At 34.3% G+C, this 72,089-nt stretch overlaps 4 protein-coding genes and 1 long non-coding RNA gene across 7 annotated transcripts in view; 3 read left to right on the top strand and 2 right to left on the bottom strand.

Annotated features, from left to right (window-relative positions):
- Window positions 1–8,404, bottom strand: part of LOC136028364 (heterogeneous nuclear ribonucleoproteins A2/B1-like) — an 11,007-nt gene extending 2,603 nt beyond the window's left edge. The window contains exons 1-2 of the mRNA XM_065706152.1: window positions 8,255–8,404; window positions 453–943 (exon numbers count right to left, since the gene is read on the bottom strand). Of these exons, the coding sequence (XP_065562224.1) occupies window positions 453–943; window positions 8,255–8,263 (500 nt within the window). The 5' untranslated portion in view covers window positions 8,264–8,404. The remainder of the gene's footprint in view (window positions 1–452; window positions 944–8,254) is intronic.
- Window positions 2,534–12,059, top strand: LOC136028365 (uncharacterized). Of its 2 annotated transcripts, none has more exons than XM_065706154.1 (3): window positions 2,534–2,710; window positions 10,245–10,660; window positions 11,899–12,059. In XM_065706154.1, the coding sequence occupies exons 1-3, from the start codon at window positions 2,690–2,692 to the stop codon at window positions 11,993–11,995; spliced, it is 534 nt and encodes a 177-aa protein (XP_065562226.1). In that variant the 5' UTR covers window positions 2,534–2,689; the 3' UTR covers window positions 11,996–12,059. The 2 variants fall into 2 exon arrangements, with proteins under 2 accessions (XP_065562226.1, XP_065562225.1); XM_065706153.1 differs by lacking the exon at window positions 2,534–2,710 and adding an exon at window positions 8,420–8,570.
- Window positions 12,060–17,030: 4,971 nt separating this feature from the next.
- LOC136028361 (uncharacterized) lies at window positions 17,031–48,995 on the bottom strand. Of its 2 annotated transcripts, none has more exons than XM_065706150.1 (3): window positions 48,871–48,995; window positions 23,192–23,937; window positions 17,031–17,152 (listed from the first exon to the last, which is right to left on the bottom strand). In XM_065706150.1, exons 1-3 carry the CDS (start codon window positions 48,871–48,873, stop codon window positions 17,122–17,124), a joined length of 780 nt encoding a protein of 259 aa, XP_065562222.1. In that variant the 5' UTR covers window positions 48,874–48,995; the 3' UTR covers window positions 17,031–17,121. The 2 variants fall into 2 exon arrangements, with proteins under 2 accessions (XP_065562222.1, XP_065562221.1); XM_065706149.1 differs by lacking the exon at window positions 48,871–48,995 and adding an exon at window positions 29,956–30,050.
- Window positions 41,090–47,272, top strand: LOC136028362 (shematrin-like protein 3). Its single transcript, XM_065706151.1, has 3 exons — window positions 41,090–41,251; window positions 45,460–45,776; window positions 47,050–47,272. The coding sequence occupies exons 1-3, from the start codon at window positions 41,249–41,251 to the stop codon at window positions 47,192–47,194; spliced, it is 465 nt and encodes a 154-aa protein (XP_065562223.1). The 5' UTR covers window positions 41,090–41,248; the 3' UTR covers window positions 47,195–47,272.
- Window positions 48,996–49,056: 61 nt separating the features above from the next.
- LOC136028363 (uncharacterized) lies at window positions 49,057–63,658 on the top strand. Its single transcript, XR_010617815.1, has 3 exons — window positions 49,057–49,190; window positions 59,621–59,756; window positions 63,547–63,658. It is a non-coding gene; the product is annotated as an uncharacterized LOC136028363 (long non-coding RNA).
- The last annotated feature ends 8,431 nt before the right edge of the window (window positions 63,659–72,089 follow it).

Below are 72,089 nucleotides of genomic sequence, written 5' to 3'. Positions count from 1 at the left end.
ATGGCAAGCGCCACCAGGTGTATGTGACTTCCGAAAGTGGGTGCCCCTCGGTCAGAAGTAAAGAACAAGAAACAGTCAAAAGTTCTTTTTTTAATAGTGAAAAACGAAAAATTTTGCGAAGTAATTTTAAAGGAATAATTTTAATTAAATCATCACCAAGCTAATATTTTCTTTTAAATTATTCTTAATGGTAATTCCAGTTACCTTGTATCTCATAATATTTGCTCGGGTTGCAGAGGTTTCTTGTTAACATTACAAAAACAAGAAAATTGTAACCGTGTAAAAAATAGACTTATTGCTAAAGTACGTGTCATAAACTTTTCTTCGATAAAATAAGAGAAATATTACATCTTTAATTATTGGATACTACCATAAAATCTACCAACAAAGAGAGGAAAATCAATCCTGACTAAAGCACATTGTTCTTATTTTCTAACTTTTGAGGTACTTACACAAGACTTCCAATACCGCCAAGGCCACCATGTGGTCTTTGGGGATAGCCTCCGTATCCATTTCCATATTGGTTATAACCTCCATATCCAGGGCTATATCCTGGCCTTCCATATCCACCATTATGATACCCATTAAATCTGTTGCCATGAAAAGCACCCGGGTAGTTGAATCCTGGCTGTCCACCAAAGTTGCCTGACCCTTGGTTATAGTTACCATTTGGCAAGTTTTCTTGTATTGCGCTGTTTGCTGCGTTTTGGACTATTCCAGTACTTGTCGTAGCAGAGCCACTGCCCAGGTCAATATTGGCTTGTGCATTATTGTTAGTTATATCTTGATCAATATTATTGATTTTTTGCACTTGGATATTGATCAAGCCCATGCCCCCATTTTGATAAAGAGCATTGTCACCATCATTAGCACTTGCTGCCACCAGTGGTAATGACTGGGGAGACACACACGCCACTGAAGAAAGAACTAGGAACAGTAGAACCTATAATTGATAAGAATAGGTGCATTAATAGCCAATCCTAAAATTATTAAATTAAATAAAAACAATTTTTTTCATTTGAAAGTAAGGAGTAACATTAAAACTTAAGCGAACAGAAATTATTACGTATATGAGGTGGGCTACTCCTTCCTCAACACCTCTCTTCGCACTAAAGTTTATTGATGCTTTCAAAAATCTTTTTAAAGGATGCTTTAAAAAATCTTTTAAAATCTTTTTAAAAATCTTTTTAATCTTTTAAATCTTTTTAAAATCTTTTTAAAAATCTTTTTAAATCTTTTTAAAAAATCTTTTTAATCTTTAATTAATAAATCTTTAATTAAAGGATACTCGTGTTTCAAATTCGCTATTTGATCAAATACATAATTTATTTATGTTGTATGTTGTTATGCTGCTATGTTATTTATGTTGTTATGTTTTTTGTCTTGTTTTTTCTTTTTTTGTGTGTTTACTCCACAGTTTAATGTGGGTTATAAATAAATAATTTAGTGGGTTATAAATAAATTATTTATATACTCAGGTTACTCAGTTATTATTTATTTATACTCAGGTTACTTCATTATTCATTCATTATTTTTATATTCATTATTTTTATACTCATTTATATCAGTGGGTTATAAATAAATTATTTATTATTTATTAAAGAATTGGGACAACACTCAAACTTTAGCATAAAGAGCAAGGCCTTGAGGAGGGAACAGTCCCCTTCTTATATATAATAATTTCTGTTCGACTTGAAAAATAATGTTGTTCCTTACTTTGAGTCGGAAAAACTTTTTTTTTATTTAAATTCTGGTGGTTTTTAAAATAATACTGAGAAATCTGGCTCCACCACGGAAGAATATCCCCATTGCCACGAAAAGATCCTCTAGACAATTCAATCCCGGTGAAAATTTTATCTTGGAAAATTACCCATAAGTTTTCGAAACGTAACATTGAGTCGGCAAAGAGAAAGTAAAACAAATAAAAAGAATTCTGTATAGGAATTTTGGCAAATTCCCTCAGCATAAAATTCCACCCGAAGAGCCCAATCCGAGAAAATTTCCCTCCCCATGGAAAAGGCGTAGTTTTTGGACTTTTTACTATGCTGAACAAAATGGCTATCACAAAATTTTGATCGGATGAATTTTGGGAAAAGGGGGCGCGGGAGGTGGGCAAGTTGCCCTCCAATATTTTTGGTCACTGAAACGGACACTATAAGTTTTAATTTTCATTTGAATAAGCCTTTTCCTGATTCTCCTGATAGACTATTGGTTCGATGCGATGATCCCTGGAAAAAAAAATCAACACACATCCAGGATCTGTCTTCTGTGAAAAATTGATGTAATTTTCATTAAGGTCCCTTGACTCTTAGGAGGGATTTTCCCCTTTTTTTCGAAAATCCAACAAATTTTCTCAGGATCGTAGCTGTTGATCGTTAATACTAAACTTAACGCATCTTATATATTTGAAATCAATATAATAAGTCGATTCTTTTGATATAACTGTTGATATCAAAATTCTGTATTTTAGAGTTTCGGTTACTATTGAACCGCGTCGCTTCTTACTTACGGTTCGTTACCACGAACTGTTTGATGCTATTGATAGTAACTGAAACTCTCTTTTAGTAAATACAAATCCTGAGTCAAGCAAAAAATAAAGCATGTTTGGGGACAAAAAACCCTGGTCAAGATCTTAACCGTATAATCAGCTATGGCTTAAGCAGTTTTCACACTACATGCAACATTTCTAATGCAAAGGGGTGAAGCTACGGTACGTTGAGCGTAATCTTTCACACTAACCTATCGTAAAAACCCACAGAACCATAAGGATCATCGTCTAAAATCTAAAAACGGAGTGAAGGACTTTCTAGGATAAGGATACAGGAGCTAAAATTATGTTAGGTAGTTTGTTTATATATTTTCAAACAGTTCGTGGTAACAAACTGTAGTAAGGAGCGACCCGGCTCAATAATAAACGAAACTCTAAAAAACAGAAGTTTGATGCTAAAAGATACATCAAAAGAATCGAATTTTCATGCTGATTCTAGATATATAAGTTTCATCATGTTTAATCTTTGTCACCAAAAGTTACGAACCTGAGAATATTTGCCTTATTTTGGGAAATAGGGGAAAACGCCCCCTAAAAGTCATAGAATCTTAAAATGACACCATTGTGTTCAGCATATAAGAGAACCCTATAACATAAATTTCAAGCTCCTATCTACAAAAATGTGGAATTTCGTATTTTTTGCCAGAAGACAGATCACGGGTGCGTGTTTTTTTGTTTTTTTCCCAGGGGTCATCGTATCGACCAAATGGTCCTAAAATCTCGCAAGAGGGCTCATTCTAACGGAAATGAAAAGTTCTAGTGCCCTTTTTAAGTGACCAAAAAATTGGAGGGCACCCCTCCCACGCTCATTTTTTCCCAAAGTCAACGGATCCAAATTTTAAGATAGCCATTTTGTTCCGCACAGTCGAAAACTATATTAACTATGTCTTTGGAATGACTCACTCCCACAGTCCCTGGGGGAGGGGCTGCAAGTTACAAACTTTGTCCAGTGTTTACATACAGTAATGTTATTGGGAAGTGTACAGACGTTTTCAGGGGGATTTTTTTGGTTTGGGGTGGGGTTGAGGGGAGGCTATGTGGGAGGATCTTCTCTTGGAGGAACATGTCATGAGGAAGAGAAATTCAATGAAAAGGGCGCGGGATTTTCTAGCATTACTATAAAAAAAACAATGAAAATATAAACACGAAAGAGTTTTTCAACTGAAAGTAAAGAGTAGCATTAAAACTTAAAACTAACAGAGATTATTACGCATATGAGGGGTTCTAAAAATACTTTAGCATAAAGAGCGAAGTATTTAGGAGGAGATAAATACCTTGCTCTTTATACTAAGTGTTTTTAGTAATTTCAACTATTTATTCCACGGCCTTTCTGATTCAGGGGTCATTCTTAAAGAATTGGGACAAAACTTAAGATTTAGTGTAAAAGGCGAGGTATTAACGAGGAGACAAACCCCCTCATATACATAATAAAAAATGTAAGAGCATAAAAGTTTGTTAAGTAAGTTAATTCTTAAGTTACGTATATTTTTTACTAATAAAAACTTTCGTTAAAAATTAAAAGTTCTAGTTGCCTTTTTAAGTAAGCGAAAAATTGGAGGGCAACTAGGCCTCCTTCGCCACCCCTTATTTCTCAAAATCGTCTGATCAAAACTAAGAGAAAGCCGTTTAGCCAAAAAAAAATTAATATGCAAATTTCATTTTACTAATTAATGTGCGGAGAGCCAAAATCAAAAATGCATTAATTCAAAAACATTCAGAAATTAAATAAAAAAAAAAGTTTTTTAAACTGAAAGTAAGGAGCGATATTAAAACTTAAAACAGACTGAAATTACTTCGTATATGAAATGGGTTGTCCCCTCCGCAATCCCTTGCTCTTTACGCTAAAGTTTGACTCTTTGCCACAATTCTACTTTTTAAAACAATTAAAAACTTTAGCGTATAGAGCGAGGGATTGCGGAGGGGACAACCCATTTCATTTACGGAGTAATTTCTGTCCGTTTTAAGTTTTAATATCGCTCCTTACTTTCAGTCTTAAACACTAGTTTTTTTTATTTAATTTCAACATATAACTAGTGGAACCTATTTTTTCGCTGTCAGGGAAAGTCTCCTCTGCAATACGAACAAAGGTGTATTCAGGATTTTGTTGGGGGTAAAAAAAAAACACTTTAAAACGCACTAAAATTGTGTTTATATGCACTTTGGTTAGGTTTTACGAGTAAAAAAATTCAGGAGGAGGAGGGCCAAACCCCATATATAATTATAATATATATAAATTAAATATAAGTATAAAATATAATTCACATTCATATTGGTTTGAAATCTTGCGTTACTTTTCTGCCTAATTAGAGATTTTGGGGATTTTTTAGATGGCAGATCGGATTTTTATTTTTTTGGTGTGTTTCTTATATTTTTTATTTTTTTTCCTTCCTGGCTATTAAGCCTTAATTCGGAGAGTATGGAAAAGTAGTTTCCTTGTAGATTTATTGTTGAATAACTGAACTTGAGACTATTCAATCTGTGAAAAACCTACAGAAGGATACAGGAGATACAGGACCGGTACAATTTTCGCGGAAAGTAGTAGATATATTTTTGGCAAGAAAAATCTTGTCCAACGAGGACACTTAATTAAAGCAATCAGCCTCACATGAAGTAAAAAATAGCTTTGGCTCTTGTATATTTTACTATGGGAGTTCCAATAACAAGGAAGCATTATGACTTTTACCTAGAAATGTCTGCAGTATGTGATATTCTTGATCAAACTGTAAGACTATTGGTGGATAATCCCCCAATGGGTTAAAATGGGTTAAAAAGTAGAGTTGTTAGAAAAGAGTCAGACTTTAGCGTAAAGAGCAGGGCGTTGAGGAGGGAACAGCCCATTTCATATACGGAATAATTTCAGTTCGTTTTAAGTTTAGCGTTGCTCCTTGCTTTCAGTTGAATAGAACTTTTTTGTTTTGTTATTACGACTTTCAGAATGGACCTACTGAGGGGGATAAAACAAAGAAGGATTGTGAGAAAAAGGTGACTTCTTATCCGTGTTGGATGATTATTTCTCCAAATTTCTTAACATAAACTTACGTAACTTACGTTACGTAATTTCTGAATATAAACTTACGTAGCGAACATATTACGTAAACTTACGTAATATCCTGTGTTAAGTCATCCTGTGTTAAGTCTTAAGTCAAGTTAAGTCATCTAAGTCCTGTGTTAAGTCAGCATATTACGTAAACTTACGCAATATCCTTTGTTAAGTCAAAGTCTATTTGTCACTGCCTATTTGTTGGGCAAAATTTGCCCCACACAATTACATGACGCTACATTTTGTCTTAAGTTATGATAGTGAGGAAGGTTTTACGGCGTAGCTTGAAAGTACAATTAGAGGCTGATCGTATGGACAGGATACTACGTAAGAGGGAGGTATCGCAACCCCATTCTCCCCAAAGTTGATTATTTTGGTTGTTATCATGATTCCACTTAATCTACCAGTTTTGTTAAGATGACCACTATGCCCCTCCATTCTCTGAAATATGGGCTCCTATGTGAAAAAACTCAAAATCCCCTTCCGATGATATATATATATATATATATATATATATATATATATATATATATATATATATAGCCTATATATATATATATATATATATATATATATATATATATATATATATATATATATATATAGCCTATATATATATATATATATATATATATATATATATATATATATATATATATATATATATATATATATATATATATATATATATATATATATATATATCCCCTTGAGACTCAGCTCTTTGTATCGATATGGTTTTTCGAGATGCTTGGAAGTTTTTGGTTCTTTTTTTTTTTTTTCAAAATTTCCAAAAATGATTTCTTCTACTTTTCTTCAAATTTTTCAAATTGTTACATCACTGTTGCTCCTTTGCCGAAACGTAAATTTTATATGAAACTTATTTGTTTTTATATGAAACCAAAAATTTATTTATTCATATTTTTTTATATTTTATATAAATATATTTATGTATGAATATAATGTATATATTATATTATATATATAATTAAAAATATAAGAATATAAAAGTTTGTTACGTAAGTTAATTCTTAAGTTACGTCTATTTTTACTAATAAAAACGTTCGTTAAAAATTAAAAGTTCTAGTTGCCTTTTTAAGTAACCGAAAAATTGGAGGGCAACTAGGCCTCCTTCCCCACCCCTTATTTCTCAAAATCGTCTGATCAAAACTAAGAGAAAGTCATTTAGCCAAAAAAAGAATAAATATACAAATTTCATTTCAATAATTTATGTAAGGAGAGCCAAAACCAAACATGTATTAATTCAAAAACGTGAAGTTTTTGGTTCTTTTTGTTTTGTTTTTTTTTCAAAATTTTCCAAAAATTATTTCTTCTAATTTTCTTCAAATTTTTCAAAACTGTTACATCACCGTTGCTCCTTTGCCGAAACGTATCTAAACTCGAAATTTTATACGAAACTTATTTGTTTTTATATGAAACCGAAATTTATTTATTCATATTCTTTTTATATTTCATATAAATATATTTATGTATGAATATAATTTATATATTATATTATATATTATAATTTATATACTATATTATACATAAATACATTTTAAAATTATTTGTTTTATATTCCTGATGCAACCAAAAGAAGTTTTTTTCTGAATTTTCCACTCTCTTAAAATCCAGTTAGTCAATTATTTATTCATTGATTAATGATGCCTCTAGACTACAAAGGTCCTCACATCAACATTTTCGTAGCTGGGTTTGAACCCTGGGCCATGTATGTCCAGACAAGGATAAATCTATTGCTCTGCCACAGGACTCCAGGAATCCGGAACGTAGGGAATTTTTTTTTTAATTACTGTTGTGTTGCCTCCTACGATGTCAAAAAAATGTTATATACCCAGCTGACTAACTTTAACCATCACGCCTGTAAATTGCTTGCCATTTAGAGTTTAGTCAACTTGCTATTACCAATAGTCTCTAGTGGCACGGATAGTGCTACGGACCATGAAGATAAAATCCGACCGCTTGAAGTGATTAATTGCAAACTTGTGCATCCATATATTCCTTCAAAAATTAAAAACAAATCGGGAATTTTCAACTAATAACACTTCCATATACAGTTATGTAGTTTTTTGGGGGGTAATGGCTGCTGAATAAAAAAAAGTCAGTAAAAAATCGGCTAAAAAGAAGAAAAAAAGATATCGTACCAAACAGACTAAAAATGAGTAGCTTTCCTTTGAAGGTTTAGTTACCTTTGGGAATCAGCCAATTGTTAATATTTGAATATTATTTACGGACTAAAAGCATGGCCAAATCCCACAAAAATTTTTTACTTGCAAACACTTTGCAAGCAATGTGGAAACACTGGCAAAAAATCAATTCTGCCCTCGAAACTTTATAATTTTGAACGACTAGATGAAAAATTTAGAAAAAGTTTTTGGGTATGAATAGCGCTAATGTCAGTGTTAAAGGCATTTTTTTTTTTTTCAGTGTCCTTATTACTTTAAAGGATAATCCTGCTCGTGGCCCAATCTGGTCGTGAGCCAGGTAAGATCTAAGAGCCTAAAATATATAATTTTGATCAAAAGGTAAACAAATATTGAGAACAGAAAGAGAATGAGGATATGGGTTACTATTTGGTCGACCCGATAGTAAAACTGACTGAACACTTAAATTAAAAAAGATCAAGAGTAAAATACAAATTTACTTACGAAATACATTTCGTTAGTCCTTCCTGTTGTCTTTGTAAGTTATAACTACCAATTACAGCCTATTCATTCTGAGTTTTAGAAAGTTTTATCCTAAGAGATGAAATCAAGAAAATATACCCAATTCACTTTCAACAAAAACCAACCCGCTTATGTGGGACAGGGTGATTCAACCCTGTACTTAATTACAAATCTCAAATGTATGTCATCCGAACCACTTATACTTTCAAAAGTAATTTTGGTTAAGTTACAAGCATTTAGTGTTATTCAAACATAGCAAGACCAGTACACGGAAATTATGGAACCCCTTAGAAATTTGGTGAGTGCAGTATTTTTAGCCCTTTGTCCTGTAATAGGGTATGCAGCACCTTCAAAAAACTGAACCTGCTTATTAGTTAATTCCTGAACTAGTAACTTAGCCACAAGCTCCAATCCAATTATGCTGCCATACTTTGCTTAAAACGCTTCAATATTATTCTCTTTTCGGTTATCAAACCATAAAAATGTTAAGAAGTGATTCAATTATTCTTTAAGATAAAAAAGCCAAGCCTGACAATAAAATGATCAAAAATAATTCTTAAAATTAGACATATCCCCACATAGCTATGAAATTGTAGGCATACTAGTTGAGGACTCCATAAATAGTGACGAAGACCACACTGCTTTCCCGATACACAACAGCAATGGGAAACTTATGATGCTAGTTTTCTGAGCCTATATGAGTTGATGTCACTGAAGCTCTTTCAATTTGATTCTATGATTTTACTTTGAAAACTTATTTTATTAATGAAATTTTTCGAAATCATTTATTTTCTTTTTATTTGTTTTATTTAGTTTATTATACTACTGATGACTACTATTGCATATATGGCCGAAATATCTACTTAGTTTGCGTTCACTATGTTATTCACTCTCTTTACAAATTTTCTCGTTATTTTTTCTTGTTTTGTCTGAGGACTCCGTGGTTCAACTTTTTGGCCTTCAAGGCACGAGATTTGGAATTCAAGATCTGGTGTCCCAACTTTTATCTGTGGGGTGTGTTTCCAGAGTCCCGATTATATATAACCGTAGTTCTAAGTCACTAGCCCTTCACAAAAATAAAAATAAAAGCAGACATTTGACACAAAATTTATCTATTTAAAAAAACTCATACTATGTTAAAAACTTAATTAAAAACCCAAATTATTACGCTAAATTAATTATGATTTCACTTCCCAGTATATAATTCCAGTGATTGATTTCCATGTAAGCGTATACATACAGGCATAGTCCATGCCGTGTTACTGAGCCGCTAGTAGCCCCCAAAAACACTCCCTCCTCCTCTAGAGGGCCCTGACCTTTGATGACCTTTAAAAATATGTGTGTTATAAGAGTGAAACCTTGCAAGATAAATCTTCTGTTTGAATGAAATACAACAGAATTGTTTTCAGCTTCACAACTTTGCTCAATCCCAATTTATAAGGTTTTAAAGATATGCAAATACATTTCCTAAATTCTGAAAAAAAAACATTGATATGGCTCAGAATTCTACTTAAATAACAGGAATTGCATTTTAAGAGCTAAAGGCAGAGAAAAAGCAACTGGTAACTGAAAATTAAGGTAAAATGTTGTTTTGTCAAAATTTCAATGGGTAATAGACCTGTCATGTAGGCGAATTTCAGGGCCCTCTAGAGGGAGAAGGAGTGGGTACTTTAAAATATTTTCCCGGGATATACTCCCTTTCTGAGATACACCTTTCCGAGATAGCCAAAAGTCACTAAACTAGAATTTTATCCCCAAAAATATGTTCGAGTAATTTCTAAGGAGTCAGTGAGCAAAAAGCTCGTTCTCCTGCCACCTCCTTTACGCAACCTTTCCATATTGTCTGACTTCGGGCAACCATGGGACAAATGGAAGAAAAAGAAACCCTGAAAAATCAATTTTAGCTATACTACAATTTAGGCTACTAACCTTGGTGATTTTGTGTGTCATTAAAAGGAAGTTTCCTTTATAGGTATTTGTAGCCATTTGCGCGACCATTTTTGCAGTCCCGATTGACAGAGAAGACCGTGATGATGTTTTCATGGTGTCTTCAAGACCATCCGGGGCATCAGGCACCGAGGTACAACGTGTCACTGGGGTTCGTCAAAGCGTCAAAAATAATAATTTGTCCCTTAATGGACAGGATTTTAGCACTGGTCCCCAACTCCAGCAAAGCATTGATAGCGCCATGGCCGCCGCTTTATCTCCACTTCATATGTTCAACACTCCAAACTACGGTGCCTATCCCCAGACTTATATAGACCAAGTAGATTTATCCTACCCTGAATATCCTTTTATGGGCCCATCTATGATAAGTGATCCTAGATTTGAAAATCCGGGAATGGTAGGAGGTGTCTTGCCTGTGGGATTTATGCACATTCCGGTGTAGTAAGTATTACCATTTTATACGAATATATGATATATTTGGTATGTATTGGCTGAAAAATATTTTAACCGAAACTTTCCCCCCACACAAGAAATATTTTAACTCCCTCCCCCAACAACTCATGAGTTTTGGCCCAATTCAAGTTGCCCATACTTTCTCTTTACTGAATAACTAAAACTTTTCTCGTAAAAAATTTTAGCTATATATTTATATATTTTATGATAATTTTTATGATATATATTTTATGATATATATTTTATGATATATTATATATTTCATGATATTTTATGATATATATTTTATGATAAGGTCTGAAGGGATCAACTGCCTCTCCATTTTATATAAAAGTTTTGCTCCTGTTTTGTCCCCCTTTACCAGGAGTCAATTGCTGGCCTAAATGGACCCTTTTGTTCTTATTTGATTTTGCTTTTTCACTGTAGTGTATATACTATGTGCATACCGTTTGAATAAATAACTAGCTACACTTTAAAAAAAAGTCTTAAAAATTTCAAAGGCTCCTATAAGTTATTTTTTATTTCTTCAGAATTATGATTACAGTTTTCTGATTATGATCCATGAAAAAATCGTTCACCACACAGTTTCCTTAATGTACTAAGAACATAAAAAAAAATTATTATCATTTGGACCTATCTTAGCTCTACTCCTACCTAAAGATTGCGGGTTCTTAAGGTTTTAAAGTTTTAAGGTCTTAATAAAGTCATAAAGTTATAAAGTCTGAATAATTTATTCAGAATAACCAAGCTTTAAGACAGATTCATACTTTTGCAGTTTTGCCAAGTTGAATTGGAAACAAATAAGCTAAACTAATTAGTTAAATTTAAAAACGCTTTTAGTCCACAAGAATTCCCACATTAGTAATTTGTTGATCCTTAAAGACAACCAGAGGTTGAAAGGAAGCTATATTTTCTTAAGCTTCTTAGTGCCAAAAGGTTTTAGCTTGGCTTTTGCTTAATCCCCCTCCAAAATTCTTCTTTTTAAGTTTGGCAACCACTGCTACCAAATACAGCGTAACTGCACGTGGAGGTATTTTTCGTCAGAAATTAAATTCCTGAGTTTTTCTAATTTGCCAGACGTATGTAGTTTTGTAACTTTTCACTTAACCACTACTGTCCACTACAAAGAATCAGATCTCATCTTCATTATCCTTGGTACTTCTTTAAAACCGTGTGATGTTTAAGTAGCATTCCAGAAGTTCGGTATATTTTTCTTTTTTTTCTAGTGCAAAGCAAGATGGAACACTTATCTTTTACTTGTCTTCTTTAGGAGAAGATGGCCTTCCCAAAGAGATCGAACTGATGAATCCTGGAGAAAAGTAAAAATCAATTTGTCGCCTTTTGATTCTGTTTTGTAAATGTTGTCAATAAACTCTTATTTATTCAATTTGGTGGGAAGAAAAGACTAGAATTGCCCTGTGAAATTCAATCAGTAAGTTCTTCTTTTAGAACTTCCACACCCAACACATTGCAGTAATGGAAACACCATACCCAAGATTCGTTTGGAAAGGAGATATTTCCGACAATTTTCTTAAACCATAGATTTCTTAAATTCTCTTGTTTTCTTAAAAACCATGTAAGAAAGAATACATTGTTGCATTCGTTTTGTATTGTGTCTTTTTTTTCAAATTTTAAATAGAATATCAACTAGACCTACGTTGCCGGCAACTTTTGTCCGGCTTCACCGAATAAAGTGTAGCGAGAGCAACGCTTTGGTTTTGTTTCTTTCCTATCGGTTAAAAAATGAAGTTGTCAGCCTATCGAAGCTTTTAAAACGTTATGTTCAAAGAAGAACACGACCAGTAATCACATGATCAAAGGCTATTCCTCAGTGTTGAAAAAACAACAATACCAGAAGAATATCGAAAGAAGGGACTAAATTGACTTTGCAGCCAGTTGAACTTTATCCTTTTCAATTGTAGACATCGTGACGGATCAAGACTTTTAAAAATATCTTATATAATCTAATTGGTATTGTAAAGCTATCCGTAACTTTTCAGGATCAAAATACCTTAGATGACACTCTATTAATTATTACGAAACTGCCACGTTGTTTTACGTTATCGCTTGTAAACACTTAATTCTAGGTTACAGTGAGAATGGGTAGGCAACACCAACTAGCAAAAGTTACAAACCCCTCTTCACTAAAGATGATTGTAGCCTAACAGACGATTATTACTTACAAGTCTCCTACATGTCTTACCACTGGAACCACCTCGGTCTTACCATCAAATACACTGGAGACGAATAATAGGTACACCAAATAGCAAAATTTGCAAACCCTCACTGCCGAGGATGAGTATGAGCTAACAGCCGATCTTTCCTTGCAAGTCCCCTACATGTCTCACAATTGGTATCGGCTTATTTTTGGTTTCGGTGTGTACCCTACTGCTGAAGTTGTCAACCCCTTGAAACTTTCAAACTAGTATATCTCATGAATGAATTTTTCTACCAAAAAATGGATGACATATGCTTAGATCAGCTTATCAAGAGCTATCGATTGCCGTCGAAAAAAAAATATCTGTCTTAGTTCAAAAGTTGATTTTTTTTTTGCCGTAGGCCAACTTTCTAACCTCACCACTTAAAAAGGAGCAAAGGATAAGCTCCAATTTCCGTAGCAATGACAGAACTTTTAAAGTTTAAGAGGTACATCTGATAACATTTCTCTACCTCAATCCCAAGTCCGAAAAAACAAATGATAAACCCAGACAAAATCATGGCAGCACTTTCGGACCCGTGAGAAAATGCCGCTTTTTTGCTTCTGTAAATTTTTCTATTTATCACTCAAAGAAGATATATTGGCTATGGGGCCGGGTAACTGCCGCATACATTTAATACTTATAGATTTTAGTCCATCTTCAATTTGAAAGTGGTGCCTGCCTGCTTGCCTGCTAGAACGGAGCTTTCCATTCGAAAGCATAAATACGGTTTGATGAAACGAAAGCTCGGCTGCACAACTTCAGATACTCCTCTCTGACATAGGCTACATAACTCCACTTCGCTTCGCACACCATAGGCCCTGGCTCCTGGACAAGCGAAAACCATCCTTTTTGGCACCAGGCAAGAGTTCTGCGGGGCTTTCCAAAATGTAATGCCATAGGCTATTCATCAATCCGGCCTGAGGTCCATACTTTCCGTAAAAACCGCACAGGCTTAGACCCTTACCAGTTTCCAGGAATAAGCCAACATTGGCGACATAGAAAAAAAAAAGAAAAAAAAAAACGGGACAAAACCAAAGTATTGCTCTCACAACACAATAAATTCCATACGTTTTTCTTCTTGAAAATTATAAAAAAAAACTTTACAAAAAGAGTCAAAAATGTGTTTATATGCATTTCTTTACTTGTTTACGTGTCGTACAATTTTTCTGGGGATGCGGGGGCTTCAAAACCGGTACCGCCCAGGTACGGCCTAGCCTGCATATTATATGCAGCCCCTCGCTTCGCTTGGGCAAGATCGTAAACAGCTCCGGTCTTCGGCTTTTACAAATGATTCATGTCATATATCACAAACCAATAATGTAATTTCAGCGGGCATCATTTTTCACATGATTTACAAAGAAAGAATGATCAAAATTACGTGATCAACCAGCCTTTCTATGTGTTTTTTTTACTTCTGAGGAATGGGTTGGCAAATAAATTCCATTTTCAGTGGAGGCATTCAGGTAAGACTAGAGGCAAACTAGAAGGTAGGATTAGAGGCATCGAATAGAGTCACCCTTAACAAATATTTAGTAATTCTTTGACTGAAGAGCTGAAACACACCTTGAACATAACAAAATAACACTGGTTTAAATAAAGACCTATCATCATAGGTAACACAATAGTGCTGCCTAAGTAAAGAGGGAAGGGGGCACAATGTACAATTTTTTCTCACCAAGGCACTATATTGATCGGGTTGTCATAAAAACTTCAGAAGAGGCTTAAGCAATTGGAAATATAAAAGTTCTAGTGCCCTCTTTAAGAGTCAAAAGCTATCAGAAGGCAAATCTCCCCTCTCTCACCTTTTCTCCCCCAAAGAAAACCAATCAAAATTTTGAGATAGCTAACTTGTTCAGCATAGTTAAAAAATCCTATAATTGTTCCTCTGGGAATGGCATCCCCACCACCCACAGCCTTTGAGGCAAGGGCTGTGAATTATGCATTTCGACCATTGTTCACGTATATAATTTGTTATCGAGAAAGGGAGTTATGTTTCATTTTCGGTGTCTAAAAAGACCAAAAGCATTCTGGTAAAATCTTCAGGGAATATTAGGGAGATTATTAGACTAAATCAAAATACTATGTGCATGCGGTTTGTCAAAAGGGCGTACTTAAGGAGTGAATTGGAGTTTTAAGTTGGAACTTTCAGGGAATAATAAGGGAGATAAACAATTGAGCAAAAGGTAATGTGTGCATGCTACAACTACAACTAAAATTACTACTACTACTCCTACAACCACCGCTACTACTACTACAGCTACAATTTCCACTGAAACTAATACTAAGGCTGAGGTAATTGATGTGAAAATTTCAGGAAATGTTGAGAGGAAACTTGAACTAAATCAAAACACACTAGGTGAACATCGGTTGTCAAAAGGGCACATCAGCAGTACCTTATGAACGTCTTAGCATATCAAGTAGAAATATCCAAGACATGATGAGGAGGATGTTCAACTGAACAAACGGAAACATTTTTATACAATTACTGTTGCTACTGTTACCACTACTAAATTTTAACTAAACCGAAACACACTAGTTACGCACTGGTTGTCAAAAGGGCACATCAGCAGTACCATAGGAACGTCTTAGCGTATTATGCTGAAACATCCAAGACTTGATGAGGAGGATGTTCAACTGACCAAACGGAAATATTTGCATACTACTACTGCTACTACTGTTACCACTACTAAATTTTAACTAAACCAAAACACACTAGGTGTGCACTGGTTGTCAAAAGGGCACATCAGCAGTACCTTATGAACGTCTTAGCGTATTAAGTTGAAACATCCAAGACATGATGAGGAGGATGTTCAACTGACCAAACGGAAATATTTGCACACTACTACTGCTACTACTGTTACCACTACTAAAGTTTAACTAAACCAAAACACACTCTGTGCATGCAGGATGGCAGAAGAGTGCATCAGCAATATCCCACCAGTGGTCTAGGGCAGTGGTTCTCAAACTTATTTAGACACTGTATCCCTTTTTACCCACAAAATATTTAGGTATCCCTTCTCAGTTGCCGGTACTAAGTAAACTATAGCTCAAATATAAATACAATTGCCAGTCCTAGAGCTAAAAAGTTTGTTTTATTGTCTGTTGGGCGGCTTCGTACCCCCTAAAAATTTTGAGTACCCCAAGGGGTACGCGTACCGCAGTTTGAGAACCATTGGTTTAAGGTATTAAGTTGAAACTTTCACGGCATATTAAGAGGGAAGTTAAACTAACCAAATGGCACTAGGTACATACTGCTATTATTACTACTGTAACTAGTACTACTACCGCTGCTATTTCTGCTACAACTACTGCTACAACTGCTACAATTATTACTTCTACTATTATTAGTACTGCTAATACTACTACTACTACTACTACTACTACTACTACTACTACTATTACAACTACTGCTACTACTACTACTACTACTACTACACTACTGCTAGTAGATCTTCTGAAGCTAAAAAGTATTTCGGTGAAGCCTTTAGGGAATATTGAGGAGGATGTTGAAATAAATCAAAACTATTTATGTCGATTCAGGCTATTAAAAGGGCATAACAGTTATTTCTTAGAAGCTTAGAGTATTAAGTTGAAACTTTCAGTGCACTTTGAAGAGGGTGTTGAACCAACCAAAGGGTATTATATGCATACAACTGTAACTACTTCCACTGCTACTGTTAACGCTACTACTAAGGCTCAGGCTATTTAAGAGAAATTTTCAGGATATGTTTAAGGGGGCGCTAAAATAAAATTGAAACACGCTATGTGTATGCAGGCCGTCAAAAGGGCGTTTCAGCAGTATCTTAAGAAAAAGATCTTTGTTTTGATTAAGAGGCAGTGGGGTTCCACAGTCATTCAGAGTTGTAACTAGTTTTCCATTTTGGATGTTGGATAGGCACTGTTCATTTCAGGGGTGGTAGTCGTTACATACTAAAAAAATGCAAATTTTATAGTATTTCTGGTTTAAACTGACCCATTTCCCCGTATCCCCTGCCCACGCCCGTAATGTAATTTGTCATGACCAGCAGTCCAGTGATATTTATTTTGCTCATATCGTATTTAGCACACAGATTATATCTTCAGCGGATTTGAATATGAATCAAGAATCACATCACTTTTCTTTCGTTACAGTACTTTCTAAATACTGAACTCTAATATCGCAAGGGTATTGTACTCTTTTTATTAAAAAAAAAATATAAATAACAATATAAAACAAACACAGTTTTAAAGTCGTATTGTCGTCAAACATTAGAAGAACATCGGTCGGTTGAAATGGCCACTGAAAATATATAGGAATGTTTAATTGTTGTTGCTTCAAAATGGAAATATCATCAGCTTGTTTTTAAGAGAAAAGTGAACAATTTAGCAGACATTATTATAATAAATTTGGATTATCATATATAAAAATTATCCAAAGTTCAGATACAAAACGATTACAATTAAAAAAAAAGATTTAAGGGGACGGGAATCAATATTAATGGCAGGAAATGAAAAAAGCGACAAGACCAAATTTTAATTTAAAAAATTGCAATTCAGAGACAGTGTTTCAATTATTCTTCAAAGATTGAAGAGAGAATTTTACTTGAGAGGCCGAAACTGTGATACTATAATTACCCGTTTTTTAGGATTTTTTTTCTCTTTTTGGAATAATTTTTATGTTTAAAAATTTAGAAACAAAGAGGGAGAGTGTCTGCCTAATGTCGTGCCTGTTATGTAATCATGAATTGATTATTTTATGTCAATAAGTACTTTACTTTATGTACGTTTTTCTAGTACTAGTATCTCTCTCTCTCTTTAGGTCTCGTTAGGTCTCTTAGGTCTCTTAGGTCTCTTTATCTCTTGAGTCTTCTCTCTCTTTAGGCCTAATATATAGGAGCCTCTTTTTATTTTGAAAAAAAACGAGTTTGAACTTGCAGGTTTACAAGACTATGAAGCATCCATTGGAGTTTTCAAGTACGAATTTACAGCGCGAGTCTCTATTGGTTTTACTAGAATTCGAAGTAAGTGCATAGAGTTGTAGTTTTTGACGTAGTCTTTTAAAAAGCTGATGAAAAGGACAAGCTTTCCAAGAAACATTGGGAAGCATCTGTAGGATTCTAATGTTTTTGCGTGGATGATTCTGTTCTTTTTCAAAAGTTCATTACAAGAATTCCCATTTTAGCCATAATCTTGGAGAATTAGGAAAATAAATTAAAATGCAAGTATTTGATGAAAAAAGAATTAAGCATCAAATTTTACGGGTGTTTTTGATGGGAGGAATGGTTTGGTTTTTACATTATGTGATAGAAATTTAAATAGGTATGAAGAACTTGGGCAGGTTGGTTGGTATGTGTATGGCATATAGAGAAAATTTTCTTTACTTTCCTTATTTAGTTTTTTCAGTTATTGTTGTTATCGTTACTTTTTCAGTGCTTTAAAAAGCTTCCATTTCTAATTTAACGGCCATTGTGTTTCAGGTTTTGTTCTTGAAGAACTGGGACAAAAAGTCAAACTTTAGCGTAAAGATCAGTTGTATTGAGGAAGGGAAATCCTCCCTCATATACAGAATAGTTTCTTTCCGTTTTAACTTTTAATCATTGTCCTTATTTTCTGTTGAAAAACTTGTTCTTTCTTAATTTCTGATCGTTTTCTAAAAATACCAGAAAATACGTTTTTCTTTTAATGTAAATTTGTCCTCCACGAAAACATCCTCCATGGAACGATCCTGCCATATACAATCCCTTCCCCAAAAAATTACCGAGAGCAATTCCATCGTCAGTGAAGATGTCCCCCGGAAAATTTACGGCGGACAATTCCACCTGGGAAATTCTTCTTAGCCTATTTTCATTAAAAAAAAGACTTGTTTTTTATTTAATTTCTTCCCCTCCCCCCGAACCCAGGAAATTTTCTCTTAAGGAAAGCTCTTTCAAGCTCTTCAAGGAAATATCTCCTGCTAAAAAATTTGCCAATGCAGAATTTATCCAACAGAAAATCATCCCCCCACGGAACCCCCCCCCCACAGACAATTCTTACTTTACTGATAATTTCCACTCGGAACATTCCTCCAGAACACCTCCACATGTAAAAATGAGACGCCAAACAGAAAGTAAGACATATAAAAATTATTTCTTACAGGAATAATGCCAAATTCCCTACGTGTAAAATTTCTCCGGGAAAATTGACCCCAAAAATTTCCCTACCTGCATAAAATTCTCCCCGTGGAAAATCCCCCGGATAATGTCTGTGAAATTCACAATAAAACAATGGGTAAATTTCATAACTTACAGCCCCTTCCCCAGGGGCTTTTGGGGGGTCTCAAGTGGCTATCTCAAAAATTTGATCGGATAACTTTGGGGAAAAAAGGACTCGAAAAGGGGATCTAGCTGTTCTCTAATGTTTTGGTCACTTAAAACAGACATTATAAATAAAATTTTCGTTTGAAACAGCCCTCTCTTGATCTTGAACCAATGATTCGATATGGTCACACCAGGGGGGGGGGTAAGCAAAATCTATGATCTTTCTTCGGACGAAAAGTACAAATTCTACCTTTTGGCAGATGGGAACTTAAAACCTCTAAAACCTTAAACCTAAAATAAAAAACCTTAAAACCTAGTGAATTTTATATATTTTCAATTAGCATAAAAAGCCGATGTAATTGGTATATCTATTTTTTTCAAATTCTGTTTTTTTGTTACTATTGGGTGAGTCGCTCCTTATTTGCAGTTGTTTCCCACGAACTGTTTATTGTAGCTTGTGTGTGGAATTCGACGTTAATTCAGTGAAAAGAATCTTGATAAAGTAATTGAAAAAACATTGAACAAAAAAAAGTATTTTCATCAAAGTAACCAGATGCGCAGCCGTAAGCGAGACAACGTGCTGAAGGCAGTATTTTCCGAGGGCAAATGCATAGGCTTGGCTGCAACCTGTAGCACGAAAGAGCTATAGCATGCCAATTTAGGCAATTGTAGCACATTGGGAATTGACTGTGGTGACAACCCTGTGCATAGGAGGTGCAAATTAATTTCGAAATATATGTTGATCTTAAAATTTCATATTATAAAGATCTCAAAAACGTCCAAAATTCAATTTTTCGTTGATGGATTCGTAGGTGTTGGCTGAAAAACTAAAAAATTGCAAAAGATTGAAACTCTTCGTGTAATTTTAAGAAAATTACAAGAAATCGGTTGGTTACAAGGAATGGTTGATTACAAGGAATGGCTTTATGTTTTTTCTGTGAGAATCTTTTATTAATAGAACAGAATTGTAGCTTTTGGCGTGATTTTTGGAATGAATGGTGTGGATTTGAGAAAAGAATATACATAAGCTTTTAATATTTTGGGTGGCACTGAAAATGATTGATAAATTTTACTGTTTCAAATAGCTTATTCTACAAACATAACTATGTTTGCCAGTGTTTTTCAGAAGATGAAAAGCTATTAGAATGCTAGGCAAAAATTATTATAATAAAATATTCTGGTGGAGCTAAACGAAAAAAATATATTTTATAAATTAAAATGACAAACTAATTCATAAATAAATTAAAGTTATAAATTTCAACTTTAATAAATTAAGATTACTAAACTAAACACATTTAAATTTTATATGAAATTTTTCGTTGATAAATTAGACTGTTTCAAATAGCTGATTCCACAAACATATCCATTTAATCCAGTGTTTTTGAGAAGAGGGAAAACCTATTAGAATGCTATGAAAAAGCTACTATAATCAAATATTCTGCTGAAAGCAACCAAATATACTAGGGGTTACGTATTTTCTTAAGATATTTTTTGTGTGTAAAAGTTGCTTTGACTTTAAACATTTACTTTAGACTATTTTTTTTTCATTTAATTTTTTAATAGTTTCTGGTGATAATTGATGACGTGCACAAAACTTTGTGATGACTGATGAATATGACAGTTTATCTTTAATGTTAAATGCATAGCAAATTTGTGGAATGATCTATCGCTACTCACTGAGCCTCCAAAAACCGTCATGCTGTTTTTCGAAGAAGGATACATGCGATCTAACCGATGGAGTCGTAACTTCTAGAAGTCATGTACACCAGGTGGCATGTGCTACACATGTAGAAACTCTGCTAAGCGTGATGGGACTATGCACAGCATCGCAGAGAGTGCTTAACTCTTGACATAATTGGGCCACATGGAACAGAACAGTTTGGCCTGCTTAACACTCTGAGAAATACACCATATTGCGGAAAATCGGTGACTCCTTGGATCCACCACCGAAATATCCTTATTCCAAGAAATCACAAATTTAAATTTTAGCTCAAATTTATTTATTTATACTGATGAATTTTATTATTTTAGCACTGATTAAATTTTAACAAAATAAAAATTTTTAATTTAATTAAAATTTAATCAAAATTTAAATAAGAAATTAAACTATTAAATTTTAGCACTGATTCTCTTCTCTTTTGAGATTGCAGGCAAATTTCGTCAAGATGAGCAATTCTTTACTTTTAATATTTAAGATTTTTACTTTTGGGTCATGGAAAAAATTTATATGAAACAATCATTATATTTCTTAGGCAAAGACCTATTCAATGAAATTTTTCTTCGATGCTGCCTTCAGAATCTTCTCTCGCATGGGGCCGAGGGCAAATGCTTGAAGAAAGGGTTTTGGGTGGGAAGCATCCAAGTTTTGTTTTCGAGTACCGCAAGGTGATATTTTTTTTATAGGTATTTGGTCGGCCAGGGAGGGTGGCAAGTGCCCGGCTGGATATCTATTTCAGATACCCATAACAATACTCCCGTCAATATTGGTCACTAGTGATTTTTGAGTAACAAACTTAGGCGCTACAAACGCCTGGACTGCAATCTTCTTGATTTTGTAAACAGGTCAAACCCTTATTTTACTGTTGTAACTATGGCTTGAGAATACCTCACAGGGGACAGATTTGGCCCCCGGTAAAATGAAAGCTACCTTGCAAGGATAGAATACTGTTCTATATTTGGGAAACCCCTAGATTTGACACCTAACCGGACAATCAAGAGTTAAGCAGGGTTTTCTTATACCCCGTTTATAGGGATCATTTTGATGTACTTTGTTTTAAATAGCACAGGAAAGGCAATGGTAGAGCGCAGAATCAGATGGGGAAGTAAAACTCTCCTAGATTTGAATTATGCTGATAATTCAAGCATCCTAGGTAAAAATTTTAGCAAAATGAATGAACTTTTAGAGGTTTTGCGAGTTCAGGGTGCAAGGATATGTTCAAAAATTTATGTCAAGGAGACTAAGCTACTATGACTAGGAATAAATGAAGGTGAAAAGGTGATGTTGGGCAACGAGAAGATCGATCAATTGGACAGCTTCTCTTACTTTGGTAATATGATTAGTAAAAATGGTGGGTGAAGTGAATATACAAAAAGTCGAATAGTCTAAGCCCAGGATATTTTTCAAAGTTAAAAAAGTTTGGAAGAATATGAAGATAAGTTTGCTAACTAAAACTAGAATATTGGAAGTTACAGTGGGGACAGTGTTCAAGCATGGTTATCAAGCATGTGCGTTCCGTTTAACAGAAGAAGAGTTGCTAGATGTTTTCAAAAGAAATTGCCATCGAATTGTCTTAGGTACCCCAATGACAGACCGTATCTCAAACAGCATCCTGTACGAAAAATGTTGTTCGATCTACTTTCTAGGGCTATAATGAGATAAAGGTGAAATGGTTAGGACACGTTCTGCGGATGGAGGATGACAATTCCCAAAGATTGTCCTTGTCGGCCAACCATCTAGGGCCAAACAAAGAGCGGATCGTCCCCTACTGGAGTGGGAGGATGTCGTAAGGAAATATTTATCAAAAATAGCAACCTTATGAGGGTTTAAAATGGGAGGCTTTGAATAGATTAGGATGGAGGAGGAGCTTGCTTAGCTCTGTTGGCCTCAGGTGGCTTGTTGCTGCAGTGAGTTGTTAGCAGTTGTAGAAGTAAAGATATTTATAATTTTCGCATATATTGGACAAAGAAAACTTTAGGTACTCAACGAAACATCAAGGGCTTAAATTATTCTTCTCATAAGAATACAACCGGAGTCACCTGCCCTTTATTAATACCAGTTCAAGAAAACCTAAATATGTTAGAATAAGGAGGCAGAATTTCGCCCAGCTCGTACCGTATTTTTATAAACAGCCATTTCTCATGGATTTCATTTAGCTCTTTACAAAATAGCAGTACTTTTTTATTCATGGTCCAAATTTTCCCTTGAGTCCTTACCCCTTGTTATTTTTTTTTGGAATCAAAATTGTGGTCACATATTTAATGCATTAAGGTAATGAGATTTGGCCATTTTATGAAAAATTATAAGAGGAATTGATTGTACTTACTGCGGTCTAAAACCACCACCGAAACCTCCAAATTGGTTTCCTGCAAATTGGTTCACAGGGAATCGATTGCCTCCCAGTCCATGTCCGTGGCCCATTCCATGTACTAGTCCATGTCCACCAAAATGCTGTCCTGGAAATCGGCCAGGAAAACTTCCAAAGCGGTTACCGCTGAAACCTCCAGAAAAGGGTGATACTCCTCCCGTCGGAAATCTTCCAAAATTTCCGGTAAGTGGGACAGCGCCACCAAGTGCTGGTGTCCCAGTGTTTACCGTTGCTGCGTTGTTGGTGTTTTGTGTGTTGATATCATTAACTTCTTGCACCTGGAAGTTGATTAGACTGGACCCGGCGTTTTGGGATAAAGCCGTGTCACGTTTTCCATGATGATGTTTCTTATTATGGGTAGAAATTGCGGGAGTGATGGCAGAATGTCGATGAATAGGATGAACAGGAGCATGTTTCTGGTGCAGAGCATGCAAAGGTGCAGGAACATGTTTCTGATGAATTTTATGGGCTGGAGTAGCTACTGGGACAGCAAGGGTGTTGTGAGACAAAGGTTTTACAAAATGTGGCTTTTTGTGCAGAGGATGGGCGTGCGATGGCTTAAAATGAACTGGTTTGGCAGCTGGTGCTGGGATTTTGACTATTGGAACTGTATGCTTTAGATGTTTTGAAGCCGTATTTGTGAAATGGGGTTCAGCACCATGTTTTGTTGCAAGTGATAGCCCCAGCAGGCATACTAATAAGACCTGAAAAGAAAAGTAAATTTATTGATTCAAACTAACCTTTAAAAAAATACCGCTCTATAATAGATTTTGTTAAGGTGTTGAAAAACATACGAAAATAATGTGTGAAATTTCACCTGAAAACATATTCAATGACAACCATAAGCTTTACCTAACCACCTCGAGAATATTATTTATAAAACGTCGCATTGCTCTAGTGAGCCTGAACGTCGTTTTTTTTTTTTTTTTTTTTTTTTGGTCCCTTTGGTCTTTGAATTTATCGTGATCTATTTTTATTTTATATTTGTGTGATTTTAATGGTAACATTGTAGTAATGCGATGATATATCCAAAAAGTAAGGAGGTCTACCGTTAAATTTAGCATATTGAAGAAGCTTACAATAGAGAATTTCAAATTAAAATTCTGAAATAGTCAATCAAATTAAAACTATCAGAAAGCTATCTAGTTAGTACCTAGTTCCAGAGGCTTAAAGACATCCTTAAACACGCTTGCAGTCTATGAAAGCAAACAAATAAATTGTTTGTTTTGGCACTTCATTTGACTGAATTGATACAAATGAGGCTTTTTTAATTTATACTCAATGTTTTATAGTTGCAGACCAGTTACTAGAGGGCGGGAATAGTGAATCGTAATAATGAACAGAAGGAATCGGTTCTAATGAAGAAGAATGAATCGGAAATAGTGAATAGAGGGCGGGGCGGGAATAGGGAATAGGGAATAGTTTGGGAGAGGGGAAATCTGAACAAAAACTATTTTTTTTTAGAGCACACTTAGTGAGAAATCTTTCAGATTAACATGGAGGGAGTGGAAATGTAAGATCTATGCTCTAACTTTCTTATATTACGAATGATTTTCTGGGACTGAGCTTGGTATATGGATACTGTGGTATGAAGCGCTCCCTTTCATTGCAGAATTATTCCATGCTTAACATTAAATTACGCTCATGAGCTTTATGAATACCAGCATAGAATCTTTTTCTCCCCCTTCTCACAAAAAAATTTAAGGGGCGCACCAAGCAGCATCCAGTGAAGGGGAGTTACTGTGTTTGAACCTCCCCCCCCCCTAAAAAAACTATTGTTCAACTCACAAAAAGTAAAAGAATGCATGTAAACGAAAAAGAATAGTTTAAAAAGATTTTGCTGCCCCCTCCCCCCAAAAAAAAATAAAAATCCTGGATGCCGCCTTAGTGAACTATTTCAGAGAGGATTTTCAGTATTAAAGCTTTTTTATACACAAATTAAACTTGTAAATAAACAAAGAAGATTGAGGAGCCCCCCCTATAATTATGATAGACCCGAATCAAACACACCGTGACCATTGTCGACATCGACGATCGAATAGTGGCAAAATATAACTGGGTGAAAATTTTGACAGCTAATCGGCTTAGAATCATCAAAAGGAAATTTATACAGCATCCCAGTCTCAGACCCAATGCTGAATTTCTTTCACTATCCCCAAACATTTCAGGATTTTCGCAAATCTCACCACCTCCTAAAAACAGGTACTAACAAAATTTGACGTTCTTAAACAAACCAAAGTTAACATGAAATACAAATTGTTACTTTTCGTTAACGCTAATTTTGGGGCTACTTTGTAGAACCCAAGTTTCTTTGGAGAAATTCAGAGAAAACTTAGAATATTCGAGAATACTGAAAGAAGTGACATAATGCAACAAGGTGGCACATTCATCTCTAAACACATATGGAATCCATAAGAAATAAACCGATTTATAGACCGTTTATGCAATAAAACTAACAGAAACAGAGCATTATCTAGTTGTGCACCAACTTTAAGGGTATTTTTATGGGAAGAAGGAAGACTGCACTTTTAAGCTCACATTTTAAAACTTTCCATCTGAGGGGTTTCATATAAAAACAAGAGGAGACTAAACCTCTGATCTACCTTTAGCTGGAAGAATATATTTGTAACAATAGTTTACGCTAAAGTTTTTTATTGTTTTAAAAGTAGAATTTTGAGGAAGAATCAAACTTTAGCATAAAGAGTGGGGTGTTGAGGAGGGGACAGTCCCTTTCACATACGAAAAAATGTCTGTTCGTTTTAAGTTTTGATGTCGCTCCTTACTTTCAGTTAAAAAACCTGTTTTGTTTTTATGTAATTTCTGAACGTTTTTGAATTAATGCAGGCGTTGATTTTAGATCACCGTGCATGAATAATTAAAACGAAATTTGCATATTGACTTCACTTTTTGGCTAAATGGCTTTCTCGAAGTTTTGATCGGATGATTTTGAGGAAAAAAGGGGTGGGGTAGGGGTGGGCCTAGTTGCCCTCCAATTTTTCTGGTTACTTAAAAAGGCCACTAGAACTTTTAACTTACTAACGAACGTTTTTATTAGTAAGAAATATACTTAACTTACGAATTAACTTACGAAACGAACTTCTATATTCGTATATTTTTAATAAGTATTGGGGAAGGGGGTTTGTCCCCTTGTAAATACATCGCTCTTTATACTAAAGGTCGAATTTTGTTCCTATTCCTTAAGAATGACCCCTGGACTACAAAGGCCGTTTAATCAAACAGTTCGTGGTAACAAACTGTAGTAAGGAGCGACCCGGCTCAATAGTAACCAAAACTCTAAAAAATTGAATTTTGATATCAATAGCTACATCAAAAGAATCGCATTTCAATGCTGATTTTAAATATATAAGTTTCATCAAGTTTAATCTTACCCATCAAAAGTTACGAGCCTGAGAAAATTTGCATTATTTAAGAAAATAGGGGGAAACACCCCCTAAAAGTCGTAGAATCTTAACGAAAATGACGCCATCAGATTCAGCGTATCAGAGAACCCTACTGTAGAAGTTTCAAGCTCCTATCTACAAAAATGTGAAATTTTGTATTTTTTGCCAGAAGACAAATCACGGGTGCGTGTTTATTTGTTTGTTGTTTTTTTTTTTTCTTTTTCCCAGGGGTCATCGTATCGACCAAGTGGTCCTAGAATGTCGCAAGAGGGCTCATTCTAACGGAAATGAAAAGTTCTAGTGCCCTTTTTAAGTGAACAAAAAAATTGGAGGGCATCTAGGCCCCCTCCCACGCTCAATTTTTTCCCAACGTCAAGAGATCAAAATTTTGAGATAGCCATTTTGTTCAGCATAGTCGAAAACCATAATAACTATGTCTTTGGGGATGAGTTACTCCCCCACAATCCTTGGGGGAGGGGTTGCAAGTTACAAACTTTGACCAGTGTTTACATATAGTAATGGTTATTGGGAAGTGCACAGACGTTTTCGGGGGGATTTTATTTTCTTTGGGGGTGGGGATGAGGGGATGGGGCTATATTGGAGGATCTTTCCTTGGAGGAATTTGTCATAGGGGAAGAAAAATTCAAAGAAAAAGGGCGCAGGATTTTCTAGCATTACTATAAGAAAACAATGAAAATAAACATGAAAACGTTTTTTCAAATGAAAGGAAGGAGTAGCATTGAAACTTAAAACGAACAGAGATTATTACGCATATGAGGGGTTCTAAAAATACTTTAGCATAAAGAGCGAGGTATTTAGGAGGAGATACATACCTTGCTCTTTATGCTAAAGTATTTTTAGTAATTTCAACTATTTATTCTACGGCCTTTCTGATTCAGGGGTCATTCTTAAAGAATTGGGACAAAATTTACGATTTAGTGTAAAGAGCGAGGTATTAACGAGGGTACAAACCCCCTCGTATACATAATAAAAATATAAGATTATGAAAGTTTGTTACGTAAGTTAATTCTTAAGTTACGTAGAATTTTTACTAATAAAAACGTTCGTTAAAAATTAAAAGTTCTAGTTGCCTTTTTCAGTAACCGAAAAATTGGAGGGCAACTAGGCCTCCTTCTCCACCCCTTATTTCTCAAAATCGTCTGATCAAAACTAAGAGAAAGCCATTTAGCCAAAAAAAGAATTAATATACAAATTTCATTTTAATAATTTATGTGCGGAGAGCCAAAACCAAACATGCATTAATTCAAAAACGTTCAGAAATTAAATAAAAAAAACTAATTTTTTTAGCTGAATGTAAGAAGCGACATTGAAACTTAAAACGAACAGAAATTACTCCGTATATGAAATGGGTTGTCCCCTCCGCAATCCCTCGCTCTTTACGCTAAAGTTTGACTCTTTGCCACAATTCTACTTTTTAAAACAATCAAAAGCTTTAGCGTCAAGAGCAAGGGATTGCGGAGGGGACAACCCATTTTATATACGGAGTAATTTCTGTTCGTTTTAAGTTTTAATGTCGCTTCTTACATTCAGCTAAAAAAATTAGTTTTTTTTATTTAATTAGAATAAATAGCTCTTTTGAAATGACTAAAAATACTTCAGCGTAAAGAGCGAGGTATTGAGGAGGGGACGAACCCCCTCATACACCTAATGATTTCTGTTTGTTTTAAGTTTTAATGTTGCTCCTTATTTTCTGTTGAAAAAACTTTTTGAATTAATGAAGGTTTAATTTTGGCTCACCGTACAGAAAAATTAAAACCAAAGTTGCATACTAATTTTACTTTTTCGGCTAAATGGCTTTCTCAAAGATTCGGTCGGACGATTTTGAGAAAAAGGGGGTGTGAGGGGGCCTAGTTGTCCCTCTGAGTTTTGGCTTACTTAAAAATGCCACTGACTTTTAATTTTATTTACGAACGTTTTTACTAGTAATAAATATACTTAACTTATAAATTAATTTATGTAACGAACTTCTATATTCGTATATTTTTAATACGTATATGAGGGGGTTTGCTCCCTCGTCAATGCCTTGCTCTTTACACTAAAGTTCGAATTTTGCTCCAATTCTTTAAGAATGACCCTTGAACCCCAAAGGCCATTTAATTAGAATAAATATCTCTTTTGAAATTAACAAAAATACTTTAGCGTAAAGAGCAAGATATTCATGAGGTGACGAACCCCCTTATATATGTAATAATTTCTGTTCGTTTTAGGTTTTAATGTTGCTCCTTACTTTCAATTGAAAAAACTTAATTTTATTTAATTCCTCATTGTTTTTTTAAATAATGCTGGAAAATGCAGCGCCCCTTTCATGGAAATTTTCTTGCCCCATAATAAATTCCTCCATGTAAAGATCCTCTTACGTAACCCCCGAAACCCCCACTCCCACCACCAGCAAAAATACCCCCTGAAAACGTCATTACACTTCGTCAATAACCAATACCATATGTAAATACTGTTCATAACTTGCAGCCCTTCCCCTGGGGAACTGTGGCGCATTGAGCCGCCCTCAAAGACATATTTATTTGGTTTTCAACTATGTTCAACAAAATGCTATCCCAAAATTTTGATCCGGTAAAAAACTAAGCGTGGTAGGGGGCCTAGTTGCACTCCAATGTTTTGGTCACTTAAAAAGGGAGACTCAGAACTTTTGATTTCCGGTAGAATAAACCCTCTTGCGACATTCTAGGGACACTGGGTCAATACAATCCCCCTGTTTAAAAAAAAAAAAATAAATAAAGAAGCACACATCCGTTATCTTTCTTCTGACAAAAAAAAATGCAAAATTCCACATTTTTGCAGATTTTGGGGGCAAGATCCTCTCTCATCTACAGAATAACTGATGCTAGTATAATGTCGCTCTTTACTTTTATTTGTTAAAAGATGATGTTTTTTTATTTAGTTACCATCAGGAGTCAACCGTTTTTCTAACATTTGAAACGAGAACAAATCAATCCGATAAAAACAAACCATTAGATACTTTTCTTTCAGATCTATTAGAAGATGGTGTGCGCTAAATCAGGGTAAATGTATTTGTTGCCTAGAAAAAGTCCTAAGGTCAATTTGTCTTTTAATTGCTTAATATTTTCTTCAAACTGCCCCTTTTTGATTGGAAAATCAGATTTTAGTGCACTGTTGTCAATAGTAAAACTTCAAAATAATTTGACTTATGAGTGTCTATCTGTTCCGTTTTCTTTCTCTATATCAGACAGTCTATATGAAGTTTTGATCAAGTTCAAATTTGTGTTTGTACTTTTTCTTCTATAGATGGTCACGGTCCTATAAATAGCACAAGTTTTCACTTACCAAATTTACAGAATTCATAATTGCTGTTAACTTGCTAAGTTTGCTACTCACTCTGTAAGATTGTTAGGATCAGGGGTAGGTTTTGTACTTTTGCCGGGCAGCAATTTAGTTTAATAACCCTTGCTAATTCAGGACACGTATATAGATCAGCAGTACCAAGTTAAATAGGATAAAATAAGGAAAAACCATAAAGTAGCTGTTATGTTTACGTAAACTGGATTAAAAACACATGTATTTTATATCAGGTGTATGTTGCCGTCATATAAACGTTGTCTAATAACTGAAAGAAATAGTAAATTATAAGAAATACTAAATAATAAATGGCTAAAATAGCTAAATGGTGAAATCGTAGAAACATCAATAGTATAAACTATATAATAAATGGTTTAACATATTATAGTACAATGATTGCATAATTTATAACAACTGTATAGATTTCCAGGCATAGTGTTTTACTTATCAAACAGTTCGTGGTAACGAACTGTAGTAAGGAGCGACCCGGCTCAATAGTAACCAAAACTCTAAAAAATTGAAATTTAATATCAATAGCTGCATCAAAAGAATCGCATTTTAACGCTGATTTTAAATATATAAGTTTCATCAAGTTTAGTCTTACCCATCAAAAGTTACGAGCCTGAGAAAATTTGCCTTATTTAAGAAAATAGGGGGAAACACCCCCTAAAAGTCGTAGGATCTAACGAAAATGACACCATCAGATTCAGCGTATCAGAGAACCCTACTGTAGAAGTTTCAAGCTCCTATCTACAAAAATGTGGAATTTTGTATTTTTTGCCAGAAGACAAATCACGGGTGCGTGTTTATCTATATTAGGTACAGACTTTTTTGCCTCCTGGGTTTATTTATGGCTTAAAACAACAATTTTCTGTAATTTTTCTGGGGCAGCTTCAAAATTATAAAGTTTTTTGAACAGTATCGGCTTTTCTTCAGTTTTACCATGTTGAACCGTGAAACTAAATTTGAAAAATTATTTCTTCAAATTTGATAACACTCTTTTTCTGAAAACTTCAAACATAAACAATCTTTTGATTTCCAAACGCAACCACACATTAAAGGGAGAGCCGGAATCATACCTTCAAATGGAAATTTTGCTTTTTCGTGCCATCTTTTTTTTGGCCTTTTTTGCTATTTTTAATTTATTTATTTATTTTATTTATATATATATATATATATATATATATATATATATATATATATATATATATATATATATATATATATATATATATATATTCCGTACCAGATAGTATCAAAGCTGCGTTACTGAATATGAATTTCTTTTTCATTAAAAATTGGTTTACCCAATCCTAATTGTGATAGTTTGTGCAATTTTGCAAGTTTTGCAATTGTGTAAGGTTGTGCAAGTTTCCAGTTCACCAAGTTAAAAGATCGAATTTCACTCTAATGTCCTTAGTACATTAACAATTTGCAAAAAAAAATTAAACATACGAAAAATCCTCCAGAGCCACCGTTGGTGCACAGGGCGTTGAATTAACATTTCACTTGCTGGGTCTTTTTGTAGGGACAACCTCCAAGCCTGTCATCCAACCTTGTCGCAGCTGGGAACGATCCCTGGGCTCCGCATTGTTAAGCAGAGTATCCATTTACTGTGCTAACCCAAGGTAACAATACTAATTATCTATTGGAATGATATAATCAGTGAATATGTTTGTTAAATGGGAGAAGAAAATAACCGTATAATATATAAGTAGTTTGTACATTTGAAAGCAACAAAAATAAAGAGGGAAGAAATTCTACAGTGAGAAGAAAACCAAAAGTTTAAGTATTTAAACTTTAAAGAAACTATTCGACCAATATGCTTTTTAATTGACGATTTAAAAAAAGGTTCCATCTTATTTTTAAGTATATAGAGGGGGAGGCGGTAACTTCCGCTTTTGAGGTATTTTAGGGGTGTTCAAACGTCCAAATGCTATACGATTGGAGTCTACCAAACAATACTATGCTGTCTTTTCACATATTTTCTGGGGGGAGGAGACCCACTGGTTGAAATAAAAGTATTTAAGTCAGTGCTCAACATCCTATTTGAAAACATGTAGATTTTAAAACTGTACCGAAAGAGGGAAATGAAAAATGTTCCAAAATATTTTATTTGTAAAAACCAAGCATCAGGTAGTAATTACCCCTCCCCTTGGATCAATCACATTGTGATACTTTTGGGTACCTCGGCAATATAGCCTCAAATCACAGGTCGCATAGAAAAGGTCTTAATGGAAAGGCCATCTTAAGTCAGAATTATGCCATCTCCAATGAGCCTGCAACCTATTTGACATATTTACGGTTACATATATGTAAATATGTAAATATTCACATATTTTGACATGACACGGTTAATGTAGAAAAAATTAGAAAAAATGAGGTATTTTTAACTTACGAATAGGTGATCAGATCCTAATAAAATCTGATATTTAAAAGAATGTCATGTCTCAGAGCTTTTATTTTGAGTCCCGACCGGATCTGGTGACACTGGGGGGGGGAGTTGGAGGGAGAAACCTAAAATCTTGGAAAACGCTTAGAGGGGAGGGATCGGGATGAAACTGGGGGAAAAACTAAATACAAGTCCTAGGCACGTGATTGACATAACCGGAACGGATCGGCTCTCTTTGAGGGAGTTGGGGGGAGGGTTAATTCTGAAAAATTATAAAAAAAGAGGTATTTTAACTTACGAAAGAGTGATCGGATTTTAATGAAATTTCATATTTAGAAGGACCTCGTAACTCAAATATCTTATTTTAAATCCCGACCGGATCCAGTGTCATTGGGAGGAGTTGGGGGGATCTTGGAAAAGGCTTAGAGTGGAAAGATCAGGATGAAACTTGGTGGGAAGAATAAGCACAACTCCAAGACACGTGACTGACAAAACTGGACCGGATCCGCTCTCTTTGGGGGAGCTAAGGGGGGTCCAGTGTTTTGGCGAGTTTGGTGCTTCTAGATGTGCTAGGACGGTGAAAATTGGTAGGTGTGTCAGGGACCTGCACAAATTGACTTGATTTTGTTGTTTTTCCCTATTCGACCATCTGGGGGGGGGGGGGCTGAAAGGGAGAGGAAAAATGAGAAAAAATGAATTATTTTTAACTTACGAGTGGGTGATCGGATCTTAATGAATTTTGATATTTAGAAGGATCTTGTGCTCCAGAGCTCTCATTTTAAATCCCGACCAGATCCAGCGACATTGGGGGGAGTTTCAGGTGGGAAACGTGAAAATTGAGGTATCTTTATCTTACGAATGGGTAATTGGATCTTAATGAAACTTGGTATATAGACAGATCTTATGTCTGAGATGCTGCCTTTTCAATTCAAATCGGAACCGGGAACATAGGGGGCTGGAGGGGGGAAACAGAAATCTTAGAAACTGGAAATCTTGGAAAACGCTTAGAGTAGAGAGATCAGGATGAAACTTGATGGGATGAATAAGCACAAGTTCTAGATACGTGATTGACATAATCGGAATGGATCCACTCTCTTTGGGGACTTGGGGGGGGGGTAATTCGAAAAAATTAGAAAAATTGAGGTATTTTTAACTTACGAACGGATGACCGGATCTTCATGAAATTTGATATTTAGAAGGAACTCGTGTCTCAGAGCTCTCATTTTAAGTCTCGACCAGATCTGGTGACATTGACGAGAGTTGGAGGTGGATACCAGAAATCTTGGAAACCCTTAGAGTGGAGAGATCATGATGAAACTTGGTGGATAGAATAAGCAAATGTCGTAAATACGTGATTGACGAACCAGACTGGATCCGCTCTCTTTGGGGGAGCTAAGGGGGGTCCAGTGTTTTGGCGAGTTTGGTGCTTCTAGATGTGCTAGGACGGTGAAAATTGGTAGGTGTGTCAGGGACCTGCACAAATTGACTTGATATTGTTGTTTTTTCCCTATTCGACCATCTGGGGGGGCTGAAAGGGAGAGGAAAAATGAGAAAAAATGAAGTATTTTTAACTTACGAGTGGGTGATCGGATCTTAATGAATTTTGATATTTAGAAGGACCTTGTGTCTCAGAGCTCTTATTTTAAATTCCGACCGGTATTAAGCCTCTGATTTTCCTTATAAATCAATCTATTGATTCTTAGAATTTTGCTACGACTCATGCCATATGAGCTCTTGGCTCTTCTCACCTCGTCACAAGTGTGATATGAGCTTTTAGCTCTTGTTTTTAAGTGTCAATGCATCAAAGATGTAAAACCAAATATCAACCTCCATTTATTATCGAGGTATGCAAGTAAATAAAAACAAAAGTTAAAAAAATACCAAAATAAACCTGAATGGCGGAGAATATGACCATCGATCTCGAGATCTTGGGCCTGAGCCTGATATTAGTTTCTGTAGAATATAGTCATTTTTGTGAAAAAATCGCATTTTTGGAGGAAAGATGGATTGAAGGGGATGAGGGATCTTTTTTCTTTTTCAAATTTGTATTTCCAATGCTACAGTTTTTATGAGTCTACCTTGTTTTGTCCCACGGGAGGAGGGTTGATTTGAAAATACTCTGGCATAATTCCATGAAAGGGGAGGGGGTAAGCTGAAATAACGGCATGTGTTATTTCGAGGAAAACCAGTTTCCTTTTGCTCTTAAAACAAGAGCTAAGAGCTCATATGGCACCTGTGACGAGGCAAGAAGAGTCAAGAGCTCATATGGTATGAGCTCTAGAAAATGCTAAGAATCAATAGATTGATTTAAAAGGAAAATCAGAGGCTTAATGCCGGTCAGGATTTAAAATAAGAGCTCTGAGTCACGATATCCTTCTAAATATCAAAATTCATTATGATCCGATCACCCACTCTTAAGTTATAAATACCTCATTTTTCTAATTTTTCCTCTCCCTTTAGCCCCCCAGATGGTCGAATTCGGAAAAACGACTTTATCAAGTCAATTTGTGCAGCTCCCTGACACGCCTACCAATTTTCATCGTCCTAGCATGTCCGGAAGCACCAAACTCGCCAACTCACTGAACCCCTCCCCCCCCCAACTCCCCCAAAGAGAGCGAATCTGGTACGGATACGTCAATCACTTATCAAGGACTTTTGTTTATTCTATCCACCAAGCTTCAGCCCGATTCCTCCACTCCAAGCGTTTTCCAAGATTTCCCCCTCCAAATCCCCCCCATGCCAACAGATCTGGTCGGAATTTAAAATAAGAGCTCTGAGACATGAATTCCTTCTAAATATCAAATTTCATTAAGATCCGGTCACCCGTTTTTAAGTTAAAAATACCTTAATTTTTCTAATTTTTCCAAATTAACACCCTCCAGCTCTTCCAAAGAGACCAGATCCATTCTAATTATGTCAATCACGTATCTAGAACCTGTGCTTATTCTTCCTATCAAGTTTCATCCCAATCTCTCCACTCTAAGCGTTTTCCAAGATTTCTGTTTCCCTCCTCCAACCCTCTATGTCCCCGGATCCAATTCGAGTCGAAAATGGAGCATCAGAGACATAAGATCCTTCTATATATATAAAGTTTCATTAAGATCCGATCACCTAATCGTAAGATAAAAATACCCCAATTTTCACGTTTTCCAAGAATTCCGGTTTCCCCCTCCAACTCCCCCCAATGTCGCAGGATCTGGTCGGAATTTAAAATTAGAGCTTTAAAGCACAAGATCCTTCTAAGTATCAAATTTCATTAAGATCTGGTGACCCATTCGTAAGTTATAAATACCTCATTTTTCCGAATACCCCCCCCCCCCCAACTCCACCAAAGAGAGCAGATCCGGTCCGGTTATGTCAGTCACGTATCTTAGACAGTCTGGATTCTTCCCATCCAGTTTCATCCAGATCTCTTCTCTTTAAGTATTTGCTAAGATTTATGGTCCCCCAACTGCCCACCCCCCCCCCCAATGACGCTGAATCCAGTTGATATTTAAAATACGAGATCTGAGTTACGAGGTCCTTCCAAATATGAAGTTCCATGAAGATCCGATCACTCCTTCGTAAGTTAAAAATACGTCATTTTTTTCTAATTTTCAGAATTAACCCTCCCCCCCCCCAAAAAAAAATAGCGGATCCGTTCCAATTATGTCAATCACGTATCTAAGACTTCTACTTATTTTTCCAATCAACTTTCATCCCGAACCCTCCAATCTAAGCGTTTTCCATGATTTTAGGTTCCCCCCTCAATCTCCCCCAATGTCACAAGATCCGGTCGGGATTTAAAATAAGAGCTTTGAGACACGATATCCTTCTAAAAATCAAATTTAGAAGAAATTTAGAATTTTCGAATTTAATCTGGTCCAGTCCCTGATACGCCTGCCAAATTTCATCGTTCTAGCTTACCTGGAAGTGCCTAAAGTAGCAAAACCGGGACCGACAGACCGACAGACAGACCGACAAAATTTGCGATTGCTATATGTTACTTGGTTAATACCAAGTGCCATAAAAATGAGCATGCAGTAGAGATTCTATTTCTTTTTATGATTATCGTCCGGCTAGTTCCCTGTTTTAAAAGCCCATCATGACCTGGACTATTCCCATCCAACACATTAGCAGAACAATATGTAGGAGGGGTTTTGGGAGGAGGGATGGTCTTAAAAAGACCGTATAAAAAAAGTATTGCCTTTGGCCTTGACCTACTAGGAATGTATGGAATATTTCGAATTCAAAATAACAAGCAATTATTATCAATGAATAAATAAAACCTATAACAAACAATATATTAAAATGAATGATCTTATCAAACATAAAGAAGAACAAATGCTTTATGTAGATGAATAAATAAATCCTAAAACGATTTAGTCTTAAAACATTCTGCGATTTAAGGATGGTAGATTTCCAAAGATTATCCGTAGCGGCCAACTGTCTAGGGTAAAGCAAAAAGCAGGTCGCCCTGAAATAGGGTGGGAGGATTTCCTAAAGGAAGATTTAAGGGGAACGTGTACTTCCTGAGAGGGTTTAAAGAGGAAGGCTTTGAAGAGATCGGAATCGAGGAGGAGCGTGTGAAGCTGTGTTGGCCAACTTAGTGCTATAGTGAGCTCTTACTAGTAGTAACAGCGAACGAATACAGATTAAAATGAAAAAACAAGTTAAATTTAAAATTAACTGAAATTGACACTTTAGGATTAGGGCTACTGTGATTCTTTAAAGATCCTAAAGGCTATTGCGTTATTTAAGTTTTATAGGACGCCATATATACTTTGAATAATGTTTGTCTAATTTGTGAAAATGTCGACAAAAAAAAACAATATAATAATCAAGATTACTGAAAACAACTAATGAAAATAAACTGAATCTCTAATATGTAATGATTTCCAAAAAAATTCCAAAAATTTCCAAAATTTTCCAAAAATTTCCAGCAATTCAAGATTCCCAATTTTATTTAAAACCAGTTTTTTAAAAAAAAAATTAAAACCAAGTTTTTTTTTCAAAATTAAATGTTTAGAAGAGGGGCAGTAGCCCTACTCCTGCTTGTAGTAATGACCTATATCACTGTCTGTTACCTATAGATTTTATAGGCTTTCTATTTAATATGTGTTTGTTTTGGTTTTCTATTTATTGATTGATAAAAATTTCTGGCAACTTTAAGTTAGAGTTAATCATATGGCTCACTAGGCCTACTCTTAATTGAAAAACTTTATTTTTGGAAAAAATTAGAATTAGTTTTTGTTGGTTTTTTGTTGCCAAATTTATATTATTGGTAAATATTATTAACATTTAATCATATTATGATCATTTTGACTACCTATGTGGACGTAGCGTCTTTATATTTAGTTCAACATTCCCCTCAGTATTCCATAGGAGTTTAAATCTAGTACTCTTGCCGATCCAAAGATATTAAAAAAGCAAATAGTGTTTTTTCGTTTAATTAAACAGTTCTCTCTAAATTCCCAGTGAGTTTCAACTCCCGTAGTTGCTCCTATGAAAGTAAAAATACACAATTTATGGCAACCTGGCTCTACATAATACCTTTTGATTTAGTTCAATATCCTCCTCAAAGTTTCCTTAAATTAAAACATATTAATTTCAGTCCTTCCTGTGATATTGCAGATACGCCTTTTTGACAACCTGGATACACCTAGGGTCTTTTGATTTAGGTCAGTATCCTTCTCAACGATCCATGAAAATTTCAACTTTATACCCTTAGTCGTTCCTGAGATATTGCAGACAGCCAGAATGCACATAGTGTCTTTCGATTTAGTTTAATCAACCATTCCCCTCACCATTCCCTGAAAGTTTCAACCTAATGCCTTTAGCCGTTGCCGAGATATTTATATTGCACCCGTTGGAAATTTGAATACATATAGTGTCTTCTGGTTCAGGTCAGTATCTCCCTTAGCATTAGTACTCCTAGTGTCTCCTCGTTCAGGTCAACCTCCCCCTTAACATTTCCAGAAATCTTTAGCTTATTAGCCTTAGCCGTTCCTGATATATTGCACAAACCCTCTTTTCCTGTTTATAAAAACATATTTTTAAATGTTTGCCAATTTGCATTATTTACAGTCCTCAACTTGGGACCTATTGGCGTTATGTCATCCCCAGATACATATTTATTGAACCTTCCAAATGTTTGGGACCAAAAGACTATTACAAAATTTTAATCGGATGGGTTTATAGGTTACAGAGGAGGGGAGGAGGGTCCGTACCCCAATAGGGCAATGAAGAGGACTTGCTGCTCTCCAATCACTTTTGACTCTTAAAAAGGGCACTGGGACGTTCAATTTCCAATCGAATGAGCCCCCTCCAAAGTTTCTATGACCGCTCCTTCCACATGAAATGGCCATTGAAAAACTTTTTTGAAGGCTTATGTTTTGAATGGGCTGCCTGTCAGACTAATCAACGAACTCCTGAGAACTTAAGCAAATCGGATCCATTGTTAACTCTTAAGCATAAACTTTCTTTTAAGTACAAGAAGATTCCTGGCATTTTTGTTTGTGAATATGCGTTGTAAGCTCAATTGATACTTACTTGCCTTGCTAATATATTTCTTATTACCTTATGTTTTGCTTATTCACTTATGTGTTAGCAAAACTATGTTAATAATAACAGATTAGTCAGCCTTCACTACCGCTTTTAAATACTTCATCTCAAAAAATCATCGGCTAAGATTAAAACCTTGGAGTCCCCCCCCCCACTTTGGCTTTTTCCTACAGGAAATGCTAGAGTATCATCTCTGATGTGGTTAGATAAAAGAAAAAAATATCAACTGAAAGAAATGAGAACGTTTTAAAACGAACAGAAATATTCCATATAAGGAGGGGTGCCACCTCTTCAATACTCCTTTCTTCATGCTAACACTTTAAGCACTTAAGCACCTTTAAAAAGTTCCTTATTCTAAATAAACGTTCCTTGTGCTTCTGGGGTCGTTCTTTAAAAATTGGGACAAAAGGCCAAACTTTAGCGAAAAGAGCGAGGTATTGAGGAAGTGGCAGCACTCCTTATAAACGAAATAATTTCTGTTCGTTTTAAGTCTTAATGCTGCTCCTTACTTTCAGCTAAAAAAAGCTTTATTTTAATTAAATTTCTGTTGGTTCTCCAGATGATTCCGGAACACCCACCTCCCCTCCATGTAAATCCCCCCAAAATTCCTCCGTGGAAAGTTCTCCCGCGTAAAATGCTCCCTCCGGGAAATTACCACTGGACAATTCTTTCTTCGCGGCAAATTCCCCCCAGGAAATTTCTTGCCCACGATTTCGCCAGAAAAATTCCTTTTTAGCATGCTTCCGAAAAAAAAAACAATCGCTTTTATTTAATTTTATTTATGTTATTTAATGTTATTTTTCAATCGCTTTTATAATGTTATTATAAATTTATTTAATCGTTTTCCAATTCATATCGGAAAATTTTCACCACCCCTCCAACGAAAAGTTTCATCCGCGGAAAGTTTACCCACGAGGAATTATTCCTGGCGATAATTCCAATGGAGAATTTCTCCCACAAGAAACCCTCCTGATAATTTCAACCCCACTGAAAATTTTCCTCAAAAAATCTCCACATGTAAAACTGAGTCACCAAAAAGAAAGTAAGAAACATAAGACAAACTTTGTGCAGAAATTCTGGCAAACTTCTTATATATTTGGAATCAGCACAATAAGACAATTCTTCTGATATGCCAATTGATATCGAAATTCCATGGTTTTAGAGCTTTAGTTACTATTGGGCCGAGTCACTCCGTACGTACAGTTCTTTATCACGAACTGTTTGTTATCTAGGGTCAATTTGACCAAATCAATATTTATATTCTTGTTTAGGTTTTAAATTTAAGCTAGATTTATCCCTCTGTTTGTACAAAAAAAGGTATTATCTAAGCATAGGGATAAATATCAAAATATGGCAAAAACTTATTCGCCATTGAACACAACAATCGATTTTAAATAATTTTTATTCCTTTATTTGAAAAGATAAAGGAAAATATTGGAAAAATCGATGAAGCAAATTTAATTATGTCCACCCATGGTTCCATGTTAAATGTGCTTAAAAACGTTCTCCAGATTGAAAAACTTAACCCAACACCAGCAGCTTCTTTAGAAAATTTTCTTATCTAATGACTGGTGAATTAAAATCTGAACCAGCGCTGAGCCTTCTTCTTGAATTTTTTTCCTTTTTTGATCTATTTTGTTTTACTAGGTTAACTTGACCTTTGAGCGGCTCACATATAAGATGCATGGAAGTGCACATGCTGGACAATTGGTACAGAAATGGAAGAAAATGAAAGCGGGGTATTACCCGAAGAAGGGGGCTTGGTGCCCTCCCCTCGAAGTCCTTTTCTCGGATTTCTCAGCACATCTTATTCAAATTATCAAATAAAATTTGTTAATCATTATCGGCCCCATCCCCAAATTCTTTTACTGATGGTCTTGCAAAAAAAAATCTGGGCATGTGTCTGGTTGTAGGTATAGATACTGGGTCAGAGCAATGAATTATTTGCCCAGGGATGATCGAAGCCACAAACTCATTAACACCGGTGAGAGATAATGTGAAATCCCTTTCTAACACCCAATTCCTAGGATTAAGTTTTATTAAACTAAAAACCCACATTTACAAATTTGATTGCGTCACTGCCATCATTTTTAATGTTAGCACATCCGTTTGCAGGTATTAGTAATGAAAAATAACAAGGGTGGTTTTACCCTGTTTAATGAGGGCGAAAGCGAAAGTGTCTTACGTAACCCAAATACGACATTGGAAAATAGTAGAAAACTGGTTGAAATTTCCAAATAGATTTTGATATACATATATAAATTGGAAAAATACTTCGTAACAGAATAGTTTGGATTTTATTTCAGTCTCAGAAACTTCGAAGATAATTTTAATATATTCAATACGATGGTAAGTGTTAGTTTTTATACGATACATCAAGGCCGTATCCAAGATTAATTTTTTTTTCGAAGGGGTTTTTACAAAAGGATTTTTTTTTTGGGGGGGAACACAAAATAAAACCTTAAAACACATGAAAAATTTGCCAGTATTCTTTTGTGTTAACAATTCGGAATAACATTTGGAGGGGGGCTCAAACCCCCTAACCCCCCTGGATATGGCTTTGCGCTGCAAGAATGTTTTCTCCCCAAGGAATAAGCCATTGTTATTGATCATGTACGATTTCAGTGGTACCATCAAGACCATATCCAGGCTTTGATTCCCCTCCCCTCCAAAATGTTTATCCGACTCGTAAAAACGTCACAAAAATGCGTATAAACAAATTTTTCATTAATTTTTTTTAACCGCTCCCCTCCCCCAAACAAAAAATCCTGGATATCCTGGCTCTAGGTGCCATACAGACTTATTTCTTTTTGCCTCCTCATCCTCCATTCTCACCATTATTTCAGGTTGCATAACTTGTATTATTATTTGCATTGAAACATTACGTATTGGAAAGATTCGTGGTTTAGTTTAAAAATAGCAATGAAATTTACTTTTGTTCCTAAAGAGACTTACACATTTTTCTTATATTAATAATTTTTTCAGTTCTATTTGTTAACTAAATCATCGAGGCCTAAACAAAACAAGAAATTTGGATTTATCTTAAATGAAATTTAAATAAATTAAATTTATATTGTTCTTTGTCCCTTTAATTGTTGCTTTCTGTGAATGATGGATCGATTTGCTCTTTTTTCCCAATGGCAAGTGATAAGAGTTGAAAATCAAATAAATACATTCAAATGTTGTTATAACATGCATATCCAATTAACCAATCAAACAGTTCGTGGTAACGAACTGTATGTAAGGAGCTACCCGGCTCAATAGTAACCGAAACTCTAAAAAACGAATTTTGACATCAAGTTTAATCAAGTTTAGTCTTACACATCAAAAGTTACAAGCCTGAGAAAATTTAAAAACGATCGGAAATTAAACAAAAAAAAACAAGTTTTTTCAACTAAAGTAAGTAGCAATATTAAAATTTAAGCAAACAGAAATTATTACATATATGAGGGGGTTTGCCCCCTAGCCAATACCTCGCTCTTTACGCTAGAGTTTTTTTAGTACTTTCAAAAGAGCTACTTATTCCAATTAAACAGCTTTTGTGATTCAGGAGTCATTCTTACAGAATCGGAACAAAATTCGAACTTTAGCGTAAAGGACGAGGTATTGACTAGAGGCGAGCCCGCTCATATATGTAATAATTTCTGTTCGATTTAAGTTTTTATGTTGCTCCTTAGTTACAGTTGAAAAAACTTGTGTTTTATTTTAATTCTTTTTGCAACTATTGATTATGCTGGGGAAATCAAGCAACTCATCCAAACTAATTTGCTAGAAACTGTTGCTATCCGGGACCAATTAAGACCGACGCTTTCAAATTTGACAGCACAAGTATCTGTCGAACTGTTTATTCCCAGGTTGACTCTTGTTAATCTTATCTTGAAATTGAGGAATTCCTGTCAAGCGCTACCAAACCTCTAGAAACAAAAGTAAGAAAATAATTTAATACATGAAGACTTTAACTTAAATACCATTTTCAAATAATTATAGTCCCATAAATTTAATGTCATCTATCAACAGGTTTTAGTATAAAAATATGAATTGTTAAGTGAAAACAAGGAAATACCCACAAAAACAGAGGGCTCTTGAAGAAATTAACATCATCAAATTCAACATACCTGAGGATCCCTGAGTTGATGTAGAGTCCCCTATCAAACAGTTCGTGTGAACAAACTGTTTGATAAGAAGCAGCTCGTGCTAATAGAAACCAATGGTCTCATATAGGAGTCTTAATGACAATATCTACACCAATATAATCGGCTTTTTATAGTGATACTAAAACTGCAAAATTCAATAAATTTAAAGTTATAAACCAGAAATTGCTAGCCTAAGAAAATCTTCCTGATCAAACAGTTCGTGTTAATGAACAGTAAGTAAGGAGCGACCCGGCTTAATAGTAACTGAAATTCTAAAAAACGGAATTTTTATACCAATAGATACGTCAAAAAGAATTGTATTTTTATGCTGATTTTAAATATATAAATTTCATCAAGTTTAATCCTTCCCATCAAAAGTTACGAGCCTGAGAAAATTGGCCTCATTTTCGAAAAAAAGGAAGGAACACCCCCTAAAAGTCATAGAATCTCAATAAAAATCCCACCATAAAATTCAGCATTATCAGAGAACCCTACTGTATAGGTTCCAAGCTCTTATCTGCACAAATGTCAAACTTTGTATTTTTGCAAGAAGAAAGATCACGGATGTGTGTTAATTTTTTTTTTTCCCAGGTGTGATCGTATCGATCCAGTGGTCCTAAAATTTTGCAAGAGGGCTCATTCGAACGAAAATAAAATGTTTTAGTTCCCTTTTAAAGATATCGAAATATCTATTTTGTTCAGCATAGTCGAAATATCTAATAACTATGTCTTTGAGGACGACTTAATCCCCCACAGTCCCCGGGGGAAGGGCTGAAAGTACTGAACTTTTCCCATTGTTTACATATAGTGTTTGTTATTGGTAAGTATACAGATATATTGATATTTTGGTTATTTTTATATTGATATATTGAGATATATTGGTATTTTTTCTGGTGGGGGGGATTGGGTTACGAGGTTATTTCTATGGAGAAATTTTTCATGGGGGAAGATAATTTCTATGAAGCTATTTAAGGGCACTGGATATCCCAGCATCATTTGAAAAACGGTCAGAAATCTAATAAAAAAAACAAATTTTTTCAACTGAAAGTAAGGAGTGTATAGACATATCACGTATATAAACGAGTTTTTCCCCTCTTCAATACCTCGCTGTTTACGCTAAAGTAACCCCCCTATATTACATATATGAGAAAGTTCGTCCCCTCATCAATACCTCGCTCTTTACGCTAAAGTTCGAATTTTGTAAAATAATGGCCGATGTAGGCAATAATTTGTTTGTGATATTTTCCAGCCAATCTTAGCATTTAATTTTACCTTAAGCAGCTTCATGATTATGATATTTATGTGATAATAAACCAAAGATATTGTATGTGTTCGGCTTGTGGTTGTTAGTAAATATAAGAAAAAACAAGTTTTTTCCAACTGAAAGTAAGGGATAACATTAAAACTTAAAACAAACGTAAATTATTACGTATATCTTTTAAGATCTTTTCTTTCATTCATTTCAGTAATTTGAGAATTGCTCAACTTGTGACTCTCATTTTCATAAAAATAGTTTCGACCTCTTTGGCCGTTTTGTTACTATGCCTAACAAAATTACTTCCGCAAATATCGCTAATTTAAAATTGCGTAGGAGAATATTTCCATGGAAAAATTTCTTGTTGGGAGAAGGGAATTTTCCATGGAAGGGGAGCTGGATTTCCCGACATTATTTAAAAAACGATCAGCAATTAAATAAAAAAACAAGTTTGTTTCGACTGAAAGTAAGAAACAACATTAAAACTTAAAACGAACAGAAAACATTACGTAAATGAGATGGGTTGCCTCTCTTCAGCAGCTTGCTCTTACGCTAAAGTTTTTTTTAACTTTTAAAAGAGGCTATTATTCTAATTAAATAGCCTTTGTGATTCAGGATTCTATCTTAAAAAACTGAAGCAAAAATCAAACTTAGGTTATTATAAGGTTACTATTAGTTTAAAAAAAAGTGAAATTAATATGCAAATTTTGTCTTAATTATTCATGTACAGTGAGCCAAATTCAAAACCTGCATTAATTCAAAAACGTTCAGAAATTACATAAGAAAACATTTTTTTTCTGAAAGTAAGAGCGACATTAAAGCTTAAGACGAACAGAAATTATTCCGTATATGAAAGGGGGTGTTCCCTCCTCAACCCCCCACTCTTTATTCAGTTAAAAAAAACTTCTTTTTTATTTATTTTTTTAAAAGGAAAGAAAGCAGCTCAAGAATGGCACATGTCTGAAATGGATATTACATCATTACATTTAACATAACCAGAGAAATCTTTTACAGAGGTTCTGTGTCTTTTTTTACAAAATATGAAATTTTGTATTTTTTCGGAGAAGAAAAATCATAGATGCGCGCTTATCATCGCGTGACCATAAATGCGTGCTAGTTGTCAATTTCAATAAAAAGTTTGAGATTTTTTAAGTAAATCTTGGTTTTAGGCAAAAGTATTGGCGCTCTTAGTGCTGGTAGTAGCAGTCGCTTTTGCTGCACCTGTGACAGAAGATCGTGTGGATGATTTTGAAGGACAAGCCGTCACTTCTGAAGTACCTATGATGGAAGATCATGTGAGTGACATTGAAGAAAGAACTGTCACTTTCGCCGCACCTGTGAAGGAGGATCAAATGGACGAACTTGAAGGACAAGCAGTCGCTTTTGCAGCACCGGCGATGGAAGATCGTGTGGATGATCTTGAAGGGCAAGCCTCGTCGCTTTCTTTAGGTCTAGGAGTAATGCCTCAAGCCCCATTCTATCCAGCGTAAGTTCTCAATTATATCAATGTAACTAGAAAAAGTTAAAAAATTCAAAATTTTCTCTTCGATCTTCTACTTTGCAATTATATTGTTAAATTGACAATTGAGTGATCAAAATGGGATTTCCATTGACAATCCAACAATCAGATTGTTATTTAGATTACAAAATGTGAAGAATATTCTTAGTGAGCAAAATTGTCAATTTTGGAGTACTATTCTCTCAAAAAAACATAAAATAAAACTGTAGGTAAATATACTTTTATTATTGTAGGATACAGTGTGTTTTCTTTTTTTTCAGACTTATATGTCTAGCCCAGCATATATTTTATTGGTTATAATTAACATACAGTAGTTTTCTGATTTACGCAAAAATAATTGATTTCTGTAAATCAGCATTTTGCTAATCAAAAATGTGCCATAATACAATACCTTCTGACAACCAATGGCTTAAATCTGGACTCTAAAGAATAATCCAGACTATAAGATTTAATCCAATAATCTAAATCAAAAAGCCAGAATTTCAAGCGAAAAAGCTCATGAAAAAAGTTATAATAGAGCCCTTTAGGACACTTAATTATAAGTGCTATGTCACACCAACAGGCAATTTTTGTCCAGTAGCAAATGTTCTAACACAATTTAAATGAGGTATTATTTCTTTTTAAATCTTTTTCTATAATCAATCCTTTAAAACTTACAATTAATAGCCCGGGCTTTCGGACCTCGTACGCTTGTTATAGTAACGTTATATTCTTAGTTTTTGAGGTTTTCAATTTTTTCTATTTACAGTGTAGTTTTGTTCTGGGGATTCGAAAAATACTCAGCATAATTCCACGTTTCCATAAATTCAATAGCATAATAAAAAGATAGACATATAAACACACATTTTATTATACATATATATATATATATATATATATATATATATATATATATATATATATATATATATATATATATACATATGTTAATAACTGTTAATAATTTACGTATAATAGTTATAATTCACTATAATAAATATATATAACTATTTCTTTTATTGTAATCATAACTATTTCTAAATAACCCTTAATTTTGTTCCTGGGACTTCAAAAATATTCAGCATAATTTCACGTTTCTAGTTCAAAAATTTTAGCCACGAATTCGATGGAATAGTGAAAAAATAAACATATAAACACACAATATTTTTTCTACGAGTAGAAATGTGAAACCTTACTTTTACAATCAAGTAAATCTTAATAATTCACGTAAATGACTATTCATAACTATTTTTCATTGCAGAGGCGGCTACCCTTACGGTCCTAGCTACTATGGAGGTGGCTATCATGGAATGGGAGTCGGTTACCCTAGTATGGGCTATGGATATCCCACGTATCCTGCTTATGGTGGCTCATCTGCTTACATTCACAAAACTTTAATTGGTTAAGTGAATATACTATTGTTTCATCAATGTTTAATTTATTGTATCATGTTATTTATTAATAAATATTGTTTCCTCTTTTAACCGTTTTCCAAGAGATATTTTAAAAAGGCTTCCAGAATAGCGCTTGTTCCAAAAACAATTAAAATAAAGTGACCTTAATAGAACCTATGTAAAATGAGATTTTTGGAACTGGCTAGAAGCTGGCTAGGTATTTAAAAAAAAGAACAATATACAAGAAAATATTCATTTTTTTTCTTTTCTTTGTAAGATTGAACATGACCTATATATGCATATTAACGTAAATTTTAAAAATATTACTAATATTTTAGAGACCAAAAATTCAAATAGTGTATTTAGCAATTTTAAGGATAAAAGTTTGAGACTAATGTTATTCCGGAAACAAAAAAAAAATCCTCCTGGACTGTTGCCGGCGCATAGAGCGTTTAAACAACGTTTAAGTTGCTGAACATTTTCTGCATGGACAAGAAGCAGGACTGCCACCCCCTTATGCGGCAGCATGAGTCAAACCCCGGGTTCTGCTTTGCCAAGCAGAGCATCAACCCACCGTGCTACTACAGGGTGTTATTCTAGAAGGGTTTCTTTAATTTATTGTTGACACACTATAAAAAATTTGTATTAAAGAAACACTATAAAAATATATACATAATATATATTAATATATATATAAATATATATTAAAAAGAATATATATAAGAATATAGAAAAACATAAGAATATATAATATATTCTTATATTATATAAGAATATATTTCTTACATTCTTTTTTCTAGGGGTGCCACTCCTCAAAATCACCTTGCAGCCCCGTTTGCAGCCAGGCTCCTGGTTACTTCATAAACATTTTGACTTGGTTTTCTTTTTATTAATGTTATGGCATCAATTTACCTGATTTTCGAAAAGAAAAATTTCCCTTATTTCTAACAAAAAAGATTTTTGCAATTCTCTGATTAGAAGAATAATAAAGACAGCAGCAGAGGACAATTAGGTTACTAAACCTTTCATCTCTGCGGTATTAAATGTTTATCAAAAGATTTTTGAGGAATATCATTGAGTAAAGGTAGCAAAAAGTATGTGGGAGAGTGCCAGTTCTCCAATCACTTTTGACTCTTATAAAGGACGCTGTAACCTTTAATTTCCAGTCGAATGACCCCCTCCAAAGTTTTTACCACAACTCCTTCCACACAAAATGCCTTGTTAAAAAAAATACTACATAGATCCCACTTAACTCTTAACATCGGCTGAGCTGTCCTTGATAAAAACTATACAAAGGAAGTTGTAGAGCCCCATCAATAAAATTATTGGCCAGGCCCTTTGAACAAAACCATTTTTTTTTAATCAGAATCTTGAAAATACCCACTTTCAACTAGATAAGTGCTGCTTGAAAAGATAATTGAAAATCTTATAGTACTCAAAACTGACTAATCTTTATTTCTGTTGCCTTGCATTATCTCAACATGCGATTGGTACAATTTAGAAATGACCCTAGGTGACTAGTGCTAAGCAGTGCTTGGATGGCTATTGGCCGTTTTAAACTAATATAGAAGAAAGAAACTTATCAGAACAAGTGTACGTAAATAAAAGAAACCTATCTCTTAAAAACAAGCGAATTACAGAAAAACTTTCTGGATTGCGGTAATAATAGATAAATAAAAACATCTTACCATTCATCAAATTAAGAGGAATCCGTAAAGTCACATAAACGTAATTGCACAGAGGAACAGGCACTAAAATAGTTGGATCATAGTACCTTTTTTTTCAAAGTAGTGCAATTAATATTTTAAATTACTTTTAGTTTGTTTGAGTAGCGAACATGGCTGGGAGGCTAAGCTGCCCCAGCTCGCGGATCTTTTCTTAGTTAGCAAGTTTCTTCGCCGGTTATTATTCTAGATGGCACTTTTACTTTTTTTTCTTTAGCCCAATAGAATAAGGCAAAATAAAAAGAATTTTCTTTAGGCCGTCTGCAGATTGAGAGCAACCAAAAGTACGTGATCCTTTGATGTAATATTCCCTGGATGATAGATACATGATTATTCACAACAGAAAATAATTATTAATAGAGGATGAGAAAATAATAAGATCATATGCCCACTGAAAGGCTCTGTGGCTAGGGTAAACTGTATCTATAGCTTGGTAGCCTAATACCTCATATAAAAATGAGCTAACTCGAGTCAGCAGAGTAATAGACAAATAACAGTTAATTTAAAGTTTTCAATGTAATTTAGCTAGGATGAAAGTGAATATAACATTTAATGCCTTTTTTTTTATGTTTTATTAATTCATAATCCATTGTGGGGTAAACTCCATTCTAACCCCTTAAAAGGCTAAGAGGGCACAAAACAGTCCTTAGACCCCAGAGTTTTAAAGAATATTTATATAAAAAAATTGGTTATTTAGAAAAAATTCCACTTGTTGCTGATTCAAGAATGGTAGGCCTGATTATTATAGGATATTCCTTGGTCTTAATAGTAAAATGTGATTTGAAAACAAATTTGGGTAAAAATCTTGTTTAGTGACTTTTGACTATCTCAGAAAGGGGTTAGGTTAGGAAAATGAAACTTCCAGGGATAGGTCTAAAGGCTAAAGTATATCCCAGGAATGTATTTTAAAGTACCAATCTCCACTTCTTCTCCCTGTAGAAGGCCCTGAAATTTGCGTACATGACAGGTCTATACCTATTGAAATTTTGACAAAACAACATTTTATCTTAATTTTTGGTTACCAGTTGCTTTTTCTCTGTCTTTAGTTCTCTAAATGTAATTCCTATTATTTGAGTAGAATTCTGAGCTATATCAATGGTTTTTTTTAATTTATGAAATGTGTTTGCATATGTGTAAAACCTTATGAATTGGGATTGAGCAAAGCTGTGAAGCTGAAAACAATTTTGTTGTATGTCATTCAAGCAGAAGATCTATGCAAGATTTCTTTTTTATAACACGCATATTTTTAAAGGTCAGGACCTTCTATATTTATTGAATAATTATTTGGCATATAGCCTGAAAAAGCAAACTAAAACTAGGTCATAAATATGAACTAACAATTTAGCCAATCAGAATACAGACCTTGCTCTGCTGGCCACAAGGCTTGTGGACTAATTTGCTTTGCTCTATAGGCAATAGCCTATTCACTTGTGAGGATCACTATTCAACCAAATTTGTTTCACCAAGGTCTTCCCATAGCCAAAGAATCTTTTAAAACAAATTTAATCTTGAGGTGAAGAACTGTATAATCTCCATTGCATTGGAAGGCATTCTTCAAGTCAACACCATAAACATTATATTTAACTAATCTCTCTGATTCATAGGTTTGCTGGGTAGTTTCAACTCAAAAGTAAAAGTGTATAATCACCATTAATGGATACATAAGTTTTTAATTATCTTTCAACTTCCTACTATACAGAAATTAGCAGTGATGACTAGAAATAATATTTAAAATAAAATTTCATTCATATTGTACAGCCCCAACATTTCCCTTAGCTTCAAGACCCTGCCCACTTTATGCATTTTAGTTTGTTGAAGGGGGAATTTAGAAAGCTAAAAATGGATGCACTTCTAAAATTAGCATTTCTAAGTGCTCTAAACTGGAAACTATCCTGCAAAACACTTGTGATGAATGCTTATGCTGTGACACTTGTGATAACTAAACATTTACCATAGCTGCAAATGGCAATTTTTCACTGGACATTTTATGGTTAAAATCATGTTTCTAAGCTTTTGGCAAGTGTAGACTGTTTTTACCTTTCTGGGCCTCATTAAGGGCTCCCAGCCCTTAGAACTCTTTCCTCCCAGCTCTTCAGCTATCCCAGAAACAATTATTGAACTATTGAAGGGCATAATAAAAGGTATCAAGTGATGTATTCAATTTCATCCTACCTAAATATGTTGTAAACTGCAAATTTACCCAAATGATACTATTTAAGGGTAAATGTTTAATGGTTGTTCATTTCTGAAGGAAACATGCTAAGTGAATAAAGCTAGAACCAGTAGATTCCTTAGGGTAAGATACCCTGTAGTAAGACAGCTAATCACCTCTTCAATAGTTAAATTATTGTAAAATCTCTGTCACTCTACCTAGAAAGTGGTTCCCTCAGGAATCTGATGGTCTACTTCTAAAGGAAAATGCTAAATAAAAAAAATCTTTCAGTTTTCTTTAGGTAAAATAGCATTAAAGATTATTGACCAACAAATCAGGTGAACTTGATGCCTTTTTTATGCCCTTTCTGGACATAATACTTGTTTTACTTGGAAATTCAATTTTGAGCCCTTTATGGACTCTCAAAGATAATACTTTTTTCTCTTATTTTTGGCTATATAAAAGTTTTGAAAGCAACAATTCTTGCTTTATTATATTCAGAATAACTGTATCTAACACATTTTGACTGCAGCTCAACTATACTTTTCCCCCAACCCCCCTACTTTGCAAATAAATAGCATGAAATATATGTTTCCCATATGTTTTCTGGTTCTTGATTACATCACAGTCAATTCAGTTGACAAGCACATTGGCAAAAACAAGATACTTATAGTTTAAAGTAAACACAGCAATTTTCTTAAAGATTTATAAATAGTTGATTCAATTGGGTCACAAAAAAAAATCAATGTCTATAGATCATAAAATTTTAGCAAAATGGGTATAATCAAATAATAAGTTTTTAACCAATTTAGAAAAAATGTCTCATCTATGAGGGTCCATAAAGGGCCTAAAATGGAACTTCCGAGTAAAACAACTATTATATTCAGAAAAAGCATAAAAAATACACTGAGTGGTATTTTCACCTTATTTGTAGGTCAGTAATGTAAACTTATACACCTTTACTGACAAGATACCCAGTAGTTGGACTTTAGATTTCTTATTATGATATTTCCAAGTATCACTGTTGATTTTCTGACAGCAAACTTCCCCCTACCTGATGGTTCTTATATTGACCTAATATGAATGTTGTCATAAATCATTGGTTCTTTGTTGAAAAAAGTATTCTATAGTCTCAACTTGATAAAACCTAGTTTTGGCTGAAATCGTTTACAATTTTTATCAAAATAGTATTTTAAATGATGGGTCTTGAACATAATACAGATTAATAGAAATCTAGAAAGAATTTGAGTTTAGGGGCTGCTTACCATCTGAGAAAGTTGTTGAGTCAGTTGAACAAACTTTTAGTAAAAGATCCAGGGCCAAAAATATATCCTTAGAAAGGGTTATCAAACTATCAGGTTTATACTTTTCTTATTTCTTAAGCTTAGAAGGTTACATTCATGTCATGTCTACACCTATCAAAGCCTTGATTTTGAGTTTTCAATCTCTTTTTTTTTAGCTTTAGTTTTTGGAAAATGGAATTTCTGCTGTTTCAACAGAATTGTTAAGGTAAAGCAAGTGTATTTTCCCAAATTTAAGAAATAATTTTGGTATAACCCTAGATTAGGGGCTATTAAGAAGGAAACATGCTAAGAAAACAATTCTTACTTCATTATACACAGAATAATTATAGCTAACACATTTTAACCATAGCTTCCATATACTTTACCCCTAACTTTCCCCCCTAACATGCACAAATAAAGCCCAAACTACATATTTCCTATGTGATTTCTATTTCTTGATTTAATCACAGTTTATTCAAATTATGAGTATATGAGTTGAACAAAGAAACCAAGAGTCAGAAGAAGAAAACAGCTTTACTTGTGAAAAAAAAACTTCAGCCTAGGTTGAACCCCTCTGTGGGAGTGTATAGAGGTTATTCTGGTAGAACTTCAGCTATCGAATGAATTTTCTAACTGCTTCAAAATCCATTGTTGCACAAGTAAATTAAATGGTTGTGGATAACTGAGAATATGATATAATGATTCATAATAAGCTGTTAGACTCTGATGAACAAAAAAGGTAGAGATCTTCAGTAAGATTCTTAGTAAAAATAATGATAGTACCTATCAAATGTCCCCCCTGTATGTGTTTTTCTCTCTAAAGCCACATTCAAAAATGCCCTTCTAAAGTCCTTCCTCATGTCTGAACTTATAGATGTCTATGTGCAAATTTAATTTCTATGCCTGGGTATCATGAAATTCATCATAGTAGATTGTTGAATATGCCCCTCCTTTCAAAGTTGCTTTCTCAAATATAACTAATCAACCTGGGCATGATTGTAGCTTTCCTAATGTATGGGACATACATATTTTTTTTCTCATTTCAAGGCTTGTTAATAATATTAATAATAGTATAATTATTAATATATAATTATTATAATTATCAATGCAGTATTATTAACCATTAATAATTAATAATATTTAATTATTCATATATAATTACAATATATAATTATTGTTAATAGTTTATTAATCATATATATAATATAAATGAAACTTCTATATCAAGAAGAAGTAATATGCCTATTTTACATGCTCTTGTATTAACCTATTTCACGAAATCCAAATTTTTAGTAAAGTAAATCATTAACTCAAAAGTAAGTTGACTGGCTTATTGAAATTGATGACTTGGTATTTAAAGTTTGGACTGGCTTTTGAAAAAGTCACAGCACTCTGGATAACATAGCTTGGCTAGACTTTGATTTTATAAACTAATTATCAAATTATAATTATAAACTAATTATCTAGCAAAAACAACACTGTCAGCTATGATATTTGACAGATCACATGCATACAGTAATGTTCTCCACTGAAGACTCTCACATGTCTTATTTGATCATGATTTCACTTATGTTTTATTAAGTTTGTCCAGAATTTCTCAGCAGACAGGCTGTTTGTCCAAATGGATAATCAAGTTGATGCTTGCCAGATTATTACAAGAGGTTGACCTCAAGAGACACTCCATGGTTCCCTGACATTTAACCTGGATCTTTCTAAACTGAGTATTGTCATCATATATTTTTATATGCTGATGGCTGGGAAATGTTTGCAAGTGCTTTTTAGGTGCGATTTGCTCTTTCAATTTACCAGACTTACTGGTATTCATATATTTCTTTGAGGCTTCCTAAGTTGATGCATTTGAAAGTATCAAAAGTCTGTAAATCATGAAATCATAGTTTATGTATAAGTTACCATGAATGTCCAAAATTGGTGAATATTGACATTCATTACCGAATGTTCAAAATGCCTTTTTTCTCCTTGGATTTAGTCAGTGTTGCCAGTCAACTTTTTCAGTTTGATAGTGACAGATTAGGTTAGATTTTTAACCGATTTCTGAGTTTTATAACCTATTGAACCTAACTTTAACTTTTACCAACAAAGCTTGCATAAGCCTGATTTGCAGAGTTAATTGAACCCAAGCAGAGAAAAAGCAATTTTGGATATTCACTGGTGAATGTCAACATTAACCAGGTATTTTGGACATTCACAGAAACATGTATAAATATACACTCCAAAAACAGGAAAGAAAGAGATGATAATATATAAAAATAGATTTTCCATTCAATAGGATGAGAAAGGAGTCTTAGCCAGGGTTTTGGTTATAGGACAGCTTGATGGCAACACTTCCATAGAGGCAACTAAGCTCAAAAGGTTTGAAGCAACACTGCCTTTTTTGGGGGGAGGGGAGTGCATACATGTTCAGTTGATAATTTTTGTGGCTTGCTATTTCTTCATCTTAAAATAACATAATAAATTCCAGTGGATGTCTTTCTACTCATTTCCCAGTACAATTTGGTCGTTCCATGCAGCATTAGATAGAACAAAACATTCTTTATTTAAATAAAAATACATCTTTTGATGAGGAACAAGAAAAAAAAAGCTGACTTTGAGGTTAGTTGTAGAAATATTTGGTCATATAGTAACTCTTCTTTAATTCTGTTGTACCTAAGCTCTAAGCTCTTTCTTTTTTTTAAGTTTTCTAAGCTTTCTAAATGTTTTTCTAAGCTCTTTAAGCTCATTGATTTGGTTATCAGAAATGGTAAAGGAAAAACTAAGGTCTCGGAAAAAATGATCAGAAACTTGTCCTTACTGGGCACATTTTCAAGGTCAAAGCAATCATATGGATAGAGATCAAAGTTTAACCATATTTCAATGAAACTGCTTGGACCTGATAGAGAACCAACTATATAGAGAACCTTTGATAGAGAACCAACTATGTGTCTGTGTCAGTTTCAATGAATCTGGGGAAAATTATCGTACTGTGAGAGGGTGCATTTCTTTTTACCATGAATTGCTGATCATTTCACTGTAGATAACTTACAAATATGGGCTATTCTTAGGCCCAAATATCTGTGTGATTCTTTTTCCTTCATTTTACTTTCATTTGCAGAGGTACTCTAATCACAACCATTCAAAAGCATTTGAAGGTTGGAACTAAGCAAGCAAAATAATTTCAAATTATTTTTAATTTATTAAAAATTTATTTATTTTAATTTTTTTTTTAATTTATTTTAATTTGTTTTAATTTAATATATTAAAATAAAAAAATATATTAATAAATATATTAAAAAAATATAATATATTAAAATAAAAAAAAAAAATATTTAATTTATTCAAATTTATTTATTCTTCTCCTCCATAAACCTGATATTCAGGGTTTCTTTTTTTCAATTAATGTAAGAAGATGACAGAGCATTTTGAAGGTTTAATAAACATTCAAAAGCAAAACTCTAGAAGCATCAGCACAATAGAGCTGCCTAAGAAAAGAGTAATATGGGCTCCTTGTATTATTTTTTTTTTTTTTATCAAATCCATTTGTAAGGAAGGTATTGTTGTAGAAACTTTGGATGGGCCTCATTTGATAGAAAATTAAAGGTACTAGTGCCCTTTTATTATTCAAAATTAACTGGGGGGCCTGTACCTTCCTCAGGCCCCTTGCTCCCCCAAAGAAATTGGATAAAAATTCCGAGATAGCCGTTTTGCTGAGTATAGTTGAAAGATCCAATAGCTATTCCTCTGGGGATGACAACCCCCCACAACCATTTAGCCAAAGTCTGCAAGTTGTGCAATTCGCCTGCTGTTTGCTTATAGCATTCGTTGTTGGGAAGGGGGGGACGTATTTTTGACCCTTGGTGCCCAAGAGGGCTAACACTATTAATATAAAGCTTTCATGGAAAGTTGAGGGGAATGTCGGAACAAAATCAAAATAGTTTTATTTATTAAATTTAACCTTTCAAGGGTAATACAGCTATTACTGCAAGTTCTGCAACTGCTACTGTAACTATTTACTACCATGACTGCTTGCGTTTGTGACTATTTGTGACTCTGACTATGCTTGTGTCTATTAAACCAAACAGAAATTAATTTTATAAGACGTTTTCCCCACAAAAAGTTTTAGCAAAAATAAAGTTAAATAGTTTTTCAAGTGTTAAACTGTAACACTATCAATAAGTAAATCAAGCCCAACATGAACAGAAATTACAAAAAAAAAATCAGATTCATAACAAGCAGAAATTAGGCTACCATAAAGGAGATTAGGGCTAAAGCCCCCTGTACCTCATAAAAACCAGAACATAATTTGCACTTTACTGAAAAATGCATTTTACTTACAGGAATGAATGTCAGTGTATATTAAACTGTCAATCCATATTCGTTAATTTTTTGATGTAATTTCAGTTATGATAGTGACTTTTTTCCTTTTTTTATGTTATGAGAAACAAAAACACATAGGTTGGAACAAAGATTGTTTTCAGTGAAGTACAAATTATCTTCTGGTTTTTAGAAGGCATATCAGCTGTTAGCCCTACTCCTCTTTGTTGTAGTTTTTGTTCGTTTTGAGTTTACCTTGGCTATTTATTGTAATTTCTGTTTCTTTTGAGTTTTATTTATATATTGATGGGTATGTATGGTATTTTTATGCTTGAAAAACTATTTAACTGTTTCTGCTCATTTTTGGTTTAATGTGGTTCTTAGCTTTTCTTTAAAAAACTACTTTAGTGGAACAGTTTTTTTTTTAATTAATTTAGTTAAAAAGTAATTTTGTATTTCAATAGGTTACGGTAAGGGCTGGATGGTGAACTTTGTCCGTCATTAGGCTAATATCAAGATTTGGCACTTTGAAATTGAGCATACTGGCTTAACTCTGAAACTAAATTAAAGCTTGATATGGTCTGAATTCAAATATTTGAATCATTTACCATTGCAGTATTTTTCACTTTGGGTATCTGATTGGCAGGCCTGTTAAAACATTTTTTTCTTTCTCCTAGATCTTTTCAGTCTCAGAGTTTCAAGAATTTCTATTTTGAAACCCAAGCAAAGAGGTAAATTACAAATTTTGCTTGAATGACAAATTAACCATAACTTAAAAGGATTAATACAAAATCTCAATTTGTCTGCTGTAGGATAGGAATCTTCTTCTATTTCAGATTATTGGCTTTCCAGTGTTCCAGCCCCCCTTAATATTTTATTGGCTTTCCAGCCCCCCCTTAATATTTTCTTGGCTTTCCAGCCCCCCTTAATATTTTCATAGTCCTGTTGCAGGGATTCCTTTGGTCCCAGTTGGAACTACTCCTTTTAGAAATGCACATGTCAATACTTGTAATTTTGCTTAGTAAAGCTAATGACCTAGGATATTTTAGTGTTGCAGAATGTATCTATCATAAAATATTAATTTGGTTTATTTATAAAATAAAATATTATTTTAATATTAAAAATATTAACTATCATAAATTATTAATATTTAAAATATTAATAAAATATTAATTTAATAAAAATATTAAAATGAATATTTAAGTAATGAAAATATTATCATAAAAATATTAATTGGTTGATTTGATGGCAGTATCTGTAAACTTCCGGATTTTGAATCTGAAAATAAGTAAAATTTCATCTCCCTAATCCTAAAATTAATCCCTAATTTTTCCCTAATTCCTGAAATTCTAACCCTTGATCCTAAAAAGTTAATTATTAATTCTAAATTGACATCTTCCTAAATCCTAAAATTAGTCCTCCTTAGTCCTAAAATTAATCCCTATTTATCCCTAAATACTAAAATCCTAACGCTAAATATAGAATTACAAGTTGCACTATTATTTGCGTGTTTTCCTACAGCATTCATATTATTTGTCTTTTTTGGTGAAGCCATTTTCAGATGGATATTCAAATGTAATACACATAACCATTCTATGTGTAAATAGATAAATATAAAAAATGATAATTACTCTTTCTAAAAAGATGTCCTTGTAGGTAAGTCAATTGAAATTTTGTCACCTGGAGGTCCTTGATGGCAAGAACCTATGCCAAGCCGTCCCCACTGCTCAACACAGCAGAAAAAACAACAGCGAAAACATTAACCTTTTAATGTGAACTATAAAAAAGAGGAATCACTGAAACAAACCAGGTCAAATGATAGACTATTCAAAATTAGATTGGGCAAAAATTTGGTTTATTTTAGTATTTATCCCTAAAAGCTAAAATCCTAATACAAACCCTTAATCCTAAAAATTAATGCCTAATCTTAAATTACATCTCCATAAAGACTGTCATAAATATTTTCAGAAGAAAAATTCCTTGAATCTACCGACAAAATTTTATTCACATTAAAACTTAGCTTACATTAAAATTTTGCCAAGTTTTATTTAAAATATTTAAACTATGAAAGGAGAAAAAAGGGTAGAATGAGGGGAGAACAAGATTACGTGATTCAGGCAGGTATGCATAGAGGTCTTCTTATGCTTAAGTGATTTGTAATGTGGTTATTAATAATGTTTTTGCGAAATGTTACCAAGTTGGTTTTATTTTCACACTAATTACTTCTGATCTACCCATGAGTTGCCACCACTATATCTGATCGAAACCTTTAAGGACATCATACAAAAAAATTCTTCATTCACAATGGCATACCCTTAAAAGACCCATCAGCTGTGCATTTCATAGAGTTTTTAATCTTACCATTTTTTTGCTCTTAATAAATTGTTTTTTTTTTTTTTCTCTTACCCAATTTAAGTTTTGGCTCTGATCGTCAAGTAAAGAGTTCTTATCCAAAAGTGCAACATTTTAAATGTAGTAAATGAAACAAAGAAATTACCTGTATTGTATTTGAGTTAGCAAAAAGATATGTTAAGAACAGTGTTTGCCAGATTGTAGCACCAAGACGTGAAAACGAAATCTAGTGGCTTGAATTTAGGATCAGTCAGGAATTTAATTTTAATAAAATAGACCCTTATCTGCTGTATTCAGCAGTAAGAGGCACCAAACTAAAAAAGGAAACATGGGTTAAAAATTAGCAAAAAAAAATAGGCTAAGAACAAATGGTGCGAAACAGCTTAAGAAGATGATTCTTACACACAAAAAGCGTTGTCAAATTTAACTAATTAGTTTTGTTGATTTACTTTCGTGGTTCAACATGACAACACTGACTAAAATAAGTCAGCAATCCCCTAAAGGCTCTATAATTTCGAATCAACCGCAAGATTATAAATGCAGGCAGAAGATATTTTTAAATTTGATGGTCCTTGAAATTTCATAAAGAACAACTCATTATTTCTCATTTCTATTTCAGATGGTTACTGACGTTCAGCTTGCAATTTTTTCCAACATTTTAGGTGTTAGCCTATTCCTATTGGTTATTTTATATCACTATATTTCTGTCAACAGTTCAAAGTAGGCCACAAGTTATGGTTCTTTGGAAATTTTGGGTAGGTTTTGAGGAAATTTTGACTTGTTTTTTTTTTTTTTTTTTTTTTTTTTTTGTAGTTCAGGTTTTTAAAATATACAACTGTTTCGAGTAGATCAGCTCTTGATATCTAATAAGCTGTGTTAGAGAGCATCAATGAATTTTTAAGAAAACCCAGTGGATTAAGTGGCTAAAATATTATTCAGCCACTTACCCGCTAATTCTTGTCTACTACGAATTATCAATAGCCCCATAAGATTCAAAATCCCGGAAATCTTAGTTAAAAAAAAAATTCAAGCTTGCTTGCTTCACTGTTGATTTAATTTTTTTTTCCAGGTGATATTACAAACTTGATGATTTTTTTGAAATATTTCTTCCATAATGGTGCATTTTCACTTAATTAAAAAAAAGAGAATTCTTGACTTCAAATAGCTCGTCATAATTCTTTTTTCAATTGTGTGGTTTCTATGTCAATCAAATCTAGGTTATGCAAAGAGTATGTGTAGCCTAGATGGCCATTTCGAGTTTGATGTTTGTTGGATTTTTGCGTTGTAATAATAAGGAAATACCAGTGTAATTGGTAAACTTAGTGCCTTAATAAGTTTATTATATCTCAGTTTACAAAAAGAAAAAACAACATAAAAACGGGGCTTGGAAGATACAAAGAAACACCAGCGCCAGGTAGTTTGGGCGGATTTTGTACACATTAGTGCCACTTTACTCTTTGCTAATTCTCGCTGGTTAGGAATGATTCGGAGATAAAATAAGTCTGTGTATTTGGTGTCAGTTTGGTCTTTTACTTGTAAGCTAATAAACAGCATCTTGAGACCTATGAATAACAGCTGTTATAAACAGTTGTCTGTCTTAGCAACAGACAGTTTCAAAGAGTAACTGTAAAAGTAATCTTATATTCTAAGCAGGGTTCCTGTTTAAGAGGAAGCTAGAAGGATACTTCATCTATGGGCTTACAATTTTTGAAAATTGTGTAAAAAATATAGATATTTTCAATAAACATTTTATTGGAAAACGTATTGTGTACTTTTAATAAGCTTGAAAAGATGTGAAAAGGATTACAAATAGTGATTTGTTGCAGAATATCCATAATGCACGAAATAGTTCTCAGGTTTTATTCTGTAAGTTTGTTTGTTAATTAAGTGATACTGATGGAAAAAAAAAAATCGGTGGAAATAAGAAAAAAGGTATTAATTGACTTTTTAAAGTTAATATCACATTTCTTATAAAACAGTTTGAATCGTAAACCCTTCATGAGCAAACATATTTTTACAATTTTTATTTTATTGAGAAATTGGGACTCCAATTCGGTTCAGTTTATAATTTATGTCACAATGAAAACAACTGCCGTTCGAGGATTTAGTAAGAATATTGGATTATCCCTGGAAATGTAAATAAATAGCGATGACTATAAGTAATTTCTTAGACCAAACTGCTTTTCTAATTACAAAAAAAAAAATAAGAGAGAAAAATGGCTTGATTTAAATAAAGCAGTGGAGCGAAACAAATGATACAAAAAACAATAATTCTTTAGATAATAAAAAAAAAACGAATATTTTGATTCCACTTCCGGAAGCCTTTTTCGATGGGAAAAATAATTAAGGAAAAAGAAACTATTTTAAAAAAAAGCAAATCCTCTAAAGAAACGAGAACTAACACACAAGAGAGAAAAAAGGAACCAAGAACCAAAAAAAAAGCCTTTAGCTTTCTGAAAGTGTTTAAAGTGTGAGTTGTATTTATTTGTTTGTTCTTTTCCCTCTCTCTTATGTGTTAGTTGTTGTTTTCTTTAGATTATTTTATTTTAAAATGTTGTTTCTTTTTTGTAAAATTTTTTTCCCGGACGTGAGGTCGAAATGTTCGGATTTTATTTTTTATTTATTTTTTTTTAATTTTTTGTTTTCTTTTACTACTTAATTTAAATTAATTTAGTTTTTTTTCTCCCTTGATTTTTTGTAAAGAAAGCTATAGATTGAAATCGTCTTAAGTGAAAACACTCATGGAATCAGGAACTTTACCATCTTTCTTCGAGGGAGGATGTTGTGCTGATTACGTCAAAACTAAATCCTCTTCTTCTACGGTTAGGTATCCCACGTAGATGTTGCTTCAAGAAAAAAAAATAGGAAATGATTACCATCAATTGTTGTTTCAATTACGTTACGTATCAGCAGTTCATAGTCCTTAAACTTCATCTGTTGTTTTCGAATACTCCCACAAGACTAAGTGATAAAGGATGAGGTACTTGACTACATATTTTGAACCAGCGGTGCTGTTCTCGGTTTCCTGGCCCTGAAGCCAGGAAGTGCAATAAGCAATGATTTTGCACTTCAGACATCTAAAGTTTCATTTGTGTAGATAGGCAAAACTTCAGGGGCTACCCAGGAATTTTTCCATGACTAAAGCTTGATTCTCGTTGAATTCAACAAAACTCACATTCAAATGTGTCATTGTTTACTTTATTTTTTTGAATAGAATTTAAGGTGTAATTTAGAATACGAATGAACTTTTACTTTGTACACTAGTATTGGTGTCTTTTTTTTCTTCTCAGCTTTGTTTACGCTTAAAAATTCTTAGCAACGATATTTTACAAAAATGGCTGGATTTTGGTATCCAAGTATGAAAGATAAACTACGATTGTGAAAACCCTATAAAATGTTTCAAAATCAGTATGCACAAATATCTGGGTTTGAACCGAGGCAGTTACTTCTTTGGATTTCGCCCAAGATATTGGAATACCAGTCTTGGGTTTGGATTATGGGACAAGTGTATCAAGCATTATTCTCAAAACTTGTGTTAAGTATATGTATTATTATTACTTAATATACTTGCGTTGTTTTCAAACCTTGGGCTTGGATATTGTTAAACCCTGTTGCCAACGCGGTTCCTTTTTTCATAAAGAGCCTCAAATGAATGATAGAAAACAGAAAGTATTTTATATACGTTAAGTGAGGTTGCTTTATTCCTAGGATTCTCTATAATGCGTAGTATCTAAAATTCAATTTGTATCCCCAGATATCTGAATTTGATTTTTTTTTCCTTTTGTAAAGATCCTCAAATAAACAATACAACCAGTAATTCGGGTTGTATCCTGATAAGAGTTGAAATTTGCTCTGACAATTAGATTTCAAGTACCTTGTAAGTTGAAGTTATAAGAGGGGGGGAGAATAAATATCCCCCACAGCCCTTAAAAGCGGGCAGTGCGTCGAGTCGACCTTACAAGGATTTTCAAACGATGATGCATATGCTTGTATGTAACCTTGAATTTAAGTGTAAATCATTTTTTTTTTATTTGCCTTGGAAATTGATATTTTGTGCTAAATAAAGTACATTTGTTGGAATTCTATTGAAAAAAAAATTTAAAGCCAAAGCGGACGTTATTCTTTTTGAAATTAACTGTGACAATGCTCTATTATATACGACACGCAGAGACTGTTTTCTAAGGGTAAAAAATAACGATTTCAAATTTGAGTAGAATGAGTGTCCTGTCGCAAAGAACAAGTGAAGATACTAGTAATGGGAGCAATTGCTTAGTCAAGAACCAGACAGAGCAGAATAATAATATTTAAAAAAAACACTACAAGTTGACGAATTAAGAGTTTCAAAACGTTTAAAAGATTAGGAATGGCCTGGGAACAAGGATATTGGGTCCATGAATTTATTTCACTCTTTTTTAATGATGAGAGACCGATCCAAGGTGCTTATAAATTTCTGGTAGTACAGATTTTGTTATTAGGAATATATGGTCCTGTCCATTTAAGACTGTAAACTTGCTTCAGATAGCTTATTATTCCTTTCTTTTCTAGGGTTTCATGAGGAGCAGTGATTTGCTGATGATGCATGGTTTGAATTCCAATTTATATGGTTTTTTTGTGGTTGTTTTTGTATTTGATTAATAAAATCCAAGGTTCTAAGTAATATCAATCCATATAACGTGTATTGAATTTCTAAGTCGTTTCAGATTATGAAGCTATCTGTAGGGTACGTAATATTAGGTTTCATTGGTGTACAAGTTGAGGTCTAAGTAAGGGAGGAGATGAGAGACGGAGGGATTGATCTTCTAACATTATGCAATCCTACTATTCCGTGCTCAACCTCTCCCCTCTCAAAAACCTGTTCGTAGTCTTTGCTCCTGTGTGCGACCAGGAACGTTTGAAGTTGGAGGAAGGGGCGAGGGGTGACTGTGGAAATTTGCCCCGGTGTCGTAGCTAGGAATGCCACGGATGGGGATGAGGCGTTTTTGTTTATATTTGATTCAGAAGTGGTGTCGTAATTAATTTTGCCACGGGTGCCACCAACCCTAGGAAAGACCGTGTGTGCGACCATGCAGAAACAGAAGAGATTCTTTTAGTAGTTTTACTAGGAGCGACAAAGATTGTAATGATGTCATTGCTATTTTGTTTTCATGTTGCTGTTGATAGTGGGTGAAATCACTGATTACAAATATCGCCGCGTACATTTTTAGAGCAAGCTTGTTTAAATTCTCACTCTGAAATTTTCGCATCCCACAGCGAACGACTGAAAATTTCATCTTCTTTATTTTAAATTTTAGGTCAATTTTGTCTCACAGAAGCAATTGTTATTTTGCTCGTTAAATAGTCTTAGCAATAGGCCAATTAACTCACAAGCTTTTGCATCTGAAATCACATCTGTAAAAAATATACCCACTATGGCATTGCTTTTCTCTGGTACTGTGCTTTTTTGAAGAAAAGAAGTTTTTGCTGCATCATAATATCTATTTCTTATTATATGGCTATTGTGGCTCACTGTTCAAATTGGCTCTGATTGCAGCTATAATAAAGTGAATAATTTAGAATCCAAAATGCATAGAAGTAAACACACTGGATATTTTTTTATCCATTCATCTATTAAAGACACTTCCCGGACACAAAGATCACTGTGTCGGCTATACGACAGCTAGGATCGAACCCTGAGCAACGTGCCTCTAAGCAAAGATCCATCCACACGTCTTTACAGTGGATATCTACCATTTATTTTCAAACAGTTCGTGGCAAAACTGTAATCAAGCAGTTCGTGGTAACAAGCAGCAAGTAAGGAGTGACTTTCTAATATTAACATTTAAAAGAAGTTTTAATAACAAAATATAAATTAAAAAGACATTTTTTACAGTTATTCGAATACAAAATATTCAGCATGTTTAAATTTACCCTCTGGAAGTGGGGCTGAGCAGATTTACCTGATTTTCGAAAAGGCGAGTCTTTTATCCATCTGAAAGATTACAAAGCAAAAGCTGATTTTTTGTCGCAATGCTTTGAGAACGACTTCAAACGCAGGGGCAGTCGATTTGGAATAAGAAGAACTTCTGACATAGTACAAAACTTTAGCGTATAGAATGGGCAGGGGGGGGATCCTCCTCATATACAGAATAATTTCTATCCATTTCGAGTTTTAATATCGCTATTTACGTTCATTAAAAAATAAGCTTATTTTATAATTTCGTCTTTTACAAGCAGTTACCTTACCAAGCGATTCGGTCTCATATTTTGGCTAACGAACTCCAGTAATATATCTTCCACATTGTAACCGAAGAAGTTTTAAAGGAGCTTTTTCGCTGAAGGATCCTGAAGCTACTGCTACCACTAACAACTCACCGCAGGCCAAGCCGCCTGAGGCCAGAACAGCTGTGCTCGCTCCTCCTCCATCTCAATCTGTTTGAAGCCTACCTCTTTACACCCTCCCAGGAAGAATCCATTTCTCTTAAATCTGTCTATGACATCCTCCCACCCCAACCGTGGACGACCTGCTTTCCTTTTAGCGGTTGGCAGAAAAGGATTATCTTCGACAATCTGTCATCCCTCATCCGCAAAACTTGCACTAACCATGTCAACCTTTCTCTCATTATAGCCCTAGAAAGTAGGAGTGAACCACACTCTTCCTACTGCCTACTGTTTGAAATACGGTTAGTCAGCCTGGTAACCAGAACAATCCGTAGACAATTTCTCTGGAAAACATCTAGCAAATCTCTATTCACTTTTCGAAGCGCCCATGCTTCAGATCAATATTTGACCACTGTCATCACTGTAGCTTCCAATATTCTAATTTTGGTTTGAAGACTTATTTACTTATTCTTGTAATCTTTTTTCAACTGAAAAAAAACACCCCGAATCTTGGCTATTCTACTTTTAACATCTTTCCTGTTCTCACCGTCTTTACTAATAATACTACCAAGGAGCGGGGTTGAAATAAACTAACTCCGGAAGACAAGACAAGCAGGCAAACATGAATACATTTTATGGGAGGGGGAGGGGTTGATCTAATTAAAAATTTTCTTAGGAAATTGGGGAGAAGATTTCTGGGTACGTATATACGTGCCTTGGTGAAACCCTAGTATGTATAAATACCCGGTATAAAATAAAAAATAAGGATTTCTAGTTAGTTGTCGAAAATTCACAAACAAAGTCAAGAATGAGAGTAGAAGTCATTAATAAGCGGCCCTTCTTATTAATTTACTAATTCCATAGCCCCGATATCCAGTGTTACTTTTCAAAATTTCTCTGATTTGTGACATCTCTATATTGAGTAAAAGCAAAAAAGTTGAATCTAAGTCCACAAAAATCCCCTCATGAAAAATCTCTTGAACGACGAGATGTCACTATTAAGTGTATATGTTGGGAAAATTGTTTCATCACGACCTGAGTACCGGAAAGTCACTCAAGTGTCTGAAAATCCATAAGGTCAAATCATGGTCTCTGTTAGTCCTCTAAATTGAACTTGGGCCCTAAGATGCCATTTTTTGCTTCATTTTAAAGATTGATCTCCTGGAGGTGAGCAAGGCTATGAGTAGACGGTTTTTCCATACATTTTCTTTCTAGTTTAGGCTCTTGAATTTTATTGGGGCATGTCTATGTCTATACATAGCAACAAGGAGCTTGCTAATATGGGTGCCTGCAAGATCTGTCAGGTATATACCGCCTTTCGTAAAAGCTTGCAGGATATCGATTCGAATTGCTCTGGTCCGAGTACCAAATTCTACTATTTTTTTAAATAACTTACCAGGTAGAGTAGAAGAGTTGGTAGAAAAATGACTCCCCAAGTCTAGCTTTGTGAAATACGTGCCTATGGTAAGCTTGTCACAAAGATACTGTTGCAGTTAGGTATCACCAAGAGGAGCTAGAGCAAGGACCAGTTCTTTTAGAGTTTTCGGTTGAGGTCTATAAAGCCTTAGTCTTATGAAATACATAGAAGTAGATCATTCAACTGATGATACATGATAGCAGAGTTTCGGGGGTGATAGCATGATAGCAGAGTTTCGGGGGTGATAGCATGATAGCAGAGTTTCGGGGGTGATAGCATGATAGCAGAGTCATGATAGCAGACCATGATAGCAGAGTCATGATAGCAGAGTGTCAGTTCGGTGCTGGAGATTCCAATTTGTTATACATTCGCTTTGTTATACACGCTGCAAAGTTGTGAAGTGAAAAGCTCCTAGCGCATGCAATCATCATGGAGTTGTATATTTTGTTTTTAAATTGGCCAGACAAATTCGAAAACCCCAGAGCACGCGAATGAACAGAAAGCTTTAATTATTCGGAAGTGAGTGGAACCTAGGCTGTTCTGGTTGACAAGATTCAACTGCCTCGTGTCAGTAGAAGAGTGGATTAAGTGCTGTTCACCAATTGCATCCTTAAGGTTAGTGAATGCTGACTACAAAATAACACTTATTTGGTATCTAGAAATTTTGCAAAGGTCAGCACAACCATGGGCTGCTATCCCAGCTCCTAGTGAGTGTTCCCCATAAAGTAAGAGTACCATCGCGCTTATCAGAGATTAAATAAATAAAACAAGTTTTTTTAACGGAAAGTAAGGAGCGACATTAAAACTTAAAACGAACAGAAATTACTTCGTATGTGAAAAGGGTTGCTTCCTCATCAACGCCCCGCTCTTTACGTTAAAGTCTGAGTCTTTCTCTTAACTCTACTTTTTAAAACAGTAAAAAACTTTAGCGTAAAGAGCGGGGCGTTGATGAGAAGCAACCCCTTTCACATACGAAGTAATTTCTGTTCGTTTTTAGTTTTAATGTCGCTCCTTGCTTTCCGTTAAAAAAAACTTGTTTTTTATTTAATTTCTGGACGTTTTTGAATCAATGCATGTTTTGATTTTGGCTCTCCGCAGATGAATAATTAAAACAAAATTTGCATATTTTTTTTTTTGGCTAAATGGCTTTCTCATAGTTTTAATCGAATGATTTTGAGAAAAAAAGGAGTGGGGGAGGAGGCCTAGTTGCCCTCCGGGTTTTTGGTTACTTAGAAAGGCAACTAGAACTTTTAATTTTTTACGAATGTTTTTATTAGTAAAAGATATACGTAACTTATAAATTAGCTTACGTAAAGAATTTCTGTATTCTCATGTTTTTATTACGTATATGAGGGGGTTCACCCCCTCGTCAGTACCTCGCTCTTTACACTAAATCTTAAATTTTGTCCCAATTCGTTAAGAATGACCCCTGAATCACAAAAGCCGTAGAATAAATAGTTGAAATTACTAAAAATAATTTAGCATAAAGAGAGGGGTATTAGGAGGAGGTGAGCCCATCAAATGCGTAATAATTTCTGTTCGTTCTAAGTTTTAATTCTGCTCCTTACTTTCAATTGAAAAAACTTTTTCATATTTATTTTTCATTGTTTTTTTTTTAAATAATGCTAGAAAATCCTGCGCTCCCTTCATGGACATTTTCTTCCCCCATGATAAATTCCTCCAAGAAAAGTTCCCCCGAAATATCCTCCTCTTCTGAACCCCCCCCCCCCCAACCAAAAAATCCCCCTGAAAACGTCTGTACAGTTCCAGGACCTACCTTATTGCTTGACAGATAAATTATTACTATCAAATAGTAAAACATCAAATGGTTGAATTCACTGTATTCCGGTATTTAATCCACGTAAATGCAGAGTAAAAGTAAACGCACTAACTTGGTATAAATTTTTTGACATTTTAAAGATTTTTATCTTATCAGATTAACGAAGCTTCTTGACTGATAAGGTCCTTGTGTTGGACTTTGATGTTATTGCTAAATTCGGGTCCAATTTCTGGGTCCCGTAGCACCAAAATAAGGTCTAAGCTGCTCTGCCACCACCAGATCATTGCAAGATTTCTTTTGAATGTAATCGTCTTCAAGTGCCAGGCGAGGATAGAGACAAGTTGCAACAGGTCCTAGTTGCCTCATAGCTGGCACGTACGCAGGGGGGGGGCTTCAGGCCCCCCCCCGAAATTTTGTGAAATGTTTAATTTCCTCATGGTTTCTGGCAAAAGTAGGACATTTATTAAGAATCTAGATGCATGTGTGAAGCCTTTTTTTGGGATTTTACAGCATGCAATTATCCGGTCAAGTCACTGCCCAATTATAAACCCATTTTCTGTCTAACTTTTTACCCTCTTTGAAGTTATTAGCGATTATACTGTTATTTTTTTTTTTTTGTAAAGAGAGTTTGTTTTCCACAGCAAAATAGAATTATCCTTGACATTAGGGCGTTTGTCCCCTCTTTTCAGGATAAAGTACAGCTTTTAATGGATCAATTTTGGAACTATCATTTTTCATTAAAATCAACGTTTTCGCAATAGAAGAACTACCCTCCACAGCACCCATATTGCACTGTTAACCCTAAAATTTCCCTTTCAGTGGGATATAATAGATTAATCACTGGTTCTAAATCGCTACGAACATAACCTGAGCCTAAAACGTACTTTTGAGGCTTCAGTCTTCTTCCCCCCCCCATCCTCTACAATACTACAGATTAAAATTAATCTGTATTTTCCGTTATAAGTGCTTTTTGCATTTATTTAGTTACAAAATTAAAAAAAGTGCTACTTTATATCTGCTGTTTCGAAGGTTTTGGCCCCCCCCCCCGAAAAAAATTCCTGCGTACGTGCCTGGGCCACATATTATCAAAACTGATCCAAATAAAACAATTATAGTTACAAACTGAAAGTAAGGAGCGACATAGCCCAATGGTAACCAAAACTCTATACAGTTGAATTTTAAAAGAATTGGATTTTTATGGTGATTCCAAATATCTAAAATTCACTAAGTTTAGTGATACCAATTAAAAGAAAGGCCCCCAAAATTCATGCAATTCTGTTGAAATCGCAACATTAGATTCAGCATATCAGAAAACAATTCTGTTTTCCCATCTACGAAAATGTGGAAATTTTTTATATTTTGGTAAAAGAAAGATCAATATTTTTTTTTTTCCAGGGGTAATCACATCGAACCAGCAGTCCTAGAAAATTAAAAGATAGCTTAGGAAATCAAAAGTTCTAGTGCCCTTTTTAAGTTACTAAAAAATTGGAGGGCAGTAAGTCCCCTTCCCATGCCTAAAATATCCATATGATTCAGCATAGTTGAAACATCCAATAACAATACTTTTGGTGGTGACATGGCCTTCCATAGTCCCAGGGTAAAGGACTGTTAGTCATACAAAATGCCCGTACTGTTCACATATAGAATTTGTTATTGGGAAACATGCCAAATATTTTCAGGATATTTTTGTACGGGGAGAGGGGGATTTTACACACGAGAATTATCCGTGGAAAGGAAAGTCTCCATGGAAATTTTCAAGGAGGAATGTTACATTTGATAGGGGGAGGATATCCTGGCATAATTTGAAAAAAGATGAGAAATTAAATATAAAACAAATAAAAAACATGTTCTTTCAAGTGAAAATAAAGAGCAACATTAAAACTTAAAACGAACAGATTTCCTTGTGTACAAAAAAGGCCCCTTCCTCAAACCCTGCTCTTTACGCTAAAGTTTAACTTTTTTGTCCTGATTTTTCAGGCAGGCCTAGATCAAACAGGTTCTGGGCCCGATTGAATCTTTTTGTTACAATCTAGATAGGTCAGAAGTCTGATAAATATCGTTAATTTTGGTTTTTGGAAATGACGTCATGCACAATGTTAGCACATCCTATTAGCACTTCTTATGCCATCATGTAAACATTTTAATATTATGATGCCATGCAGAGCACGAATAAGATTTTTGAGTTTTCAACGCAACAATTATTTATATAACGTAATGTCTGTTGGAAGGCATAAAAAACGACAGTTGCACTTACTATAAATGCTTATTCTTTGGAACCATTACCTGAACTATCAAACGTAACAAGATGTGGCCTGGACCGTCAATTGGGACAAAAATAATACGGACAGCCAAAGCAAATGCCATTGGTAAATTGTCTGAAGCTGTCAAAATCCAAAAACGTGTCAAAAATGAAAATAAAGAGCAAAGACACGGGCAGTTAGAAGTTATGCGAAAACGGTAATTAGAGCGTGTCAAAAAAGAAAGGAAGAACAACCAAACACGCAGTTAAAAGACATGGGACACCGAGCATGAAAGTCAAAAACGGAAATGAAGAGCAAAGACACAAGCAATTAGAAGAAAAGCGGCGGCGTGTCAAAAATGAAAATGAAAAGCAAAGAAACACACGGTTAGAAGACATGCGACACCAAACCTGTGAGCGAGTCAATGAAAATCAACCTGGACAGTGAGAAAAAATAGGGCCTTTTGAATGTCTGTCATATAGCTTCCACTTAACGTATAAAGGCCTTATACGAATTATGTATTTCTTTTTTTGTATGAAGTGTTTTCAAACAAATAATAATATGTATATAATGTGTTTAAACGTGAAAATTTCGTGGATTTCCTTGAAAAAATTTGATTCAGAAAATCAATTTGGTGTTTCTATGGTCCTAATAGACGCAATATAAGTATGTAGAATTTTAGCCCAAGCGTACCTACGCTAATGCGAATGCGGGCGTTTCTAATGAACAACAAACTGGACATGATTCATGAAACATATTTCTTTAGAAACCACCAAATTCCTAGCCTGTTGATAAAATTGGTTCTGAATATAACTGAGATGAGCAGAAGTTATTCTGTATATGACAGGGCTGCCCCACTCCTCAGCCCCTACCACGCTCTGCATATTACAGTTTTCTCGTGTCCTAAAACATATTCGCTTACAGCGTTCCAATTTAGAAAGGGGCTGAGGAGGGGACAGTCTCTATTATGCGGAATAATTCCTGTTTGTTTTAATTGCTAATTTTACTCTTTACCTTGTTTTGAATAAAAAAAACTTTCGTTTAATTTTATTTAGTGATTTAAGCAGTACATAGCAGAAACAGTAGAACATAAGCAGATTTTTTTCACTGATGGTATTGAAAGTTCTGGGATATGTATCATGGTCCCTGGGGACAGATGAAGCACAAATTTCTGAACCTTATGCGCATTCTAAGATTGTGGATCTTTACATTCCAAGTACCATCAGGCACTTTGGTTGGAGATTGTTATAGTTTTAATATTCTTATGGTTTGGAGATTCTTCACGCCACTTCTA

The sequence above is a fragment of the Artemia franciscana genome, chromosome 6, assembly GCF_032884065.1.
Source record: "Artemia franciscana chromosome 6, ASM3288406v1, whole genome shotgun sequence".
Taxonomy (NCBI): Eukaryota; Metazoa; Arthropoda; class Branchiopoda; order Anostraca; family Artemiidae; genus Artemia; species Artemia franciscana.
Note: the sequence above shows the minus strand (reverse complement) of the source record. Positions and strands in the feature narration are given on the sequence as shown.

What these genes read in the sequence shown, in the direction of transcription:
- LOC136028365 (XM_065706154.1), top strand. Translation starts at nt 2,690, where the DNA reads ATGCAAAGGGGTGAAGCTACG. An exon ending in TGCAAAGGGGTGAAGCTACG is followed by an intron (nt 2,711 to 10,244) that starts GTACGTTGAGCG and finishes TTTCCTTTATAG; the next exon opens with GTATTTGTAGCCATTTGCGC. An exon ending in TTTATGCACATTCCGGTGTA is followed by an intron (nt 10,661 to 11,898) that starts GTAAGTATTACC and finishes TTTTTTTTCTAG; the next exon opens with TGCAAAGCAAGATGGAACAC.
- LOC136028361 (XM_065706149.1), bottom strand. An exon ending in GGTGGTGGTTTTAGACCGCA is followed by an intron (nt 17,153 to 23,191) that starts GTAAGTACAATC and finishes ATATATTTTCAG; the next exon opens with TGGCCATTTCAACCGACCGA.
- LOC136028362 (XM_065706151.1), top strand. An exon ending in CAAGCCCCATTCTATCCAGC is followed by an intron (nt 45,777 to 47,049) that starts GTAAGTTCTCAA and finishes TTTTCATTGCAG; the next exon opens with AGGCGGCTACCCTTACGGTC.